Genomic DNA, 58,546 nt, shown 5'->3' on the forward strand with positions numbered 1-58,546 from the left:
ACAATGGGTTGGTATTACATTTTGTGCATACTTTGTGAAAGGAATGTCAAATTACAAACAAGATCATTTTGGTGTGCAAAATGTAAAACAAAAATAAATCTTTTTATCCCAAAGTTAGAGACACTCACATTAATTACATACTCTCCAAATATTTATAATATATTTATCTCATATAACTACTATATATATATATATACAATTGCAAACTACTTTAGATACATGATTCAAATTGAAGTTTTTAATGCAACTAACAAAACAAAGTTTGTGATATTTGATCAAGATGCCAAGAAAATCCTAAATAAATCTACAAGATCGAGATCTTGCTAAAAAATAAACTAAGGTACAACTTATTTAAATTATTGTAAAAATATTGATATTGGAGAAGCAATCCCACTTGATTTGAAAAAAAAATTAGGAAAAAAATTGATTTCTCTACTTCATTTGAATGAATTCAATCTAAAAAATGGTTTTCAAAATTACATAGTTGCGTCTTCAAATGATAAAAAGGTATGGAAGAAAAAAAAAACACAATTCAACATACTATGTTAATTCTTTTTGCTGCACTATTCCAAAATTAACAAAAATAAAAAATTTACAAAAAACTGTTACATCATTGAAATTTAATACAAATGCAAATACCTATGAAAAATCTTAGTGACAAAGTTCAAACTTTGTAAGATCTAATCAAGAATCTCTTAGTGCCAATTCATTAGTCATTAACACAAATGATGAAACAAAAGGAAAAAATGACGAAAACTCAAAAATTGAACAAATATGGATGGACTAAATTTCAAATGTTGAAGATGGAAAAACTGATGATGACAACAAGCGTCACCATACCCCAATAACAAAGCATTGAAGAAAAAAAAAATCGTAATGAAACTTTTTATTACATCACATAATAAAAATCAATAATATAGAATGAATTAATATGCTTTTATCAACTTTTATTATACAATATTACTCTAAATTGTTTTCATTATTGCTCATTACTTGAGCAAAATAATTATAATAGATATATGTGTGTAATTTATAATTGCTACTTTTTACTAACAAAGTTTTATAATAAATATGTTATAATATATGTATAATATTTTCCAAAAACAAATTTACATAAAATATTATAACATTATCCGTGCATCGTACGGGAAACTTACTAGTTGTTGTAAAAATTGTTGCCTTAGAGCCCAAAACCAGCCATGTGTCTTCTATTTTATCTCTTTCATTATGGCAACAAATGTATGGGTAGTTCTTCTAATTTAAAAACCAGTGCCTAAAATCAATCTCAACTAAGTCTAACTACCACGTACACCTATCAATGTAATTGAAAAAATGCTAACAAACTCCTATGTAGGCCTCAAGTGCCAAACCACGTGAAGAACTGTCATGTATTCTCTTTGTTTCTAAGTTTTTCTATAGAAAATGAAAGGAAAATTATTTTTGAAAACTTCCCTCTGTATTATGGAAAAGAAAAAAAGATGTCCCCATAAAATAAAATAAATTATTTTTTTGATGCAAGTGTAAAGATTGCATTACCTTAAAGCTTGGTAATTTGTCACTGGTTAGAGCGAGATCATAAGCGTTGAGGTTTTGTTTGTTGAAGGCCATTTTATCGACTTTAGGATGACGCATCAGAGACCATTGGCCCCAAAGTGAATTGGAATGGAGGAGGAGAGGTGTGTTCCCATCGGCATCCTTCTCATTCAAAAGGTTGCTGAACCTTAAAAATTTGAGGAAAAAATTCACTGTAACCTTGGGCCCAAGCCCAGGAACAGAGGTGGCCACTGCAATATGGAGTACATTCCGGCCTTCGCTGTCAACTAGTTCAAAACAATCCGGACACCTTGACAAAATCTTTTGAATTACTTTTCTATTGCCGCGATGAGCTGCAATGTGAAGAGCGGTCCTACCGTTTTTATCTTTTATGTATGCTACATCTCTATCAAATGTCAGTAGTGGCTCTATTGTGGAAATAGAATTGAAGAGTGCAGCCAAGTGAAGTGGAGTCCGACCTTGTTGATCTGCTTGTTTAGCCAAAGCTCCTCCAGCCTCTATTTTTTCCAGAATTTCTTGGGTCATTTCTAAGAGAATTTAAATATGTTAATTAATAATTTGTAAATAACACAAGGCAAACTTTTAGGAGATGGAAAATTAAGTTCATGATTATGAGTGATGTCTCTACTTTCTTTGCAAGTCAAATAAACAACAATCTCACCTCCACGTTGATTAGTTGCAAATATATATATAGATTTTACATGAGTTGAACAAGAAAAAGTCAAATAGAAAGAAGAGGAGATTGATTACAGGAAGAACCGGAAAAGTAAAAGAAAATCAATGAAGAATCCCCCTCTCCCTCATGCAAAGCCTTCACCTCTCACCTCTATCTCCTTGTCAGTCCCCTCAAATTCTCCCACACTAAGCTTTGGGGCTCTCTTTGTATCTGAAGAACCACAAACTAAAAACCGTAAAACCCACACGAAGAAACTTGCAACCCCCAGTTTCTTCTCACAAAACCTAAACCCACAGCATCAAGCTTCTCCTCTACCATCTAATCCATTCCTTCCTCCGGCAACGTCTCCATCTGCTCCTTCTCCTCACCTTTCTGGCCTCCGTTCACCAGGTTGAGTTTTTCATTGGTTTTGAGTGAACTTATGGCTTTTGGATTTTAAGAGTTTTGTGTGTTTGTGGTGGAAATTTGAGGTTTTTAATTTAGTGATTTACTTTTTTTGTGAAGGAAATCTAAGTAGCGTATGAATGAAAAATTGGTTCATATGAATCAGATTTTATCTAAATCAGATCGGATCATGTTTGTTTTGTAAGTCCCTGCGTACATTACTGATTTTTGTGTTTATCTCTTTCTCCTAATTGATTTAGTATTTGCTCTTTACTACCTCTTTATAGTATCTCTCCACAAATTTTGTATCTTTAATTACCTTTTGAATTATCCTTTAGAAAAGATTGTTTGGCACTTTCAATGGTAGTTATGCAATTCATAAAGGTAATTTGGTTTTATCAAAATGATTTTGTGATTTACATAAAAGAAGATTATTTTATTTATCTGGATTTATCAAAATTAAGAGTTTAAATTTTAAATGGTTTTAATATTCTACATCAACTAAATTTTGTTTTCTCTATGATGCTTTTCTGTAGTTTGATTTTGATAGTGTCGTCTCTCTAGAATAAGCCTAAAGAAAGAGATTAGGGAATGGACTGGGTATTTGTTTGTGGTCATATGATAGGTAAGAGGCTTCTCATGTAAGGGTAATTTTCTTTCATAAGATTTTGAGCCAGTATCCACTTGAGATATTAGACTCTTTTTTCTCCCCAGGGTTCTAAGAGACATGAAATAGAATATTTTGCAATATTTATACATTCTACAGCTTTGGATAATGCTACTATCAAGTTTGGATGTAATGCTATTTCTTGGTTTGTGATAAAGTTCATAACTAGGATTGTCAAAGCCTAAAAATCTTATAAAAATTGCCCACTATCTGAAGGTGAATGTATCACAAAGAAATCCAAGCATGTCTATCAAAAACTAAGGTTTTTTTTCATAGGTGAGTCATCATATCATGTTTTCACACTTGACTAATGACTGATTTGACTAAATGGGACAAATAGTTTGCTGTAGTATAATTCCTCAAAAGTGATGATGTGTTTGTTATTGCATAGAGAAGTTGGCAATATTTAGCAATAATTTAATTTTTTTAAGATAAAGAATTCTACAACTTTATTAAATGATGTGGGAAGTACACGTGCCGGAGACGAATCTTGGAGATTTATTAACAATCTCAAATAACGGAGATTTTGTATGGGGTAAAAACACCATTTTAATTCATAGATATAATTAATTTAGTTTTTATAATTTTAATATTAGTCAATTTAATTTTTATTATTTTTAATTTGCATTCAATTTAATCTCTGCTCTTAATTTACTATAACATCAATTTTTAAAAAATATACTGTATTTTTCCTTTTTTACCGATTTTTTTAATATAAACTTTGAACTTTTTATTTTTCGTATTTTTAACTTTTTCCTTCCACATCTGGGTTAATATGCGTTTAAAGTATCTTCCTTCCACACTTTAATAGTATCTTCTTTCTCCGACCACCACTACCTTGCCGTTTCGAAGGCCCACTCCGATGGGATTCACCAAACTCAGATTCCCCACAACCCAACCGTCCAACACTACAAACCCACCACAACGCCTGATTCATGGCCACAGATCGACCTTGTGGTCAGGAAATTAAAATAGAGGTGGAGATGAAGATGAGTAGTCTGGTAGATCTGGGTAAGGTTTGGGGTTTAGTTTTAATTTGGGATTTGGGTTCTTAGGCCATGAATAAGAGATAACAAAAGATTAGAGAGAGAGATGAAGGCTTAGAGATGAGCTGAAGGAAAAATAAGAAAAATGGATTCAGATGCGTTCTTGCGATATCGTGGATGTCTAAAAGAAAAAGGAAAAAAAAATTGAAAAACTAAAGAAAAGGAAAAAATATATATATCGGTAAACAAAGAAATATATTTTTAAAAGTTGATGTTGCTTTTTTTTTTTTTTTTTTTTTGTTGGCCATCTAAGCGCGGATGTGGATCTAAAATTTAAACCTATCAGTATTTTATTTAATATTTTAATATTAAACATGCCGATTAAGCAAATTGTTTGTCAGGTAAACATTTTTCATTAGTGAGTTAACGGTAGAGACCAAATTGAATGCAAGTTAAAAATAATAAGGACTAAATTGATTACTACTAAAATGTAAAGACTAAATTGACTGTAACATTTAAATGCAAAGACTAAAATGATATTTTTACCTATTTTAAATTGACAAATTAAATTTGGGAGTATAATGCAAAATTAAGTTGTATGCCAATCTATCTCAATTCTCAACAAAGAATTAAGTAAATGTAATTATATAAAAAAAATATTAATTAAATGTTTTTATTATTATTATGTATTGTTAAGTGGTTAAATATTTGTGGTAAATTTGGCTCAAATTGCGGAGCTAATTTTCAATATGGATTGCATATTTTGTAATATATTCATGGATAATGCATTTTGTTGTATTTGGCGTAGAGAAGTTGATTGTATTGGTTTGGGAACGTAAATAAGCTTGTATATTGCAATTTGCGGGGTCTAAATTTGCTAGATTATTAGATTGGTTGCAATTGATGTCATTTGAATTTGCCATACTTTTTGCATATAAGCTTTGTGTTTGCAAAAATTCTTCTATTTATGAACCCTCATTTACCTATTTTGATTGTAAGAGGAGGTTGGCATTGACAAGCTTTTACTTGCTAATTGGAAGAATTAAAGCCACAATCCTATCTGGTCATTATCTTTTGTCTTTTGGTATGTTTAATCTCTTTAGAATATTTATAAAGATCCTTGTGGTCTCTGCAAAGATCTAAAATTTTAAATCTAGGTCGCTGGCCTGGTATGTATCTCTATTTGCTTTTCGGCATTTATATCTCAAATTGTGGTCTCTGCAATAATAATGTTATTTAAGGCTCAAGTTTTGGTTTCTCTTTTCAATAGGCTGGTGAGTAAAACTGCTTAGATTTTGTGCAAATGTGACTTTTACTTGAAACCAATTATGAAAAAGTAATAATAATAAAAATAAAAAACAGTGATTTTTTACTTGAAGTCACTAACTGAAAACTTTCTCACTTAAAAGAGATGGGATTCTAGCTAGGAGGATGGTTGGGTTAAGACTATTTGGTTGAATTCCCTTAGCATTTATATTTTGGGCTGATAATTTATACTGCAAAATAATTATAGTTTGTGCATACTTATATTAAAATTTGGATGCTTTTTGTTAGTGTGTAATGCTTGCTTGCTTCTTTTTTTTTTTGGTTGTTATGCAACTGTGAAAGTTTTTTTTTTTTTAATTTAAATTTTTATCTTATCTATACATAGAACATTGGACTATGAGTATAAAAAATGCAACTGGAATACATATAATGGTGGACTTGATTATTTATGCCGGTAAAATGTTGGATGCGTACCTGTGGTAAATATTTTGTTGTGTATTTGTTATTTTGTGATGACAATTTGCTTTCTGGGTTGTTATAAAATTGTGAAGAACTACAAAAGTTAGTGGTTCAAGAATTAAAACAATAAAAGCCAAATTCCTACCATGAAATTTTTTTTTCCATAAGTAAATTCCTATCATAACCTAATATATATGTGTAATTTTTATTTACTAATCAGCAACTTCTATACTATAAAACTGACTTATTGTTGACTACATGAGAATTTGCCACATAAGCTTTGAAGTTTCCACAATTTTCCACGTCACTGATATTTTTATTTTTTAATCCAAGCTTTCGAGTAGGTATTCCTATATAATAGCTATTGCATTACGAGGTCTATTACAGTGCAATAGATATGCCACTACATTTTTTATTTATTTTATAGAGAATCGTCAGATATGCCACTTGGTGTAACCTAAGTCATTCTAAAATTTCAAAGATCAAAGTTTCTCGTAATTTTAATATTATATATATATATATAAATTTTTTGTTGATTCACATGTCAATAAGTTAGGATTTTAGATGTATATGTAAAATCCATGATTTTACAGGTTTTATTCAGTGACAAATTTTTATGTATTTCTTCTCATTTTAATGTATTTTTTTGGGCTTAATTGTATTTTGGGTAGAAAATACTTGAGCCATATTGATCTTGGTGAAAGCTGCTTTTGAGCCAACTTGTGACCTAGCCCGTGAGTTACATGTGACAGGAGATCCAAAGAGACTACTGACAAGGCATGTCGTGAACTACACACTCACAGACTACTCTATTTCCTAACTTGTTTTCTACTCACCTCATATAAACCAACACACATACTATATGCATGTTGGACGCGGCCATTGAGAGTGATCTGAGTATAAGCTCACCTCAAGTCCTTATTCTCATCATCCCACCTTGTAGAAGAGTTTTTGCCTTTGAGCCTAAAAACTCTCATCCTCTCTTCTCCATTTCTCTCATCCTTAACATCCTTAAGAGAGATATTTGTTCCCTTCATCTAATACACACACAGGTTGTTAAAGCAAGTAATAAATAGAGTACCAAAGAGAATTTGAAAATAGAGGAGGAAGAAGTTAATAGCTATTTACTTGGACAAAACGGTGTCGCTTAGTTTGATGAGAAACGAAGTCGTTTTGGTTTAAGTGTTTAAGTCTTCCTCTCAAGCATCGTTCCAGACGAGCTCTGTTCTATCAAGCACTGGTTCTTCAGCTATGGCCTCTCAATGAGTAGTTGAGCCATAACCGCTCTCCAACTGTCACTCCTAATTTCACAGAGTATAATTTGGAATGTGATAATTAGTTTGTTCTAACCGTTTTGCTTCCAGAAGTCTCTAGTGTAGAGTAATTATGCTATATATAGAAGATGTGGATTAATGTATCATTAAGCTTGTTGTCATAGTAAACATGGAAGCATTTTCCAGAAATTGTTCTCTCTCTCTCTCTCTCTCTCTCTCTCTCTCTCTCTCTCTCTCTCTCTCCTTATTACTTTTATTGATTCTGCCATTGTTGTACAATTTAGCAAGCTTCAATTTCTTTCATGGTTTCAGAGCCTAGATCCATGGCTTCAACAACTCCAATTCAACCAACTGCTTCACCTTCAACTTCTACATCTTCAACTACAATACAATCACCATTATTGTTCCTCTCCAATATGTCAAATCTTATGTCAATCAAACTTGACTACACTAACTACATCCCATGGAGGCATCAGTTACTCACCATACTAGAGGCCTACTCACTGATTGAACATAATGATGGCACAACACCAAAGCCATAACCTTTTGTACTTGATACTGTTGGAAATGCAACTCCAATTGCTAATCCTGAGTTTCAAGCTTGGAAGATCAAGGATAAGGCACTTCTTTCCTTGATTAACTCAACTCTTACTCCACAAGTCTTCTCACTTGTTGTTGGTATCACCAACTCAAGGGAAGTACGGAACACTTTAGAACAAAGGTTCACTTCCACATCAAGAGCTAACATCTTGAATCTCAAGCTTGAACTGCAAAGTATCAAGAAAGGTAATGAATCTGTGAATTCATTTCTCCAGAAAATTAAAATTGCTCGTGATAAACTCCTTGTTGTTGGAGTGATAGTTGATAATGAAGAGCTGATCTGCATTGTGCTAAGAGGACTTCCTAGAGAATTTGCACATTTCTGTTTTGCGATTCGTACTAGGAGTGATCCAATCACTTATGAGAAACTAGCTATTATGTTGCAAAGTGAAGAACAGGCTATGACTGATCACATGGATTCAATCTCTCACAATCTTTCTATGTTTGCTTCCAATGGTAAAGCAAATGGCAGTACATCAAATCAATCACAAAATCATGGTCCAGGCAGGGGAAGAGAAAGAAACAATACAAATAGAGGAAAAGGTGGAGGCAGATTCAATCATGTTGGAAATCAACAGCAATTCTCACCATAAGCCTCTCACAATTTCTCTCCTCAGTAGCATTTTTCCTCTCAGAATTTCACTCCACAGAACTCCTCTCAAGGTTTTAAGCATGAAAGACCATCATGCCAAATCTGTGGGAAGTCTGGACATCTAGCTTTGGATTGCTATCACGGGATGAATTTTGCTTATCAAGGCAAAAAATCCTCCAATGAAGCTTGCTACTATGGCCAGTGCTTCTAATGCAGTTATCAACAACAATCAAGATCCATGGCTTGCTGATTCTGGTACATCTGATCATTTCATTGCCAATCTCAACAATCTCTCAGTTCAATCTCAGTACAAGGGGCCAGAACAAGTTACTGTTGGTAATGGTCAATCTCTATCAATTAACCACATAGGTAATGCAACCTTACACACAAAATATCATGATTTTACACTTAAAAATGTCCTTCATGTCCCTAGAATTGCCCTAAACTTACTTTCTGTGCACAAATTTTGCTTGCATAATAATTGTTCATGCTATTTTGATGCTAATCAAATCAAAATTCAAGATATTCCTACGGGGAGACTCCTTTACAAGGGCTGGAGTGAGAATGGAGTCTATCCTATCTACTCCAAGCATTTCAACAAGTCATCTCCTCATTTCAATTCTGAGTCATCTTCACCAAAGAATCACTCTTCAGCTGCTACCTCCTTTCTATCAGGTTTTCATGTAAATAATTCGAATAATTGGCTGTTATGGCACCATAGGTTAGGACATCCAAGTGATGCTGTTTTAAAAGTAGCTTTATCTTCTGTTGGTCATGTCTGTACCTCAGATGCAAATAAATCTTTTTTCATTGTAAACATTGTTTAAGTGGTAAAATGCATCAATTTTCATCTCCTATCTCTGAATTTCAAGCCTCAAAACCTCTTGAATTGATCCATTCAGATGTTTGGGGTCTAGCTCCTATTACATCTTCCAATGACTTTAAATATTACATCTTGTTTGTTGATGCATACTCAAAATTTACTTGGCTCTATCTTCTTAAACACAAATCTGATGTTCTTGATATTTTCAAGTGTTTTAAAGCCACTGTAGAAAATCAGTTAACTCCAAAATTAAACTTGAGAACTGATAATGGTGGTGAAGTCACTTCCAATGCTTTTAAGCATTTCTATTCAACCCATGGCATTGTACATCAATTTTCATGCCCTCATGCTCCTCAGCAGAATGGAGTAGCTAAGAGGAAGTATAGTCATATAGTTGAGTGTGCACTCACTATGCTTTCTCACTCTCTGTTGCCTTCATCCTACTGGTCTTTTGCTGTTTCTACAGTTGTCCATATCATCAATAGACTTCCAACCCCCAATCTGAAAAATTCTACTCCTTGGGAAGTTTTGTTTAAGTCTAAACCTAATCTTACACATTTAAGAACCTTTGGTTGTATCTGTTTTCCCTTATTAAGACCTTACAATGCACATAAACTCTTACCACACACTACTTCTTGCATCTTTCTTGGTTATCCTGCTTATACCAAAAGGTATATCTGTCTAGATCCTCTCACTTCTTGGGTCTATGTTTCAAGACATATTCACTTTAATAAGAGTGAATTCTTTTACCCACAGCCTTTATCCACTGGTCCATCTATTGATCCCAATCCAAGCCCTACTCCAACACCTCATATATCTGTGCCTCTAGTGACAACTCAGACACCACCTTTACATGCTTCTTCCCAATCTGATGTACCTTTACATACTTCATCACTACCTTTATCTAATTAGTCTTCCTCTTATTAGCCTACTCCTCATCCTATACCTCTCCCTTCATCTGATCAATCACCATCATCCCAATCTGCACCTACTCCTGCCCCTTTGTCACATACTGTCCCATCCCATTCCCATAGCACCTCACCTATTGATTCTGTCTCTCCCACCATTCCCACAATAGCTCAATCACAGGCTCCTCTTACTGTGAATGACCATCCCATGATTACTAGATCAAAGGCTGGTATTTTTTAAGCCCAAGGCTCTTGCAGCCATGACTGATTCCCATCATGCCTCTAATGCTCCTAAAGAGCAGTGTACCAAATCTACCAAGGTCAGCTCCATTCCTAAACCAGACTACACCCTTACAGAACCTCAATGGTGCTTAGCAATGGATGATGAATTTGCTGCTTTTTAGAGGCAGGGTACTTGGGTTTTGGTCTCTCCTTCTCCAACTCAAAATTCAGTTGGTTGCAAGTGGGTGTTTAAGCTTAAGCACAATAGTGATGGTTCCATTAACATATACAAAGCGAGGTTGGTTTCCAAAGGGTTTCATTAACAATATGGGGTTGATTTTGAGGAAACTTTTAGTCCTGTTATTAAACCCCCTACTGTCATAATCATCTTCTCTTTGGCAATTCAGTTCAATTGGCCTCTTCGACAACTTCATGCAAGTAATGCTTTTCTGCATGGCTATCTCAAAGAGGAGGTCTACATGGTTCAACCCCCTAGTTATGTGGATTCAACCCATCCTAATCATGTTTGCAGACTTCTCAAATCTCTTTATCGTCTCAAACAAGCCCCTAGAGCTTGGTTTGAGAGGTTTTCCACTCAGCTGCTTCATATGGCTCTTCAAGCCTCACTTGCTGATTCTTCTTTATTTGTTCTTAGAAAGAGGCATCATGTGGTCTTTCTTCTTGTCTATGTTGATGATATAGTCATGACTGGGAATGATCCTCATTTCTTGTCTACTTTAATTGCTCAACTCAGCACTGCTTTTGAGCTTAAGGACTACGGGCCTCTTTCTTATTGTCTTGGGATTCAAATCACCAAGTCCTCCAAAGGCTTATTTTTATCTCAGGCTAAGTATGCTCAAGATTTGTTGCTTAAGGTCAATATGGTGTCTTCCAAACCAGCTCGCACTCCTTGTGCTCCTAATTCAAGGTTGATACCTACTGAGGGTTCTCTCTTATCTAATCCTCATGATTACAGGAGTTTGGTAGGCTCCCTTCATTTTTTGACCTTCACTAGACCTGATCTGAGCTTTGCAGTCTAGCAAGTCTATCAATTTATGTTTGCTCCTACTGATGTTCATTTAGTTGCTGCTAAAGGGATTTTGAGATATGTTAATGAGACATTGAATCACGGGGTCTTTCTTCAACCTAGGCCTTTGTCCCTTTCTGCCTTCTCTGATTTAGATTGGGCTAGGGATCCCTTTGACAGACGTTCGATTACTGGATACATTGTCTAATTGGGTTATAATCCTATTACTTGGTATGCCAAGAAGCAAGAAACTGTCTCCTAGTCTTCCACTGAGGCTGAATATAGGGCATTAGCTACTACTACTGCTGAACTCTCTTGGCTTCGCTAGGTGTTGAAGGATCTTGGTGTCTTTCTTCATTTCCCACCTAAGCTTTGGTGTGATAATGTTTCTGCCCTTGCTATTGCCTCCAATCCAATTTTTCATGCTCATACCAAGCATGCGGAGGTTGATTATCATTTTGTTCGTGAGAGAGTTCTTCGCAAAGATCTTCAGGTCAAGTACATTTCCACTAGCGACCGGCTTGCTAATATCTTTACTAAAAGCTTGTCTACCTCTCGTTTCGTTTTTCTCAGGTCCAAAATCATGGTGTCTTTTGACCCCATGGTTTTGAGGGGGGATGTTAAAGCAAGTAAGAAACAGAGTACCAAAGAGAATTTGAAAATAGAGGAGGAAGAGGTTAACGGCTATTTACTTGGACAAAACGGTGTCACTTAGTTTAATGAGAAACGAAGTCGTTTTGGTTTAAGTGTTTAAGTCTTCCTCTCAGGCATCATTCCAGACGAGCTCTGCTTCTATCAAGCACTGGTTCTTCAGCTATGGCCTCTCAGTGAGCAGTTGAGCCATAACCGTTCTCCAATTGTCACTCCTGATTTCACGGAGTATAATTTGGAATGTGGTAATTAGTTTGTTGTAATTGTTTTGCTTCCAGAAGTCTCTAGTGTAGAGTAACTATGCTATATATAGAAGATGTGGGTTAATGTACCATTAAGCTTGTTGTAATAGTAAACATAGAAGCATTTTCCAGAAACTGTTCTCTCTCTCTCTCCTTATTACTTTTGTTGATTCCGCCATTGTTGTACAATTTAGCAAGCTTCAATTTCTTTCAAACCCTTATGAGATATGAGTGAAGCTATGATAACTTAGGGTGCCATCTCAAAACCAGTCTTATTGGTGGTTCAACGGAGGTGTTTCCGAGAAGTTAGGTGTGGAAAAGACTCGGCGTTAGTAAAAGACTAGAATCATCAACAGCAAACTTCGTGGAAGAAATTCTCAAGATGTGTCGATTACTGCTAAGACTAGAATCATCAACAGCAAACTTTGTGGAAGAAATTCTCAAGATGTGTCCATCACTGCTATGGCAAGCTAATGCTAAAGGTGAAATTCCATTGCACATCGCGGCAAGGCACGGGCATGTTACCATGGTGGAAGTACTAATTAAATTTGCAAACAGTCGCCCTCAAGACGTTGAGAGCGGGGAAAAAAATGCCAAGGAAATACTTCAAATAACTAACAAAGAGTAAGAGACAGCCTTGCACGAAGCTATACGTTATAATCATCTTGAGGTAGTGAAATTATTACTTAAAGTTGACCCGAATTATTCATATTTTGCAAATGATGTTGGCGAGACTCCACTTTACATGGCTATTGAGAGAAACTTTCAAGATCTAGCGTTTGAAATTTTAAACACCTGCGAATCTCCAGCTTATGATGGCCCACTTCAAAGAACTGTTTTGCATGCGGCAGTAATTTGCAACAACAGAGGTACTATCTCTCTCTTTTTTCTTTTTCTTTTTTCAACAACAGAGAGAGATAGTACCTCTGTTGTTGCAAATTACTACCGCATGCAAAACAGTTCTTTGAAGCGGGCCATCATAAGCTGGAGATTCGCAGGTGTTTAAAATTTCAAATGCTAGATCTTGAAAGTTTCTCTCAACAGCCATGTAAAGTGGAGTCTCGCCAACATCATTTGCAAAATATGAATAATTCGGGTCAACTTTAAGTAATAGTTTCACTACCTCAAGATGATTATAACGTATAGCTTCATGCAAGGCTGTCTCTTTCTCTTTGTTAGTTATTTGAAGCATTTCCTTGGCATTTTTTTCCCCGCTCTCAACGTCTTGAGGGCGACTGTCTGCAAATTTAATTAGTACTTCCACCATGGTAACATGCCCGTGCCTTGCCGCGATGTGCAATGGAATTTCACCTTTAGCATTAGCTTGCCATAGCAGTGATGGACACATCTTGAGAATTTCTTCCACAAAGTTTGCTGTTGATGATTCTAGTCTTAGCAGTAATCGACACATCTTGAGAATTTCTTCCACAAAGTTTGTTGTTGATGATTCTAGTCTTTTACTTAGGGCTGTGAGGTATACATGGAGGATTGTGTTTCCATTTGGGGTAAGTAGCTCTTGAAGGTGAAGAGGAGGCGAGGAATTTTTGAAGACCTCAATTTTGCCTGCTGTTGCACCATTGTAGACATCTAGATCCATGCAAGAGATTTTTGTTTCCTCGGGCTGATTTGCATTAGTGGATCCTTGGGCTTCACATGAACTGGGGGAATCCATTTTGTATACTTACTCCTGTATTTTTCTATCCTTTTTAAAAATATCTCTCTCCAAACAATACTGCCCTTGAACCAAATGATAGTTCCTCTGCCTTTCTTTAGACTCTTAACCTGCACTTTAACATGTAAATTAAACTTCATGAGTTTACATAATTACATGCAACATATATACTATTGCTATTGAATTTAAAGAAGGAAAGTTTTCATCATAGATACAACTATTCATGTTATGCAGGTTGTACTTTCTGGTGTATCCATGTAGTTATCAAATTTGTAGGAGAAATCTCTTTCTAATTGAATGAGTCAAATTACAAGACTCTGTTCAATATATATGGAACAGAGTATATTATCAAAACTAACAGAAAGCCTACTGCCACTAAGATTATTACACAATCTAACCAATAGAAAAAGACTTTTTTGCTAAACGATAGAAAAGCAAGCACATGACACTCTAATGATTATTCTAAAGATTACAATAGCAAATACGACTTGTAGTTGCGTTGAATGTTGCATTCAAACAACCTGTAGCTTAAGTCATTTGTGTTGGTGCATCTTCACATTTACTGTCACTGTATTCTTGCTATCCTGATAATAATTTTTCTATTAATAATACTAGCGTTTAACCCACGCAATGCGCGGGATCATTTGAAATCTCATAAGTAGCAGAGAAATTTGGCTAATGAAATAATTTTTTAAAGAAAAAATTTGTTACAAAGTGTGTAAGATACATTAGTTATCAATTTGGACCATCCATTCAACACACTATTATTTTAATCTTTTGAACCTTTATGCAGCTGATTGCTTTCACATGTTCAGAACATGGTGAAAATAGCAGTAAGTTGAAAATTGCATATGATCAATGACAGTTTTTAAAAATGTTCTTTAACCATAATTAGCTGACACTAATAATTATGTAGATAGAGTGGAATATTAACTAAAATCTAAGGGATAATCAATATTGTATAAAAAAAAACATTACACTTTCAGATTTCAAAGTTCTAAAATTTCAATCACTCTTCAAAAACAACAAATCAGGTAGGATAGAAAACTGAAACTGAAAACTAAATTGAATTTTGTAGTTAATATTTTCCCTTTTGATCTTAGCGTGCTAGTTGCTGCATCACTTCGAATAGTGATAACACTTTCTCTTTCTTAGCACTCCACCCCCTTTTGAATAGTAAGCAGTAAGTTATTGGTTCAAATCCAATAATAGGAAAAACCGACTAAAACCCCTTTTTTTGCTAACATGACAGCAACTACAGACTGACAGCAAGGAATCAACTGAATGACCAATGCATTGGTAAGTCCTTTGTTGTACTGGGAATCCCTCAGCAAAGAATACCTACTACACCACAACCATATACATCCTAAAATATTTAGTTCAGAATAAGATCAATAGGATGCAAAAGAAAAAAAAAAGTGTAATAATCATTTGACCACAAAAATGAACCCCTCATTTTAAGTAGTCAGCAACTTTCAGATTCTAGTAAGCCAAAAAACTACACTACAAATCATATTATAAACAAAACAAAAACTCTCCCCTTTTACAATCAAATTTAAGAAATTTTTACAGACATTTTATCTGGCCTAAGCAATTACAGGTATTGACTTACCCCAAAATGTGTAAACAATTGTACCAGAACTACAATTGAACTACTTTCTTAAACCTCCATTATTGTGGTTGCTAATATTTGGTTTTTGAAGTTCCAAGTTAAGAAAATTGGAGCCTTTGACATTGCTAGAGCTCATAAACCAACCTCTAAGTTAGAGTATTGCAAATGTAGTTTGACCTCTTAAAAAATTGTGGGAAGTGCTTTCATTTCTCAATGTCAATTTATCTGGTCAAGATCCTAATCATCCTATATATACTTATTAGAGACTCTTGATTATTTTCCTTCACATATAAGATGAGGTTTTCTCTCTACTTTATGTTGAATCGTTCTTTCCCATGTCTACATATCACCCTTCACCCAATTTCTTGAAGGCATGGAGATGCCATTTGAGCTGCTCAACGTCAAGTTTACTTGCTTTCTACAAATCTGCTCTCAAAAAATTCCATAATTCCATTTACCAAGAAATTATTATTACTATACATTCTAAAGAATCTTAGTCATCACAACCCAAACTTTGACGGTATTTACGAAGGATCCTGACAAATTACATTGAAATAAACAGACATGGTTTTTCACTGTACAACTAACTCAACTAAAAAACTTAAATCAAAACCAACCCAACCAAAACACTAAAAACTAACTCATATTCCTTAGTTCATAACCAAATCAAAGGAAAAAAATATATATGAATTGTAACATTCAATTTCACCAATGCTATACTTATTCACCAAAATGACTCAATACAGACTTATGCATATTTCTTTGAGCATTACCTCAACTTGTGGGTTTTTGTCACGAAGCAATATATCCACACTCTTCTGTGTCTGCAGGGTGCAAGAGAAGTGATTTAAGATAAGTTAATGATGATAATAAATATACAACTAAGTAGTACAAACTATTTATACATCTAATTCATCTTAGATTATCATCATCTCAACTATTTAACAAAATAGGTAAAGCTCCTCCTCCTCCCCTCCCCACCTTTTCTTTCTTGGATAAATAATAAAAATTCTATTAAAATGAAGGGGAAGGCTAATGTAAATGATGGAAAAGGATCATAAAATCTACAGGAAAAAAAAGGAATAACAAATAAGGCCAAGATCATCAAACCACTCCAAAATGACCTCAAAAACATTGATTTCAACTTTATAGCTCCAAACCATTAAATGGACAATTACTTCTTTCCCAGCAAATTGCCCACATTAAGCACAGAGGGACCAACATTTTGAGTAAAACTCCTGTACTTTCCAAAGAAATTCTTCCATCCAGATAACACATTGATCACCTTTTTTAGCATCATCCAATGGATTCCAAATTGTTCTTTGACAATACTCTCAATAAACACTATATATATATATTCATTTGACTATTTATTTTTCAATTTATTGACTAATAATGACTGATTCTCTTTCTCTTACGAAAAGAGTTCAAATTTATTATAAACAATATATTTTATAATCAACCATGTTGTATCCTAATTTATAGTGCCTTAACAAAATGAACTATCCAAGAATAATTTTTTTTTTTTTTAAAAACATAGTGAAAGATGGAAAAGGAAAAATAATCTTGTGAAGAACAAAAATTAGAGTAGGCACTTTGCTAAGCTATTATCATTGATTAAAGAGGAGAAAACATCTACTGATAGGTAAAATATAAGCAAACTTCATGACATCTTAAGCTGAGTATCTTCATTTTTGCAATTCATAATGCTTGTCCACTTTCTGTCCTATCCATTTTTTTCACAATCATAAAAGTTGAAGAGAATGCAATAATAGAGCCTAGAGATTACTTTCACCAATTGAATCAACCTCTGAATTAGATCTACTAAGTTGGAACTGTTAATAAAACAAAAGCACATATATCTAAAATAGAGTACCATATAATAAAATTGTTTCCTACAAATTGTGGTTGTGCTAAGTGGATGTCATTTCCTTTTTTCTTTATATATTACATATATATATATACTTCTTTTTTTTTAAATTTTCTCCTTTTATCTGTTCATTTTATACACTGACACTGGTTGCAAACTTTCAAGGACAAAAAAAAAAAAATTTGGAATTTTAAAAGACAAATTATAATCAATCACAGCACACAGATTTATCAAACAACTGTTCTAAAACAAAATTATGCAGAAAATTACTGCAAAAATTTGAAGAATCAATATTCTAGGGTTCTGCATTCTTGTCCATGCCGTAAGAATCAATTTTCACAACAAAGCACCAAAAGGAAAAGAATGAACACAAAGAATTGATGTGTACCTTTCAAAGGAATAGCGTCGATCTCTATCTCCGTATCTCAAAACCTTTGGGATGTTGGCACTTATTACAAAATCATTCCCACACTGCCATATATGCAAAAAAAGACACTGATAAATTTTTTCTTTTAAAAAAAAAAAAAAAAGAGCAATGAAGCTCAAAAGGGTACAACACTAAAATTCAAATAAATCTCATCAACGAACAAAAAATACCCATATCATTTTGTAATTAAATACATATGCTTTAAAGTAATAAAAGTCACATGCTTCTTAATGTTCCCAAATTTTACTAAAGCACAATCCCAAAAACAGATATAGAATCTATATATATATATATATATATATAATAGACAAAGCTGAGAGCAAGTTGGTTCCTACATTTAATGACGTGGTGACAAATAGGATAACTGCTTATCTAAAATTTAGACACGTATACGGTTTAACATTAGACCAAATTATATGCATTAACTTACCTGGGTTGCAAAAGTGAGTTTATGATATAAATCTTGATAGTTTTTAGTCTTTCAAAGCAACAAAAACACTATCAACAGAAGTGAATAAATGGTTGGACTTGTCAACACCCACTACGTCTACAACCCCATCAATCCATGAATTCAATTTCTAATTCATCCATCATCCAAGTCTATGCATAACGTATTAAAATAAACAATAACCAATATAGCAGATTTAGGGACAACATAAAAATTATTAAAGGATTAACCCAACAACGTTGTGAAGACAAACAAATAAAACATATTGAAACCTTAACTATATAATTAATAATTATTATCTGGTAATCATCCTAAATAGTTACATACCCAAAATTAAGCCTAAATTAAAAGCAATTCAATTGAAAAACCAAAGCCAAAAACATATTTTGTCAGCAATTTTTAAAATCATAACTGAAAACTTTACAGGCAATGTTTTAGGAGGTATAACGGTGTCTTGAAGGCGGAATTTGGAGGGAGACCGGTCTGATAAAGTCCCTCAGATTTCCCTATCTCTCTCTCTGACTCTCTCTGGCTCTTTGCGACTTTGCCCCTTGTAGCCATTCGCTCCCAACAATAGTGAAAACTGATTAGGGCTGGTGGGCCATTTTTAACATTGTAAAGGTTTAGAAATTCCACCAAACCAAACGATTTAAGTACCGAAACAGATCGCTCAATATTGGACCAAATGAATCTCTATTTTTTTTTTAGGGTTTGTGAATGGATAAGAGATGGTAGTTTTGGGACGTTGAAGATGCAGAGGAAGGATTTGTGAGAGGATTTCTATGGGATTTAAAAGAACGTTTGAAGCAGTAAAAGTTAAAATTTTAAAAATACTGAAACGATTCTCTTTTTTCTCAAAACAAAAGCAAATATCTACAAACATTTTGATAAAAAACCCTAAAACCCAAAACAAAAATGAATCAAATCTAAACCTATCCAACAAAAAACTCAATTAAAAGTAAAATTTCATACCCAAATCTAAAAAATGGAAAAAACATTTACCGGTGCCGGTTCCGACGATTTGGGTGGTTGATATATGGCCTAACGGTTTCTCTCTGTTCTTGCTGTTCCGATGGTCTAAGTCTGGCCAGGGAACGAACAATCGCCAGCCTTGGATATTTCTCTCTTTCTCTTGGGTCCGACGAACAACTCTGTTCTCTCTCTCTCCGTATACGGGCAAGCAATTTCGGCATTTAAGCAATTAGTGTTGTATTTATACTGAGAGACATCAGCCTGTTTTTAACGCTGTGCTAGGAAGCCCTCCAAACGATGCACCGTACGTTTTTTTTAAATTAAATTGTATACGTGTCTGAATTTTAAATAGGCAGTTATCCTATTTGTCAACACGTCCTTAAATGTAGGAATCAACTTTCTCTCAGCTTCGTCTATTATATATATATAGATATAGAATATAGATATAGATATAGATACTAGCTTATAACCGCCATAATGTACGAAACACTTTTATTCATTACAAAAGACACACGGTAAGTGAAAATTTAAACATTTTATGCTAAGATAATACCAATAACAAAAAAAATTCAAATAATTACTTGCAAGAAAAAACCTAAATTCAGAGTCTTTCATAAAGACCTCAAAAACTAATTTTGAAATTTCGTGCTTGTTCAACAAAATTTCAAATAGACCATTTAGAAAAAAAACCATTAAACAAAAAATCCATCTTCCTTCACCACCCATGCACTCAAGCAAATAAAAGAAAGTGTTTTTGTTTTGTTTACTCCATGAATATACTATTTCGAACATGTTCCAAAGGTCCAAAAGATTAACAAAATAAAATTATGGTGATCCAAGAGAGATTATAGGTGTCTTTGTTTTGGGCAAAACCAAATATAGGTGTCTTCAACAAACAATAATTAAAATATCATGATATTCAAATCCTGTAGTATTAATCCATGAATCGCATCAAACTACAGTTGTAAATAGTCTCACATAATTCTACACTAAAAGAAAATGCAGAGCAACAAACAAAGAAATACAAGATAAAGAATTCATTGAGTTTCTCATAGATTGTATAATATCCATTTACATTCCAGATATTATACCTAAATGCAAACCACTGATGCAAGAAATTTGAGAATGTTGTCAAATTATCTAAGAAAAACTTTCCGTGTAATGTAATAAAGAAAAACATGAGAGCACAATTAGTAGTGATCAAGGATCAAAATTAATACTAACTTTCAGGATATATATTCTAAATACAATGAAATTCTAGTAATTACATGGCTTTCTTCAGGTGGGAAGGACGGGGTTAGATTGGATCATCGTGTGTCTAGCAGAATTAAGTCGATGGAACTTTAGTAGGCAGCATTTATACAAACGGCTACATGAGAATTCTAAAACCTTGGAGATTACAAGTAGAACGTTTACACATTTTGCCTCAAAAATACTCCACATCATTTTTTCTAAAATGGTGTAAAAGTGTGCAAATCCATCTACGAGCTATAGTAACCGTGTAAATATACGCTGCTACTGTAGCTCGTTCATTTATTATTTTATTGATTTCCCGTTCTCTCTTCTCCGTGCTAAACAAACTTAGTAATTTCTCTCCTCATCTTCTTCTTTTTCCTCAGATGCACACAAACACACCCACACACAAACACATCCACACAGACAAATCAACACAGAGAACCAATACAGAGATACACTTGCTCAAAAAAAAACACAAAGATACAAAAACACAGATCGATGCTTGATCGGTGCTTGTGGAACGATTGATGCTTGACTGGATTGGAGCTCGTGGCTCGGAGCTCGGTGCTTGTGGATCGGAGCTAGGGAGCTCATGGATCGAAACTCGAGTATCGTGGATCGGAGCTTGTGGATCGAAGCTCGGTACTCGTGGATCGAAGCTCAGTGCTTATGGATCAAAGCTAGGGAGAGTTGATCTGAAAAATAAGTAGAGATGGGTATATAGAGAGAGAGCAACAAATCAGGGGAAAAAAAAAAAGGTAGAGAGAGAGAGAGAGAGTGCACTCGTATGTATATCCAGTAGTTGAGAGAAATAATAAAAAATTTGAGAAAATTGATTATTTAATTAAAAGATGTGATAAAATAAATGAACTGATGTGGGTGTTTTGTAAAAATAGATGTGTAAAATAGAAAAAATAAGTTTTTAGTATAAAAATAGATGTGTAAAATGAACGAACTGATGTGGTTGCTCTTATGTTCTAGCTTGTAAGTTTAAGGCTTTGAAAGGAGATTTGAAACAATGGAAGCAGTTTTGGGGATGTATCTTTTATGAAAAACTTCTTATTGTCTGAGCTTCTAAATCTTGACATGAGAGAAGGGATGCAAGTTTTGATCCTACCCAAGAGGATAGAGCTAGAAGGGTTGTGATCAACCCCGAAATCAATTATTTGGCCTCTTTGGAAAAGATTTCATGGAGGCAAAAATCTAAGGGCCTCTTTGGTTTGAGAGTTCAAGTTTACATTTTTACATTTTAAACAATATTACACATATTTCTACACATACTTTTTCACCCACACGTATTTCAAAAAATTACAAAAATCTCATCTCAAACTACAAAAATCTCATCTTAAACTACTCTACCAAACAATCTGTAAGACTATGTTTTTAAAAGAAGGGTATAACAACACTCGATTTTTTCATAAACTTACTAACTCTAACGGACAAACCAATCATATTAAGGGTATGGAGGTAGAAGGTGTTCTTTACGAGGATGAGTAGGAAATTCCGGAACAGGTGATGGAGTTTTATAAGAAGTTATAGCAGGAGCCAGAAAGTTAAGGTGAAATTGAATATGAAATAACCACACAATAAAATTTAACAAAAAGCATCAACAAAAATTGACTGTTTAAAGAGTTTTATAGCCTAAAAAATTTTGGCAGTAAAATTATAGGAAACTCTATACTCTAATGCAATTAAGATAGAAATATTAAAGATGAAACATTTCAAACTCTAATGATGAACAAAATAATCACACGGGCAAACATCAAGTAAATTTGTACCTCGACTCAAACTTATTGATGTAGCTTATAGCATTAGAGCCGTGTCCACCTATTCAAACCAAACAATGGCAAATTCAAACTTCCTAGTGCCTGGCTTGACCCAAATTAGATATTAATTAGAAAGCTCATTGTTGGTAAACTTCACTAAATAAACAATGTGGCTGAAGTTTTAGTGGTTTTTTTTTTATACACATCAATTATAGAAACTCAAATTCCTCAAAACCAACGCAATGTAATCATTGAGCATTTGAGCTAGACTGAACAATAAAATCGCACAAACACAACTAAGCCCAATTAATTGCAAATCACAGCAAACAAAGTATAAAAAGAGAAGTCAAACCATCTATTTGGCTACTAAAAAAAGGGAAAAGAAATAATGGGCACATAACAGTTCTACAGGTCAATTTAATGCAGAGCAAAAATTAATTGAATCCACATACTTAAAAAGAAAAAAAAAATCTGACTAAAATATGCAAGGAAAAAAACTAGGGATGTATTTGTTTGAAAGTGAAATAGGGTGGATGGAAAATTTTTAAGAGAAAATGGAAATGAAAACTTTTAGGGTATGTTTGGTTAGGTGGATTTTAGGGATGATGGAAAAAAAAAAAAAAAGAGTGGAAATAGGAGAGAAAATGAGTGGGAAGGGTTAAGCCTGTCCACGGGTCGGTTCGGGTCGAGTTTGTGCCCAACCCGGAACCGACCCTCTCACTTCGGGTCTTTGATGAATGGACCCGCTGCCGACCCGCCAAAGGCAATGGTTCGGGTGGTTGAATATGACCAATTTCTGGTCGGGTCTCAGTCGGCGTCGGAATACGCAAATCATCACCAGAATTTGCAGAAATCAACCGGATTTTGCCAAAATCTACTGGTTTTTGTTGGATTTGATCAGATCTCTAAGAGATCTTGGCAGATCTCGAAGAGATCAGGCTAGATCTCTATGAGATCTCGCTAGATCGGACAAAATCAGACCTGCGAACAGCAACTTTTGGTGCATTTTCCGGTCGGGTCGGTTGAAAATCAGGTTTTCATGCTCAAATCCGTCAACCGACCCGCCAATCTCAAGTTTTGGAGTCTAAGATCCGCTGCCGACCATCGCCGGTGTCAAGTCGAACGGTTCTCGGGCCGAATCGGCCGGGTTGGGCGGGTTGATCGGATTCCGGGTTTGGCTGGACACCCCTAGGAAGGGTGTTTGGTTGAGAAGAGGAGAGAAAGTGGTGGGGCCCACAAGTTTTCTCTCCTCCCCCTTAAAAATACAATCTCTCCAAATTAGAAAGAAAATTGAAGTGAAAAGTGAAAAAAATATTTAGACAAAACTGCCCCCACCTCTTTAAACATTTTTTTGCTCTTTTTTTTTTTTTTTTTTTTTTACTTTTCCTTTGTAACGCTGGCTTCTTTTTCTTTTCTTTTTTCTTTTTTTGGTTTTGTCGGGTGGTGGATTCTTCTTCTTTTCCTTAATTTTTATTTTTATTATTTTTTTAATAAAACACTTTTAGATGATTTCTTATGCTATTTTTTGAAATGTCCAATTTCATCTATACACAATTTTTTTTAAAACTATAATGTGTTACTTTTTTTTTTATTTAAGAGGGACATAATGGTAAATTTATACAAACTTTTTCAACCACACTAAAAAGTTTTTCATCCCTCCACTTTTTCATCCTCTCAACCAAACACAAACAAGAAAATCTAAAAAATTTTCTATCTTCCCTCTATTTTCTATCCTCTTACTTTTTCATCCTCCCAACCAAATGGATCATTAAGGGAAAAAGGAAAGAAAAAAAATTTTATAGTGTGTTTGGTTAGGTGGAGATAAAAGAAAATAAATAGTAGGATCCAAATGTTTTTTCCTTAACCCACCAAAAAGTTCTTTCTCAAAAATGAAGAAAAGATTGAAAAGAAAAAATATCTAAATTTATAAAACTAACTTTTTTTTTACGTGGCATATGCATAAATCTATACAAACTTAATTTTTTTCATCCTTCCACTTTTCTATTCTCAACAAAAGAAAAATTAAAATCTTTTTATCCTTCCACTTTTCCACTTTCCCCTATTTTTTATCATCTTACTTTCTCACCTTTCTTCTCACTTTTCCACCCGTAAACCAAACCAAACAGACTCTAATTCAAACCCAAAGGCATTGAACGAAAAAATGTAACCTAAAAAAAAACAGAGAAACAAAAGGAAAATTAGGCTATCCTCTAACCTTTCAGTTTGTTCACTATCTCTTCTTGCAAAATACCCTAACTATCGGATCTGGCAGAAAACTGTGTAAATCTGTACTTCAAGTAAAAGTCAGGCAAAGAAGGATTTTTAAATTACAATATATAAGATGAAAGAAAGACTACATAGGAAACTGTAGATCAGGAAAGTACGGATGGGGCAACCTGGTCGCCACACCCGTGTCGGACTCTTGGGGACACGCGTGCGGCGTGCAATGCGGCTGCACCCGCGTCCCCTAAGAATTTTTTTTTTCTTTTTCAGCTGGGATCTCCCAAAGAAATTTCTTTTCTTTTTTTAAGCTGATATCTCTGTATCCAGTGGCGGCTCCAGGAATTTTTCTTAGGGTGTTCCTAAAAATTTTTCCCAAAATTTTTTTTTTTTTTGTACGTAGTTTTCTTATCAAATATTTGTCCATAATTCTAGCAAAAGAATAAACAATAAACTATAAGTTCATTTGAAATATTAATAAAATTATTAATTATTGTTGTTTAGTTGTTTCTTTAATTTTTTGACTTTTATAAACTATAATTTGTTATATTGTTGTTTCATTAATTATAAAATTATTAATTGTTGTTTAGCTGAGGGTAACATAATTTAATTTGTTTATCTTTTATAATATATTAGTTAATTAAATTATTATTTATTATTTATTAGTTACTTCCTCCAATTAATTATTAGTTAATTAAATGGTTTTTTTTATTAATTATTAATTAATTAAATGATTATTCATTAATTATTAGTTGCACTATTGCAAACAGCCACACCCCATTCACCCCAATTCAACAGGACCCAATGCCCCTTACTCCAATCACAAGACTAGAGCCAATCAGATAAAGTCAATTAATTGTATTTCACAAAAAGACACCACACCAACACAGACAATTAATTTATCTAACCACACCAACATCAATACCAACGGATAACTCCTAAAACCGTGCAAATATTAATAAAACTTTATAAAGCATACTAACCAAAACGCAAAAGCAGACAAATGACAATAAAAAAATAAAAAAAAACAATAACAGTTCTCAGTTCAAAGTCTTAAAAAAGAGAGAGACTGAGACAGAGAGACAGAGGGAGAGTCCGAGAGTCTCATTTTGTTCACTTTCATTCTTCCCTCTTCACTTTCAGATAAAGAGAGCAGAGAGACTGAGACAGAGTCACATAGATGAAATACCTGAGGGGCGGCGCCGTCGGACACAGTGGCGAGGCGAGGAACTCAACTGAGGAAGACCGATCGGGCACAGTGGCGTGGCGAGGCGAGGCGAGGAACTGAGGAAGACCGATCGGGCAGCGGGGCAGCACGTCGAGATGTAGCTTCCGTTTGAATGGGAGATCGAGTTTGAGCCGGCCCGATCTGGCGATCTCCTACTCCGTCATCCGTTCCGACGTTCCGTTGGTTGTTGCGTCTGTGAAATTTTTTGCGTCTGTCTGTGAAGTGTGAAGTGTTTGGCCTGAAATTAGGTTGGGTTATCTGATCTGATTTCAGTATATTAGGTTAGGTTTTTTTTTTTTTTTTTTGAGAATCTGTGGGTTATTGGGTTTGCTACCATCTGTTGGGCTTGATGTTGGGCTTGCTTTTTTTTTTTTTTCGAGAATCCGTGGGCTTGCCGCTTGCTCTGCTACACTTTTTTTTTTTTTTTTCAGATTTTAGTTCCAAGTTTTTTTTTTTGGCTTTTTTTTTTTGCTGAACAAATAATTTTTTTTTTTTTAGGGTGTTCCTAAATTTTTTTTTAAGGTAAACAAATTTTTTTTTTAAATTATTATATATATAAAAAAAAAAAAATTCAGTTCAGGGTGTTCCTGGGAACACCCTGAAATGTACGTGGCGCCGCACTGTATCGCTCTAGCACAGAGGATGTGAAAAAAATTAAAATAAGAAAAAAGAAGATGATGATGATGATAATAGGAATAAGAGAAGTGAGACTCACGGTGTGATACTTATGATGAGTAAGGAGCTGAAAGTTTGAACTTGACTCAGAGTGGATGAGTAATGAAGAAAGAAAAGACTATAAAGAGAGTAGGAGCTGAAAGTTTGAACTTGACTCAGATAGAGCCTTTCCCACGTACAGGAGCTGTGAAATGACATAAAGTTGCCAAAAGGGTGGAAGGTTCCCTAAATTACAATTACCCGGTTACAAAAAAAAAAAAACCATAAAAAAAATTATTTTTACTCACAATTTCACTTTTTTGTGTTTTCTTTTTTTATAAAAAAATATACATATTTATTTATGAGAAAGAGTTAGATGCGATGCTTAGGTTCTGTTTCTTAGGCTGAGTTTGGATACGGATGAAAAATTATGCGACTGCGTTCAGCGTTTTTTTTTTTTTTTTTTTTTTTTTTTTCCTTCTGCTTCACGCGTTTCACAGGAGAAGCGGCTACTGTTCATGCTACTGTGCATGAACAGTAGCCGATTTTGTTGACTTTCAGCAAATTTGTGGGTCCCGTGTACTGTTCACGGGACCCACAAACTTCACTTTTCAGATTTTTTAAAATTAAAAATGGGACCCACGGCACTATTCACACATTTAAAAATTATTTTGGTACAGTGTTTTCAGTTTTCAGTTTTCAGTTTTCAGCAATAAGCTGTATCCAAACGGACCCTTAGATTCTCTTATTAAAATTATGCAATGTAGATGCTTTCTTATAGAATGAAAGTATATTTAGTGTGAGTTTGGATAGCGCTTTTGCGCATTCGATTATGCGTCTGTGTTTTTTTGGTGGGCTCTGTGAACAGTTCACGGGACCCATAAGTACGAAAAAACGTAAATCTAACGTTAAAATTGGGTCTTACGGTACTATACACACTTTTAAAAATTATTTTACTACAGTGTTTTCAGTTTTCAACAATAAGCGGTATCCAAACAAACCCTTAAAGTATCACGTCATATTTTTAGAGAATTGTGTAATACATTACGCACTTAATAGGATATGACTTATGAGGGTAGTAAAGGAGTTTGCTTGGAAGAGTTTGTGGCAATTACATTGGTGGTACTTGGTAATAATATGTGTAACAGAATGTTTCAGGATAGATTTCAGCATTTAGGTGAGACAATAAGTTGACACGTGAAAATGGTAGTTACATTGTTAGGCAATGTTATGTCATCAGACATTATCAAGCCTGCTGATCCTGCATTTCCTAATGTGCCACAACATATTCTCAATTCAGATAGATATTTGCCACATTTGAAGATAATTTGTTATTTCGGTATATTGATTTAATTTTATTCAATTTATCTTTACGATGAAAACACGTTGCAAATTTCACATGGTATTTTTGTGGCAATGATTAGGATTGCATTGGTGCGATTGATGGGGTTCATGTCCCTGTGGTCTTACTAGCTGATAAGCAACATACATATAGAGGAAGAAAAGGGGAGCCAACGATCAACTGCATGTGTGCTTGTGATTTTGACATGAAATTCACATTCGCATGCGTTGGATGGGAAGGGTCAACACATGACACAAGAATATTTTAAAGTTGTCTCAATAATGAGAATGACAACTTCCCAAAACCTCCACCTAATATGTATTGTTGCATTTGAATTACTATATTAAAGTATGTGTTATGTAGTGAAAATGCTAATATACTAAATATTATCATTTACAGGAAAATATTATCTTGTTGATTCAAGGTACCTTAAAAAGAAAGGGTTCCTTGCACCATTTAAGGGAGAGAGGTACCACCTCCCCGATTTTCAGCAAGGTCGAACACCACAAAACCTAGAGGAAAATTTTAATTATCTCCATTCATCACTTCGTTCTTTCATAAAGCGAACTTTTGGAGTTTGGAAGAATAGATGGAGAATTTTGAGGAATATGCCATCCTATGATATATGTATTCAAGAACACATTATTGTTGCTACAATGGTTCTTCATAATTTTATTAGAGCAAATGAAGACAATGACCTTGGACAAGGGCTTTCTAGGGGGGGCATATGTCAAAGTAGCGAGGGAGGTTATTACGATGAAATGACACATGTGATCTCTTCTTTAGATGAACCTAAGATGAAAGTGGTTCGGAACAATATTATAGCATCGATATGTGGGATACCTCTATTCTAAGACTTCCTTTATTACTAATGTTATAATTACCATTCATATTATGGTATTTTTTTTGTCAAAATCTAAAAACTTGTGGTTACAATTACCATTAACATTATGGTATTTTTTTGGGTAACCATAATTGATGGCTTTGATGAAATATGTATCTTAATTATGATACAAAAATGAAAAGCTCCTCGAAAGGGATCCCAAAATTCATGATAACATCACATGAATTAATTTATTCATTACATATCACAAAACCGATCTTGAGGCTCTAACGGTCACGATGGTATTGTATGATCAAATTTGCACGATCTGCATGCATTGTGTTTAGGCAAAACCAACCACACATGATTAATTTAAATTAATTATGATTGACTAAACAATTAAAATTAATTAAATAATTTTGTGATTAATTGTTAGTTAGTGTCAAAAATAGGCTTGCTTGCATGGGAATAAAGGGGATAGTCAGATAACAATAAAATTGTGGATAATTAAGACTTTTGGGAATGTTTATCTACAAGATAATCATTGTTGAAGAGACCTGAATCATCAAAAAGTATATTTTTTAGTTAAGTAGCCACATGGCTAAATCTTAAAAGATAAATCTAAAGAACAACACCTAAGGTACTATACCTAAATTTTGTCTTTAATTTATAGTATAATGGTAATAATACATTAATATGTATTTTATATAATATAAAAAAATAGTTAACAATATATAGAAAATATAAATAATAATAATATATTTAATAATTAGATAATATACATATCCCATTGCATCTGTATCTTACTTTTTCAAAAATTGTTGTGTCGCCACACTGCATCCACACCCGCACCTGCACTCGAACCTAAATCTACACTCGTTCTTCCTAGTTGTAGATATATGCAAACATGTTTGGATTAGACAACAAAAATGTGTAAGATTAATCGCACATAACAATTTTATAAAAAATAAAAAGCTATTTCTAGAGATCCACAAAATAATCTAAACATTAATGCATATACCATACAACGATCTAAACATTAATCGGAGGAGGGAATGAAATGAAATGGAATGGAATGAAAAAAAATATTTTTAAAATATTCTCCCCTCACCTTGTTGGGAAGTTTAACGAAGGGAATGAAAAGTTCATTCCCTTTAATTAGGAGTTTAAGTGGGAGAAAATGGAATGGTTAGGAGGAAACACTCATTCCTCCATTTTCTCTTGAAACCTCAAATTTTTGTTCCCCCCAAAATTGGGAGAAATGTGAGCGAATGGATTTAGGTTTAATGAAATTTTTGTTAAAACTCCTAAAATACCCCTTTAATCTTAGACCTTTTTACACATCACGATAACTTTTTTCTCAGTCAGCAGTTAAAAAAAAAAGAAAAGAAAAAAAGGGTTATGGGCATCATAAGCTACTCTTCCCAGGGGATAAGGTAGGTCTCCTCAGGAAATAATTTGATTGACAAACAATTCACTTGTAAAAATGCAAAAAGGGAATTAACACTCTACAATGGAAAGACTCAAACAATTGATCTCATCAACACCATTTATTTCATATAAAACTAGAGTATTACAACAGGAATTTCTCTCTTTTCCCATGGTGTTACTCTCTCTCTCTCTTACACATATCGATATTCTTTCTTTGCCCTTTTCTCCCTCTCTTTTTTGTTACCCCTTTCTACTTGCTTCCCTCCCCCCTTATATAGGCACATGCCTTATTCTTATCTCCACAACTATTTAGTCTTCAGTTGGGTTTTCAGGGATATTTTTTCCCCCTTTATCGGTTTCCACCCTTCCCTTATCTTGAAATTTTGACTTCTAGGGGTGTTTGTATTGTTCAAACTGTCTTACTTGCATTCAATGCGGCAGGAGTTAGGTGGAAACCCCCTTATTAATGTAGAGGTAAAGATCTTCACCCTTCTTGTAGGTTCTACAAGACTCCTCGGGGTTCTAGGTATACTCTGGAAGCAAAAAGTGGGATTTCCCATGCTTCTCGCCTCGAATGTAGTTTGGCTCAATTTAACTTGTCGCTCCCTCCATGGGTGCGATTTACAAAGGCTCTTTCCTTCCTTAAGTTGCTCAGGCTAGCCCCACATCCTTCCTTCAATCCTTATAACTTCATTGGCACATATGTGTATGGCGCAATTCACTCCACGGGGCTCGTTTGACACCTAGGCTTTAAGCCCTAAAAAGGGGGAAGGACCCTTCCATTCCCCACAATAGCAATCATTCAGTGTCTCATGTCACCACTGCCATTCTCTACAAAGTTGCTGTTGTTCATCAAATATTCGGTGAGACACAGGAACAGAGCCAGAACTTTGAGTTAGGAGAGGTAGTTTTATTGTTTGTTGTGTACGGCGGTTTCAACCTTTGATTCTGCTACTTAGTTGTTAAGATTTTTATTTTTATTTTTATTTTTTTGTGGATAAGAACAAAATTATTTTTGTTTAGAATTTTTTTAAGGGCAGAGTTATTTATTTTGGATAAAATTAGTTAATTGAGCTTAATTTTTTTAAAATTTTACTTTTAATTTTTGTTGTTGAGTTTTTTTTTTTGGCTTGTATATTTTGTTTTAAATTTTAGATTTATAAATTTTTTTATGATCACTAAAATAAGGAAAATACTAGAGTTATCATTTTTTTAATTATAAATTACTGATGTGGTAAGTAAAAAAATGATAGAGTGATGTACCCATATGCGAACCAATAAAAATTTGCTATTAAAACAGTTTATAAATATGTTATAAAAAGATTTGTAAGTATAGTATTATCTTTTTTAAAATCAATGATATTATTAAAAGAAAACAAAATGTAATTTTATAAAATAAAATTACTAAAATTAGTTAACATATATGTAACAATATTTTAAAAAGAAATTAGGGGGCCATTGCCCCTAGTCCAAGGGCAATTCCGTCCATGGCGAGACACCTATTGACTATACAAGTCTTTCTTTTTCTTTTTCTGTCTGCCACCTTATTGACTACAAGTCTTTCTTTTTCTTTTTTGTAGTCTTTTTTTTTTTTCCTTTTTCTGTCTGCCACCTATTGACTACAAGTCTCTCTTTTTCTTTTTTGTAGTCTTTTTTTTTTTCCTTTTTCTGTCTGCCACCTATTGACTATACAAGTCTTTCTTTTTCTTTTCCTGTCTGCCTGTCTTTTATATATATATATATATATATATTTTTTTTTTTTTGAGATAAGCCAGTCTTTTATATTGACTACAAATATTTGGTGAGTTTTTCAAGTCAGCTTTATCTTTACTAGCCATGAGGATTCTGCCATGAATAGTTGCAAGTTGCAACTTGCAAGTCTTTTCTTCCTTTGTGTGAGTCTTTCAACCCTTGCTTTGTCTGCTACCATGCCAGTTTTGTTTGTCTATTTGTTTGCCAGTATATGTCTATTATTCAATATGTTATGTATCGGTCAATTATTCAACATGCTATGAACCTTCCTAGCTTCCTCCTTATGGATTACTTGGAGGTTTCCACTCTTTCAAAGTTAGGAAGAATGGAATCTGTTTAGCAAATGACACGTTATGCATTTTTTCTAAACTGGGTTGTCCTGTATATCTGAAACATCCTTGGCATGAACAGTGTAGGAACTCTATCAAAGCACATTGATGATCATGAAATATATTCAATAAAGTACTCCGATATTATATTATACATACATATATATATATATATTTTAAAAAGTACTCTTATTTGCATTTTTAACTGCACTTTTATGCTATTTTTTAGCTAATTACACGTTGTCTTTTATTTATAGGTAATAAATGTTTTACATGTAAAGTGGGATCAGGCCAATTGTCTAGCTAACTTAAGATTCAGCCCAAGAGAAGACCAAAAATAAAGAAAGAAAAAAAATAAAAAGAAGCCCAAAATTCAATACAACATGGATGCAGTGTGCCAAGGAAACAAAAATCAATCAAGTAATTCCTACACGAAGTCAACGTTGAGGCTTTAGAGTCCAAATCACTAATTGTATTTTTGTTGTGGGCTTCCCTATTACTTCACCAAAACTAGAACTTAGGGGTTAGTATTTTGGGCTAGTTCCGTGTTGGCTGCGCACAACTTGATGTTTTAGTGCGTGGGTTGAAAATATGAAATCCTTGTTCTACTTGTATTGGGATTATAGAATAGTGTTATGCGGCTCTTTCCTTAGAGCATTAGCATTAGTTTATCTCAATTTTATCCTATTTTATCATTCAAAAAGTTACTTTATCAATTATACAATACAATTTTACAATACTTCTAACATCCCAACTTTTATCTTCCTATTTTACTCATTAACATAATATTTCTACACAATAAAATAATATATCCCACAATTACCATCATTTACAATACAACCATTATTTATTCTTTCTCTCTCTTTCTTTCTGTTCAAGAACCACAATCACCACCACCGCTGACTACAGACACTTGACACCACCTCCACCACCACCACCGGCAACCCATAATCTACCTTCAACACCAAAAAAAAAAAAAAAAAAAAAAACCTAGACCATCAACACCACCCTCTCCAACCATCAACACCATAAAAAAAAATAAATAAATAAAAAACACAGCAACCCACGGTCAAACACAGCAACCCATCGGAGCCATCATCAGCAAACCCACGCCGCTGCACCACCAGACCCACACAACCCACGCGACCCAACACTAACCCACCGTGATCTCCATCGCTAACTACTGCGAAGCCACACAATCTTCACCCACAAACACAACAAAAATTTATGAAAACCGAATTGCTCAATTTGCCGCGGGGTAGCTCGATTTTGTTGAAGCTCAAAGGAAGCGGATTCGCTACTGGGAAGCTAGAAGGAAGTTGATTTTGTTGACCCACGCGGAGAAGGAAAAATGAAAGAGAGAGAGAGAGAGAGAGTTGCTAGAGAAGGAAAAATGCGGAGACCCACCACCGCCCTGATCTAGAAACCAACCACCCCGATCTAGAGAAGGCAGAACATAAACAAGGGAGAGAGAAGAGGTGGAAGACGGAGAGAGAAAAGAATATATATGCATGAATAAAATATATTAAAATTTATACAATTTGAGCTACAATGCGGTTCTACATTTAGAACCGCACTGTAGCACAATTGTAATTTTTTTTTTTCAATTGTTGCAGTTTACAACATCTAATGGAGCAAGCAATTTAGGCCTCAATTGCAAAATAGGCCTACATTTGGGATATGCCCAATCTGTTGGTGATGCTCTTGTAAAAACCTCTAGGTCAGTTTGTAAAAGAAGATAGAGAAAATAGACTACCAGGGCTAGAGCGCAGGAAGCAGGCAACCACATGTGGCTTTCTCGAGTTTTTATTTTTTATTTTTAGAATTGTATTTTATTTGTCTTGTTGAATGTTTAATATTTTATTTTTGTGGTTTCTTTCAATTATTATGAGTAGATAAATTTATAATTAAAGTTGAAGATAAAACCTTGTTAAATATTATTAGTATTATTTATTTGATTTAATTTTTCCCACAATACTTGTTCTTTAAAGATTTAAATTGTTTTTGCTTCATACCAGTTAACTAAGATAAGACTCTAGATATGAGTATAACCATTTTTTCTCATGATTTAGGATTTATCTTAATTAATTGAGTAGTTGGTTTATTGTTTCTTGATTTTGAAATTGGATATCTCTTGTAATTTGTTTGTCAATGGATACAATTGATGATATGATTTTTAGAATTTGATATCTCTTGTGATTTGTTTGTCCTTGAGCACAATTGAAGATTTGATTTAATACGTTAGAAGTGAAAAAGAGCATGCTTTAGATTTTTAAACATAAGTTTTAATGATAATATTTTCCATGATAGCAAGATTGATTTTTAGATTATCATATAGTGGTTAGGAAAAACTAATGATCATGAATATATGCTGATATGAATTAACAAGTCGTATTCCAAAACCTTAATTCCTTTCTCTAGATTGTTTAATCTCTTTACTACTTTGTTTTATATCTTTGCTTAAATCAATTTCTTATTTAGTTTATTTAATTTCAAAACAATCAATTTTTATTAAACTAAATTATGATTAATTTGGTTAAGGTTTAATTTATTTTTTTACATTCATACAAGTCCCTATGGGTTCGACCTCGTTCTTGTCAAATTATACTTCGATATGGTTTGTACACTTGCGAGTACTTTAAAATTTCACAAGAAGTTTTTAGCACTGCTGCTCATTTGATTTAAAATTCACGTACATTTTACTAGGTTGGGAAGAAATTGTTTCAGATTCGAGAATAATAAAGAGTGCTCCAACTAGAAACGATAATTTGAAAAGTCCACAAGGTAAATTCAATTCAAATATGTATTAGGATCCATTTTTTATAATTAAAAAATTTATAGTATATAATTCACAATAGTTATTGTTTATTAGGTAAATATTATCTTGTTGATGTTGGGTACATGAATAGAAGTCGTCTGATTGCACCTTATAGGGGATTGTATTATCATTTAAAAGAGTACTCTGCTCGTCTCCCTGAAAATGCTAAATAACTTTTTTATTTGTGTCATGTGTCATTGCGCAATGCTATTGAAAGAGCATTTGGTGTACTGAAAAAAAGTATCATAGCAAGTGCTACAAAGCCTAGTTATTGTGTTGACACACAAAATGAAAATCATTTTATTATGTTGCATACTTCATAATTATTTAATGGGTGTCGATCCTAATGAAAGTCTTATTGCTGAAATTGATAAAGAGATTTTACATACTCATCATGAATGTGCAACCCCTACTCCTAGAGAAGATGACGAGGATGCTAGGCAAGGAGATATTATAAGAGATTATATAGCATTAACCACGTGGTAAAATTATGTTCAAATGTGATAGCTTTTGGGTTTATTGTTGTCATGTCATTTAAAACTGTTATGTTTCAATTACTTAGACCTAAATGCTATGCAAATTTCTCTTTTCATTTTGATATTGCTCTCTATGTTTTGATAATTAATATTAATATCTACACAATATTTTATATGTGTTTTTTGCCCTATTAATTATAACATGGGTAAGATATTAAAGAAGAATGGTGGAGATCCAAGCAAAAAAGTACAATGAAGTAGAGGATACTGTTAGTGTCAAGAGATATTTTCATTTTTAAATTTATATATTTCTTTATATTTTCAATGTAGACGGGGGAGCTGAAGAAGCTGGTGGTGGAAGGAAAAATAAAATACATTGGGTTATCAGAAGCTAGTGTAGACACAATAAGAAGAGCTCATGCAGTTCATCCCATCATTGACTTACAAATGGAGTATTCTCTGTTGACCCGTGATATTGAAGTTGAGATAATTCCACTTTGCAGGTTTTTTATATTACTCTGTTGTTTGCATTTCAAAGCCAATTGAATGTCAACATTGGTGAAAGTTTGTCTTCGTGACCTTAGGATAGGTTATGTATCAGATATTTTTAGAACAATAGAATATCACGAAATTTCACATCATCATTAAAAGATTTTGTTAATCTAACAGAGAGCTTGGTATTGGGATTGTGGCATATAGCCCTCTTGGTCATGGGTTCTTTGGTGGGAAAGCAGTCGTGGAGAGCTTGCCTAACGAGAGTATGCTGGTATGTGGCTACTTGGTGTAATTTTTGACAATGCCACGCCACTCAATATCTTTTTATTTGATGTGATTATGTCAAATCCACTATTAAATTTCATTGTCTCCTTATACCCTGCAGATGATAATGTATACTTATATATTGGTATTTATACTTATATTGATATTACTGGCATAGGCCATGCATCCAAGGTTCATGGGGGAGAACTTAGAGAAGAACAAACTTCTATATGCCCGACTTTCCAACCTGGCTGCAAAGCATGCTTGCACTCCCCCTCAGCTAGCTCTGGCCTGGCTTCTTCATCAGGGAGATGATGTAATCCCAATCCCTGGTATAATAATCTCTTAAATTCTTTTGCTATCTTCACAAATATATTATTGATGTGGTTGCTTGCTCACTTCTAGCAATAGCTCTTTCTTCTTTCCATAAAAAATTGAATTCTGCTTTTCAATTGTATGGTTAGACAATTATATTCCTACTACATCTACAACTAAATAACTTTGACCCCTTTTTGTTAGACTTTTCTTAATTGAAAATTTTTGTTTCATGAAATTTGATTTGAACATGGAGCTAAATTCAACATTGATTGGATGATTTACAGGGACAACTCAAGTTAAGAATCTTGATAACAACATTGGATCCTTGGAAGTGAAGCTTACACAAGAGGATTTGAAAGAAATTTGTGATGCTGTGCCCATTAATGAAGTAGGTGGTGAAAGATGTCCAGCCACCTTATCTAAGTATACCTGGAAGGTTGCAAATACCCCATCAAAGTGATTGCAAATTATAGATATGAAAACTAAAGCACAAACCACAGAAGGGAAACACTGATTCTCTGTTGTCCTGTTGTCTATGTCGATTGCTTGGGAAAAATAATGAGCAAAGGATGCAAGTATGGACTTGGACTCATTTATGTTATATTAATTACTCAAATTCTTTATTTTTCACCAAGTGGGATTTCTACTGTCACATGCACACTCAACACAAGGTGATCCTTGAGATGTTGCAAGAAAAAAATGTAGTCTCCTAGATTTTGGGATTGTATTGGATTGGACTTGGATGGGTGTCTTGCGAAGAAGGGTGTTATGTCTAAGTCTTACATCCGGGCGTATATTAGGTTAATTTTTTATAAAAAACCTCAATGATGGGTTTGACAAAAGGCATCACATCATTCTCTTTATTAAAAAAAAAAAAAAAAGTACTGAAATCATTCATTGTGTAGAATATACCCATCAACCAATTTTGTTTGGTAATGATAATATAAAAGTAAGTTGTTGAAAAAAAAAAATGGAATCAAATCCGGTATTTATATTATAAAATAAAGTTGTTACATTGAAATATTTATACCGGAACTAATCCGGAATCAAAATATTTTTTTAACATTTGTTGGTGGGGGAACGAGAATATAGAGTTACAACTTTTACGATTCATCAAAATTGTGAAGTGGAACATTTCCTTTTCCAAAGTAGCATCTTTTCAAGTAGAGAGCAAAGTAAGCTGTGCAGTGGTTTGTTGAGAATGGAGGAGAAGCCCCATATCCAAATTCCAAGAGTACGACTTGGCAGTCAGGGACTGGAGGTATGCTTCTTTTTCTCCGATTGATGGGTATTCCAGTATTATAATAATTGGACTACCTGCAAAAGGTAATAGGCACTAGTCATCAAAACCCCTTTTCACCAATCCAAGATTTATATATTGGATCAGTTACTGTACTGTACATATTGGGTTGAATTACATCTCTCTATCTCCTTATTGTTTGTATTTTGAACTAGAAAGCTTAAAAACAAAGAATAAGTCTCGATGCTTCCCTGTTGGGTTTCCTTATCAGGTTCTTACGATCTTTAATTTCTCACCCATGGTTTGTAAAGAGTTGTTTTTGTGTTTGCATTGTTATGGGCTTTAGATATTTACACCAGAATAATAGTATGTATGACAATTATCTGCATGCATATGGATGTAATATGACATATGTTCTTAAGAAAAATGACAATTTTAGTGCTGCTTCAGTTTTAAATTCTAGCTCCTTGAGATTTGCTTCATAAATCCATTTTTTTGGGGCCTTAGAACAGGATTCTCATCCTACTTTTTGACATAGGAAATTGTGAAGTGTGTAAAGAAACGCTTGGTTTGGACAAATGTGGCAATGGAAATTCTGTAAACTAGATTGTATTACCCTAAATTGTAATACACCCACAGAGAATAACCACATATGACTATTCCTTATAGACTTATAGTACAGTGGGTGTGGGTGGGAGTGTCATAGAGTCTACCACAAGTATAATCTTGTCCTAAAGCAAACTGGGGGTGGCAAAAAAGCCTTTGAATAGAGAAATCGGACAATTGAAATGATTTAGCATAAGACCTCTACACCGCACTTGTGAATGTCATGTGAGATGGACTGCTGTTTCTGTTATGAGAATTGTGGAAACAGATGAAGTTTTGTCATTCAGACAAAACCTTCAGAGTTTGTTGTAATATATGTGAACTTATAAAGGTAAGGTTTATACAGATAACTGATAACAGATTAATATTTAGCAAGACAAAGTAAACATTCTTTTAGATTATATTAGCTTGATGATAGCATCTTCATATCATCTGTAAGAAGCATAGAAACATACCAATTGTATTGATCATTTGAACACACCTCCAACCTGAAGACTACATAGAAACACAAGTTATTGGATTGGTATGAATTTTACTTGTAGGAAACCGTCTCAATGATCTTCTTGTGGTTTCCTTTTTCGGGTGTAGGTTTCAAGACTGGGCTTTGGATGTGGCGGACTTTCTGGAATACTAAATGCTCCTTTATCGCATGATGCTGGATGCTCTGTTATAAAGGAAGCTTTTCAAAGGGGTATAACCTTCTTTGATACTGCAGATATCTACGGAGATAACCATGATAACGAGATCATGGTTGGCAAGGTCCTTCTACTTTGTAATCATATATTAAAAGGAAAAATGTCATTTTAGCTCACACCTTGCTTGCATGCTGAGTTATCAATTATGTATGTTTAATTTCGATTTGCATCCAATTGAACAAAGCAGCCCTAGGAACATCCATATTCGAACATTGATTAAAAATAAATTAATTATTTTGTCTTTTTAGGCTCTGAAGCAGCTTGGTAGGGAGAAAATTCAACTAGCTACAAAATTTGGTATTGCTACATTAGAGGAAGGTCAATTTAGTGTCAAAGGCACCCCTGAATATGTGCGGCAATGCTGTGAAGCCAGTCTTAAGTATCTTGATGTGGACTATATCGATCTGTACTATCAGCACCGTGTAGACACTTCAGTGCCAATAGAGGAAACCGTGAGTGATAAGATATTTGTACTTTTAAATTTATACAATCTATTTATTTTCATATATTTGATGGATGGACTATACTGGTTTTAAACTTCATTTCCTTTTGCATTAGAAGTTATAACCTATTTTGGCATGGTAGATGGAGGAGCTGAAGAAGCTGGTGGAGGAAGGAAAAATAAAATACATTGGGTTATCAGAACCTAGTGTAGACACAATAAGAAGAGCTCATGCAATTCATCCCATCACTGCCTTACAAATGGAGTATTCTCTTTGGACCCGTGATATTGAAGATGAGATAGTTCCACTCTGCAGGTCTTTTAAAAAAAATAAATTCTAGCTCTGTTGTTTGAATTTTAAAGGCAATTGAATTCTTAACAAAATTGAAAGTTTGTCTTTGTGACCTTAGAATTGGTTATGAATCAGATATTTCTAGGACAATAGACTATCAGAAAATTTTCACATCATCATTAAAAGTTTTTGTTAATCTCAGAGAGCTTGGCATTGGGATAGTGGCATATAGCCCTCTCGGACATGGATTCTTTGCTGGGAAAGCAACCGTTGAGAGCTTGCCTAGTGAGAGTTTCCTGGTACGTGACTACTAATAAATAATAAAGTGATTCTATGGTTTCTAAACGCAAACATATATATTTATATGATTGGGTTTAAGTTACACTTGAATGTAGCTTTTAATAATGCTACACCACTCAATTACTTTTGATTTGAAGTGCTTATTATCAAATCCGTCATTGGATTACATTATCTCTTTATACCCTTCAAGATGACAGTGTATACTTATATATTGTTATGTATACTATACACATTGATATTTATGGCATAGGCTATACATCCAAGGTTCATGGGGGAGAACTTAGAGAAGAACAAACTTCTATATGCACGGCTTGCCAATCTGGCTGCAAAGCATGCTTGCACTCCGCCTCAGCTAGCTCTGGCCTGGCTTCTCCATCAGGGGGATGATATAATCCCAATCCCTGGTATATTAGTCTCTTAATTTCTTTTGCTATGTTCACAAATATGTGATTAAATTCTTTATGTGGTTGCTTGATTGGATGATTTACAGGGACAACCAAAGTTAAGAATCTTGATAACAACATTGGATCCTTGGCAGTAAAACTTACACAAGAGGATTTGAAAGAAATTGGTGATGCTGTGCCCATTAATGAAGTCGGCGGTGAAAGAGATCTGGCCATTTTATCTAAGTATAGCTGGAAGAATGCAAATACCCCATCAAAGTGATTGCAAATTGTAGATATGAAAACTAAAGCCCAAACCACTGAAGGGAAACATCAATTCTCTGTTGTCCTTTTGTCTTTGTTTGCTTGGGAGAAATAATGAGCAGAGGATGTAAATATATCCTTATTGTGTATGACCTTGTCCTATGCTGAGGTAAAACGTCACAAACTTCCTCATCACTGGATTAATTAATCACTATGCTTTGTGTTATCATTATCGCCTCCAAAAAGTGGGAAATGTTAGAAAAAGCGAGACACCAGCTTTGATGTCATGTTGTCTATGAAAAAGCGAGACACAGTCACGCAAGCTTTTCAGTCAGTTTGGCAAGTCGCGCATATAGAATTTTGTTCATCTCTAAGTTCTCCCCCATGAACCTTGGATGAATAGCCTATGCCAGAAAAATCATAAGTACCCATATTTAAAAAGAGCGCACACACACATTTATACCTAAATGGCTGCATCAATGGGTCGGGTAGGTGTGTGTGTGCGTGCTTGCGAAACATGGAGTTACTGAATTATTTATTTGTAGTTGAATACCAGCATACTCTCATTATGCAAGCTCTCCATTACTGCTTTCCCACCAAAGAACCCGTGACCAAGAGGGCCATATGCCACTATCCCAATTCCAAGCTCCCTGTGAGATTAACAAAAAAAATTTTAATTTTGTTAAAATTTCTTGATGTTCTGTTGTTATCAAACTATCTGATTCATAACCAATTTAAAAGGCACAAAGACAAGTTTTCACCAATATAAATAACTCAAGTGGCTTTGAAATGCAAAGAAGGCTAAATATCAAAAAACCTGCAAAGTGGAATTATCTCATCTTCGATATCACGGGTCCACATAGAATACTGCATTTGTAAGGCAGTGATAGGATGAACTGCATGAGCTTTTCATATTGTGTCTAAATTAGGTTCTGATAACCCAATGTATTTTATTTTTCCTTCCTCCACCAGGTTCTTGAGCTCCTCCATCTACCATACCAAATTGGTTATAACTGCTAATGCAAAAGGACATGAAGTTTAAATGTTTTTTTTTTTTTTTTTTGAGAAGGACATGAAGTTTAAATGTAGTGCAGTACATTGATATATAAAAATAAAAATAGTTTTCAACTTAAAATTAAAAGTAAATATCTTGACACTCACACTATCCTCTATTGGCACTGAAGTGTCCACACAGTGCTGATAGTATAGGTCAATATAGTCAACATCAAGATACTTGAAGACTAGCTTCAAACCATTGCCGTACATACTCAAAGGGTCTTGACAATAAATTGAGCTTCTTTTGACATAGTAACACCGAATTTTGTAGCTAATTGAATTTTCGCCCTGGGAAGCTGCTTCAGAGCCTAAAACAAGACAAAAGACAATTAATTTTGTCCATCAATGGAAGAATATAGATGTTCCCCGGGCTACTTTGTTCAACTGGATGCAAACTGAAACTAAACATACACAATTAATTACTTGGCATGCAAGCACATGCAAGCAAGGTGTGAACTCAACATCATTTTCCTTTCAATGTGATTAGAGTAACAGTACCTTGCCAACCATGATCTCATTATCATGATTATCTCCATAGACATTTGCAGTATCAAAGAAGGTTATACGCCTTTGAAAATCTTCCATTATAACTGGGCATCCAGCTTCATGCGATAAAGGAGCATTTAGTATTCCAGAAAGTCCGAGGCATCCAAAGCCCAGTCTAGAAACCTAAACTCAGAAAAGTAAAACAGAATAAGAACATTGAGGTGGTTTCAGACAAATAAAACTAGTGCCAATCCAATAATTTGGGATTCAATGTAGTGTTCAAGTTGGAGGTGTGTTCATTTTATTGATACAATTGGTCCGTTTCTATGCTTCTTATAGATGAAGATGCTATCATGAAGCTCATACAATCAAAAGCTCACATAAGTTCAACAAACTCTGAAGGCTTTGTTTGAATGACAAAATTCCCTCTGTTTTCACAATTCTCATAACAGAAACAACAGTCCATCTCACACTAGATTTACAAGTTTTCTGTAGGATTCTTATGCTAAATCACTTCAGCTGTCCAATTTCTCTATTTGACGGCTTTCCCCTGGTTTGGTTTACGCTATGACACCCACACTCAGTACTAAAAGTAAAGGAATAACCATCTATGGCTATTCTCTTTGGTTTGCTCCTCTGTGGGTGTATTAACAAATTCTTAATTACTACATTTGACACCCTAGATTTGGATTAAAATGAAATCATTAGGGTTCTATCATAGATAAGCATATCTTTGCAAGCTTCACAATTTCCCTTGTCAAAAGGAAGGATGATAAACCTTCTCTAAAGCCCAAAAATGGACTTATGTGCAAACCTCAAAGAATTGGAATTTAAAACTCAAGCAGTACTATTATGCAAATGGATGATTGTCATATATACTGTATACATTTATTCTGGGGTAAATATCTAAAGCCCTTAACTGATGAGCCTCATATTCACGAGTAGTTTCTTGAATTCACAAGGTGATAAATTTGGAATCCACCAAAGAAAACAATTGACAAAAAGTTTGTATTTTTATTGATAATAAGTCGATTTGCCTTTGGAGGTTACAAAACATATAAATACTGGCAAAGTAAAACCCTATGATGATTAAGAAATATCTGAAATCCTAATTCGCACTAATTACAAGATTAGCTGGCAAAATTTCTGAATTTTACAAAAAAATGGTAAAATTGAGTTAAATGCAAAATCATAAACTACTAACACTAAGGATTATCTCAAAATAAGCAGGATCTTATTCTGACTTTTGAGCAAAAAGTTATCAAGAAAACAAAAATTACTAAAAAGGTAAAATCACTATTTTTCGGGCTAAATAAAGAAATTCGCCAAAATTAGGTGCACCTCATGACAAAGCGATGACTATTGATTAAAAATTTGTTTCCCTTCAGCTTGCCAAATTTCATACAATTTCAACTTCGACGTTCAAATGATGTCTATTGGTGCCCCTTTTTGCCTTTTTCATATGCCCTTTTAAGAGTTAGGAAGTCCATAGTGGTTTGTTCTACATCACTAACAATGCAAACACAAAAGCAATTCTTTACAAACCATGGGTGGGAAACTGAAGTTCATAAGACCCTTTTAAGAGCATTCCCATCAAGTGTGTCAAATGCCAAATATTTGGCATTTGACACACCAAATTCTAAAAAATCACTTTTATCAAGTGTTTTAAATGTCATAATATTTGACATTGATGAACAGTGCAATCTCAAATTTGAGACTGCATTGTTCACCAATTGTAAAATTTATATTATTTTTTTATTCAGATGAGGCCCGCTTTCTTTTAAAGAAAAAAAATATTAAAGAAAGAATATTTAAATGAAATTTTAAAAAATTAGAATGTTCGATGTCTGGTATATTGTAAAAGTAGTGTTTTGAAATTGTAAATGCTAAAATTTTCACAATTGTTGATGAAAATGATCTAAGGACACCCAATGGGAAGCATCAAGTCGTTTTCTTTGTTTTTAAACTTTCTAGTCCAAAATACAAATATCAAGAAAACACAGAGTTGCAATTCAATCTATTATGTACACTGCAGTCACTGAGGATCCAAATCCTCTCCGTTTCCCTTTGAAATGGAGAGGCTCCAGTACACAGTGGGGATTTCATCCAAAATGGTCCACGCTCAAAAACTGGACATGTCATTTAAAATGTTAACACCACACTTAACTGGAGTTCAACGCACTTAACTGGGGTTTAATTCAACCGGACAAAAAAAACCTTTTTGAAGAGAAATGGAGAAATAGAGGTAGATACATTAGTGCATTGGAAAACAAAACAAAAAACATTTTAGAGGGAAAAGTGAAACAGAGTTAGCCCATAGCTTCACAGATTTTAACCACAAAAAAAAAAAAAAACTTCACCGGATCCTCACAGAAGTATATTTGTGCACTGGAAATGGAGGAACAGAGGTAGATACATTAGTGCATTGGAAAACAAAAAAAAAAACCTTTTAGAGGGAAAAGTGAAATAGAGTTAGCCCGCGTTCAAAGCTTCACAGATTTTAACCCAAAAAAAAAAAAGCTTCACCGAATCCTCACAGAAGTATATCAGTGCACTGGAAAAAAAAAAAAAACCTTTTAGAGGGAAAAGTGGAACAGAGTTAGCCCACGTTCAAAGCTTCACAGATTTTAACAAAAAAAAAAAGCTTCACAAAAGGTTTAGAGAAGACATCTCTGTTTCTATCTTGCCAAACAGAGGTATATCAGTAAAACTTGTTTATGCTTATCTTATTTGATGTTTGATAATTTTTTTGCATTTATATTGTTGTCTTGGTGAGTTTATATGGTTGTTTTGGTGGCTGGATGCAAGTTAGAGTCTATCTGAATTTTAATTTTTAATTTTTTGAGATAATGATTGAATCTTTATAATGGCTGGATAATTCTAGGAGTATTTTTAATTTTTTGAGATAAAGATTGAATCTTTATTAGTACACACAGAGAAACAAGCTTACATGGGCCGAACATAAGAAAATGAACATTGAAAATTTCTTGAACATATTGTTGTTTTGATGCCACCAATAAAAGCTACACACAGAGAAACAAGCTCACAAGTTTATATTGTTGTTTTAATGGCTGGACGCAAGTTAGAGTCTTCCTTAAAAATTTCATATAATTAAATAAGATTGATGTTTAGACCCCAATGTGAATTAATGAGCAAAATTATCAAATTATATTGGTGAAGTGATCCACTCAGACAATTAATTTTTCAATATAGTTAAGCAATTAACAAATCAATAAGTAATATAAAAAGCACAATTAAGCATGACATAACATTTGGTGATGAAGTGGAAAATCAAAGAAGAATATCTTTAATGGAGAAACCACTTTGGAAAGTAGATTAGGAAAGTATAAACTAAAAAACTAACTAGATTTTCAAACGGATAAAATTACATCAATAAATTTGAATTTATTACCATAAAATGTTATGGAATGGATCAACACTAAAATCCTTACACACATGATCCTAATTCATAGTGTAATCGATAAGTTTAGTGGCACAATTTATATATATATTTCCATAGCTGTTAATATAGTCTATTATAATCGGTTCATAAGAAAATAGGATCAATGATGAGTTTATGTGAAATAAAAAAATGATTACTTGTACGCTTAATTTTGAGCTATATGCATGTTAATTGGTGTGTCAATTTTTCTTTTGCATGAGTTTTTCAATCCTTATCTGCATGAGTTTTACAATCCTTTTCCTCTCCTTATAAGCACTCCACGTAACCAACCAACTACACACCTTGGCCCAACCAACTAACAACCCACAATAGCAGTACACTTTATCTAGACTGTACACTCCCACACACTCACATGTAGGCACACACGCACACCCCAATAGCTATACCCGCACCACCTATGCACACCCACACGCAGAGTCCCCTACACACCCTTACACACACAACAGCTTTACCCGCACCACCTGTGCAGCACACCTTTACACCTACTTAAAAATATATACAAATATCAATAGCCCACAACTGTCACAATCCTTATTTACAAATATCTGTAAATATTCACATTCCACCTGTCACAATCCTTACAATCAAAATTCAATCCTTACAATAACAACTGTCACAATCCTTATAATCGAAATTCAATCCTTACAATCAAAATTCAATCCAACAAAGTAGACAATAAGAGAATTTAATAATAAAAAATGAACAAATTTTATTAAAATGTACACTTTGATCACATAACAAAAATTCCATTAAAATAAACACTTCGATTAAAATAACATGAAACTTTTACAATTGGTGTGCTTATTGCTTGACTATACATTTCACCTCTTGCTTCTTGATTAGTGGTGGGTACTTATTGTGAGGCCACAAGAAAGCTAAAGTGCATGTCACAGGGGAGAACTTGAGTTTACCAGCCAACCCAAATGTGTATTTTCCTTTGGCTTTGGACTTGAATACTACTTTTGAAGACTCTAGGCCATTATGTGTAGGGCACGGTGCAGCTGATGCACTGTGAAGCTGTGCATAGCATTCTTCATTCAGTTTGCCATCTTTTACAATCTTACGATGAATAGACACTATGAACTTTCCTTCTTCATCGAGTTTCCCTACCCCTCTTTTCTTTAAGTGTCCATTTTCTGGCTTGCAATCAATTGTTACTCGAAGCCCTACACCATGATACACAAAATTATTGTTACTTGTTTTTCAATATTGTTTGTATATGGCATCATTAATCATATGCAAGAAAAAAGAACAATGCACCCATCACTTTGTCCATATTGTCCATAATTTTTACCTTAAACAAAATATGGGACCAAGATTAGCAAATAGTAGCATTTCAAGTCAAAGCATGCCAACATTGCACTTTTACAAGGCAAACTTGACATTGACATTTAAAAGAACAATGCACCCATCACGACTAGAATAAAAAAGAAACAATGCATCAACCATGAACAATTCAGTATTTATGACAGTTCCAAAAAAGAAAACCATACCTGTAAAGGCATGTTTAGTCTTAATGTTACTCTGCTCACAGTCTGCATAAGCAGCTAGACTATAAACACTTAAACTCATCATACTGTCATACACATGAAAAAAAGAAAGATCAAGAAATACTCCAATTTGGACCCAAAAAAAAATTCATAACTTTTGAGGAATTCATTTCAAAGGTCTGCTAGAACAAATACTCGCTCACTATTAAGCAATTAAAAAAATCATTATTTGAAGTAATTTTCGGTTTATAGCCAATCAAGAAAAACATGGAACATGAATTAGTTTGACAATGGTAAAACGCATTCATCAACTTAAAGATTATGATGAATATATAACAACTTTAAATCAGCAAAGCGTAACTTCGCAAAAGTTTGGGATTTAGTCCTCTCATGGTGAAAAATAACAAGATAAATGCTTGTTTATTTAAAAGGAAAACAAGTAGGTAAACCACCATTTATGCATACAAATTATGTTATTTTTGTTGTCTTTTCACTTGAACATAATCTGTATCCAATAACACAAATTCCACATTATTTTTTTCCCAAGTACAACAGGGAATTCAATTTCTTTATCAAAAGAAAACGAAATCCTAATACAATACTAAAAAATTAAAAAATCTTTTTTTTTTTTTTTTTTTTGTTGAGAAAATTAAAAGAAGGAAAAATCAAAGAAGGAGACAGAGGAACTTTACCAGAACCACGGCCGGAATTGGTGGAGCGGAACACGGTGGCGGCTAGCGGTAGCCATGGAGATTGAGCATCAACTTCTCTCTTTCCCGATTTTTCCCAAACCCAAACCCTAACCTTCGCTAATTTGGGTTTGAACCAAATCGGCAAGGCTGGCTCACCGCAACCACCACCTCCGATGATGGCTTCTTCTCTCCTTCGACCAAAATCTCTTTCTCTGTCTCTCAATCTCATTTCCCTCCATAGATCAAACCTGAAAGATCATCAACTTCTCTCTTTCTCGATTTTCTCCAAACCCTAACCTTCTCTGATTTGGGTTTGAAAAGCATCGATGTCTCTCTCTACACCCGATTCTCTCCAAACCCCAACCCTTATTCTCTCTCTGATCTGGGTCTAAAAAGGATGCGTGTATGGGTGTCGAGATCTCTGGTGAGCTAAGGTTTTTTCTTTGTTTTTGCTGGTGAGAGTTAAGAGTTTAACTTGAGTTTTTTTTGTCTGGTTGAGTTAAACCCCAGTTAAGTGCGTTGAACTCCAGTTAAGTGTGGTGTTAACATTTTAAATGATGTGTCCAGTTTTTGAGCGTGGATCATTTCGGACAAAATCCCCACCGTGTACTGGAGCCTATACATTTCAAAGGGAAATGGAGAGGATCCGGATCCAGTCAGTGATCCATATAAGGGCATAATTAACAATTTTGTTTTTGGAAAAATTTTATGGGTAATTGAAAAAGTTGTAGTTGTCAAAACTTTTTCAATTTTCGATAAATTTTTTTTTAAAAATTGTATACTAATGTATGCTCTAATCCACACACACACACACACACACACACACACACACACACATATATATATATATATATATATTCGAATTCCGTACCAAAAAATTTACATACATAAAAGTCGAGTTCCATAAAAAAATAAAATAAAATAAAAACTCTGCACTTACTGTCACGAATATATATTAGGAGCGAGACATACCTTTGGTAGTGGGAAAAAGAGAAATGGTCATTGGTCCCAGCTCCCAAGTATTTACTAGATAATATTTTTCATTGAAGCTCCAGCTCCTGTGTTGTCGAAAATGGAGGAAGAGATACAAATCCCAAGAGTCAAACTTGGCAGTCAGGGGTTGGAGGTCAGCTTCTTTCTTTCTCACTTCCTCTCAATATCATTCACCAGTCACCACATATATATTCTTCACTTATTTAGATTTCTTGGGCTTTCTTTCCTAGTTATGACATTAGTTGTCTGATATTTAATTAATTATCAATAACATTATATGTTTTTCATGTTATAAAGTCATTCTTTTTAGTTTCTCATCTATGGACTGCGCAGGAGTGCAATTTTTTTGTTTTTATTAAGGTTTGGTTTTTCAGGTTTTATCGGGTTACTAGAAATTTTACTCCTAAGTTACATAATGATAATGGTAAGATAAATTAGATGACATTTTATTTACTGGTTTAGTAGTCTCAGATTTTATTTCTTTGGGATCTGACACGCAAATCTTTTTTTCCCCAATATTGCTATAGATTATGAACCATAGGGCTTTGTCTTTTCTTGCTGTGAGTTAGATTAGATGCCTTCATTTTGTCCATGCTCATATCTTTGCAATGCTTTCAATGTTAATCAAAATCAGTCCTCACCCTGGTAGGCTTTTGAAAGGAAGGCAAGCATATAGTGAGTCATTTGGAATCATGAAGTTGAATGACATGGGTGAGATTCTTCATCATAATACAGAGGAACATCTTACCTACATAAATATATGAACAAAGATACATATGAAGAGATATCAATGGTGATAATCTTAGTACTACACTGTAAGTGTCAAGTCTTTTATATCAGAAGCTGCAGGTTCTGTTTCTACAATCACAAAGGCAAATGAGAGCCCCTAATTTCCACACAAATTGCAAGACTAGGTTTTGTAATTCAGACAAGGCCTTCAGAAGCATGGAGTATATAATTTTTTTTAGAATATAATTGCAAGTCCTACTAGCAAAATTAATCTCTTTTTATTTAATTAGTATTGGAACATTATGTTAGCAGTGTCCCATTGGATTGGAATTTAGGATCATTCTGCATAAAAGTAACTGTGGTAAAAGAAAACCATCTTGAAAATAACTCCCATGTGTAAGAACTAGAGAAATTGACAGGTTCTGATGATAAATTGAGAAGATCTTGGGGACTAAGTGGGAATCCAAATTTTTGGTTTCATAACTTCCTGTTATGGTGTTAACTTCATTGAGAAACTATTGTGCTCTCCTTAATGCATCCTTTTCTTGACTGCAGGTTTCTAGATTAGGCTATGGATGTGCCGGACTATCATACAACTCTCCTCACTCTAATGAAGTTGGTTGTTCAGTTCTTAAGGAAGTATTCAATAGGGGTATCACCTTCTTTGACACATCAGATCTCTATGGAAATAATCATGATAATGAAATCATGGTTGGCAAGGTACTGTTTTCTGTTTATTTTTAAGTTTAAACCTGAGTTGAGCATATGCATTACCAAGTTGAATTAGTGTAGGATCAAACGAATACCCAAGTTTGTTTGGTTATCCTTGTCGAGGTTTGTGGGAACTTCTTTCTTTCTTAATTTAGTAAGAGGAAATACATGACATTGGCTATTGAGTGACAATATGACAATAAGAGGCTCTGAAGAACAAAAATAATAAGACTAGTTGAGCATATGCTTCAATTAACTGACAAGAATTAACTGTAGTTTTGTGCCAAATTGAGTACAATTGAACACAGATAATCTCTCCTCTCTCTCTCTCTCTCTCTCTCTCTCCCTCTCTTTTTTTTTTTTTTTTTTTTTTTTTTTTTTTTTTGTGGAGATTTGCAACATTTCTAGAAATGATGTGGTGGAAAATTCACATCCTTGCATGGATTGACAGATTTATCATTGGTGTTATTATTATCACTATTTGTTTTCTCAGGCTTTAAAACAGCTTACTAGGGAAAAGGTTCAAGTGGCTACAAAATTTGGCATTATCAGATTAGAGGATGGTAAATTTGGGGTAAAGGGAACCCCTGATTATGTAAGGGAATGCTGTGAAGCTAGTCTTAAGAGGCTTGACATCAACTACATCGATCTTTACTATCAGCACCGTGTTGACCTCTCAGTGCCCATTGAGGATACTGTAAGGATCAAGTGACTTTGTCCTCCTCTCAAATGTTTTGTTACCTTTCAATCTATTATTTAAAATGCACAAGACTACATTCAAGCCATGGCTGTTTACTTTGTTCTTTATAGATTGGGGAGCTCAAGAAGCTAGTGGAAGAAGGAAAGATAAAATACATTGGCTTATCAGAGGCCAGTGTAGACACAATAAGGAGAGCCCATGCAATTCATCCCATCACTGCCTTACAAATGGAATATTCTTTGTGGACCCGTGAAATTGAAGATGAGATAATTCCACTTTGCCGGTTTGTTATATATGGTCCTAAATTTCTAGTCTTTGCATTGTTAAATCGTGTTATCAAGATTCATACGTGAAGCATGTTGCCTTTGCAATCTTAGAATACTTTGAATTAGATACATTGAGAATTTTTCAAAATCTGAATGCATTGGTAAACCATATTAGTTCATCAAGCTGCCACCATTTTGGAACAGGGAGCTTGGTATTGGTTTAGTGGCATATAGCCCTCTTGGTCGAGGGTTCTTTGGTGGGAAGGCAGTTGTTGAGAGCTTGCCTACCAGGAGTAGGTTGGTATGTTGCTGTGAATAAATATTAAGTAATTTCATGCTTTCTAATACTAACCCATACGATTCTTTTCTTGAAACAGGTTTCCGACTCCCCCACCCCCTACCAAACACAAACTTCTTAAGTAATTCCATGTATTAACAATGTTTTAAATCAATACTCTTACAACAAAATTTGGAATTTATGTTGATGTTAATGTTCCTGGCAGGCTAAGCACCCAAGGTTCTCAGGGGAGAATTTGGAAAAGAACAAACTTCTATATGCCCGATTTGCCACCTTGGCTGCAAAGCATGCCTGCTCTCCCCCTCAGCTAGCTCTGGCTTGGCTTCTCCATCAGGGAGATGATATAATCCCAATCCCTGGTATATTAGGATTTCTTGTGCTATATTCACACACACACACACACACACATATATGATTTATGCAACTGCTTGTTCACATCAATCAATATCTTTTCTGATTTCCATGAAAAATGAAATTCTACTCTTCAATTCTGTTCATACTTCCTACTAATATTTAACTTAAGAATTATGCATTTAATTGACAATTCATGTTTTGTTAGTAGAGCATGATGTGAAACTTATTGATAGGATGATTTACAGGGACAACCAACATAACAAATCTTGATAACAACATTGGATCCTTGGCAGTAAAGCTTACACTGGAGGATTTGAAAGAAATTTGTGATGCTATGCCCATCAGTGAAGTGGCTGGCGAAAGAAATACAGCTGCATTATCTAAATATGCCTGGGAGGTTGCAAATACCCCATCAAAGTAATTGCAAGTTATAGATTTAGAAACTAAAGTGCAACCTTTGAAGTGAAACATTTCTTCTCTGCTGTTGCATTGTAGGAAAAATAAGTGAGAAAAGAGTATAACTATATCTTGCTAATGTATGGGTTGGAGAAAGAAATCTCCTTATAAGGGAATTGCACATGCATGATGAATAAGTTATTATGCTAGCATTTAGTGTGAGACTCATAGTTAATACCTGTGGCAACATCATTTTTTCTATCTTTTCCATATGAAATAGTTGTTATTAATAGTTGCATGCTTCATTATCATTATCCCCTCTGGATGGTGGGAACTGCCATATCTTTCTCTCTATTTTTTTCTAATTTGTGATAGTTGTTTTATACTTTTATGATTCCATGCTTTTTGCTCTATCTCTGTCGTCTTTAAAATTCTTCAGTTTTGCAATGTATAGAGGAGTGTTGTCCAATTTTTTGATTGAGGTGCTGCAATCTCTCCATGTATAGCTTGAGGGTTTCTGCATAGAGAGATTGGCAATGTTTTGATTTTTCTCTGTCTAAACTCTGCTGTAAATGATCACTTTTCCTTAGAAAAGATTTTTTGGATATAATGTTCATTTTATTTTATAGGTGATGCATTTTTTTACAGGTGATTTAATGTGCGTTTTACATGATTATATGTTGTGAATTATGATATTATGGTGGGAATGTTTAATTTACAGGTTGCATGTTCGAGCAGATGATAGCTAGTCATTTCAGATCCTCTTTTCTTCTTTTTTTCATTGTATTTGAATACCTTGTTTGGTGGGCTTCAAATTTTGATGGGTTTTAATCTAATTTTGATTTATTGGGCTGGTTTTATGTCGTTTATGATCTACATATCCTTCAGTTTTCCAACATCTTTAGAAAAATCTTACAAAAATTCTTCTTTTTCTACGAAGGAGTGCATGTGAGAAGGCAGGTCTTTTTAAAATTAAAGAGAGTGAGATCTGATTATCTCATCTTCTGATTTATCACCAAAAAAGTAGTAATAATAATAAATAAAAGGTAACGGATTGAATATATAGTTTAAGACAAAGAAAAATAAATTTATTTCAAATTTTAGAGAGGAAAACATTAGTTTAGTAACCCATAACATTCAAACCACTACTTCCTCATACACAAAAATGAAAAATGTCTCTTTGTGAATTGTGATCATATTATAGGCTCGGACAATCAAATTCGACACTGATTTGGAATGATGTCGCATTATGGTAAAAGCAAATGCACTCATTAAAATTTTGAAATGTGAGTTTAGCCACAATTTTTTTTTTTTTTTTTTTTTTTAAGTTTAGTTCCTACGAGGTTTTCCTACCAAACAAACGTACTCAAGAAGATAATTATCTTTTTTTATTTGACCTTTTAGAGAAAGATACAAATAGTCCACGTTGCTTGTTTAACCGAATCAAATAGTATATTTTGAGTATCAAAGTTTGGTAGTGAAAGAGTACAGAACCGTGGCACAGTGTGAGAGGTGAGTAGTACATGGAGAAATGTGGAATGGTCTAGTCCCTTCCCTTCAAAGTGAAAAACTGGGAAGCAATATGGGCCTCAAACTCAGTGGTGCAAAGTTTTGGTGATGGTGAGTGCCACGTCTATTGCTTACACCACCATGTGTGGACAAATGAACCCACGTGAACCAATGTCTTTTTGAAAATATATATGGAACGACGTGGCTCCTTAAATATCCACTGCTCTCTGCCCTAGTGCTTTCCCCTCCAACACACTCTCTATATAATGTCACTTCCAGGCCTAACATAAATGCCACAACAACCACTTTTAGTACCTCATTTCCTAGTACTTGATCATCCATAGCCTAATACTCCATTAAGCTAGCTCTAATTGGCAATGGCAGCCTCATCTGCAATGCAATCCATCTTAGCAAGACCACCTTTGAATCGTGTAGTTTCAAACAGATCTACTAATAGGGTGAACCAGTTACTAACTCCCACTAGTTATGTGCCACATTTGCCCAGATATGCTAGTAGCATGCGAGTCCGTTGCATGGCAGAGGTAATGAAAAGTCTAGTTTGTTTTTCTTTTCCTGGAAATCTCAAAAATTTTGATAGAAATTATTTAATAATCATGATCTGCTAATTGATTTCTAAGTAAATATTCTGACTGTATGATTCCATGGCATTTTGCTTTGCAGGAGGACCAGCAGGAGCAGCCAAAGCCTGCAACAACTTCACCTTCACCACCTCAGCCACAACAAACCCCTCGTCCTGCCCCTAAGGTACCTACCCTTAACCCAAAAGATACTTCTTTCTTTGTTTTTTTGAATTAGAAACCCTAAATATATATGACTATATTTTCTTGAAGATCCATTTTATACCAAATAATTTTAGCACACAAAATTGCTCTTTATTCATAAACTTTTTTGACCTTTGCTCAGCAAATAATAATTAAAGCAAAATTACTTTCCCATAAATTTGTTATTATTGATCCTAATTCTATTATGCACAACTTAAAAGTATTTCACCTTAATTTTGTGAAATAAATTGAATTTAATTTATTCATTTTAAACTTTTTAAGTAATGTCAGAAACTTAATTAATATAACTGTTAATCTAAGATGTAGATGTATCTCTTCGACTAAAAAGTAGAGATATGTCTACAGGTAAGGGTAAGCTACAATATGCGGAATTCTTTAAATACTAAGATACAAGACAGCGTTCCCTAAAAAATAAAAGTGCAATATTACGTGTATTAATTAATTATTAAATATATTTTAACATAATATATTATTAAGTGTAATTTAATTTGAGAGGAAAAATGTAAATAATAAATAATAAATAGCTAGATAAGTGGTCATCATCCACCATGGGAGATTGGAAAGAATTGAGTATAAACAGAATTCAGGTATTTGAACAAAAAGTATATCTGCCCTCTCTAGCTATTGACATGTGATCTTACCACAAAGTAACATAATTTTTACTTGGTCACTAAAGATAGTACTTCTATTTTGCACAGGTCATGGTAATTGTTGTGAGAAATATTGTTTTACTTATAGCTATGTTTTACAACATTGTTAAAAGTATTTTGACGCGTTACACTATTAGCAGGTGAGCACAAAGTTCTCCGACGTATTGGCATTTAGTGGGCCTGCACCGGAGAGAATCAACGGTAGGCTAGCCATGATTGGCTTTGTTGCTGCATTGGCAGTTGAGTTATCCAATGGCCAAAATGTGTTTGAACAGATATCTAATGGTGGGATCCCATGGTTCTTAGGAACTAGCATTGTGCTCTCTTTTGCATCCCTGATTCCTTTGTTCCAAGGTGTTAGTGTGGAGTCCAAGTCGAAGGGGTTGATGACCTCAAATGCTGAGATGTGGAATGGGAGGTTTGCTATGTTGGGTTTGGTTGCACTAGCTTTCACCGAGTATGTCAAGGGTGGAACTCTTATTTAGGTCTCTGATGTGCTAACTCAGGCCAGCTTGTGTAAATGATAATTTTAATTTCTATGTAATTTGGAAAGAGTAACTCATGTAATCCAATTTTCAGTGAATTTGATTTCAATTTTATCAAGAAGAAATAGAGAATTATCTACAAAAGTGTCTATCAAAAATAGTGGTCCTCGCCAGAAAGATCATTTTGAATTCGATCTTATATTTGTCTACTCTCGACGTTGCCATGGCGTGTGGAAAGATTGGAAAGATTTAAGCTCGAAGGTTCACATTTATTTAACACAGTGAATAAGATTGTATTTTAGATGATACTTGCAAACCTTTCGTGGTAAATATTTACAACCATTTAAAAGCGAAGCGAAGAAATGATCACTTGAATCCTAGCCTTTGTTGTTTTTACAAAGCCATGTCAATTTAGCAATTCAGTTCATTCAGGCTATTTTACTTTGGTCTAATGTGGTCTACTTCAGTCCATTTGATCTACTTTGGTCCATTTCTAACTAAGTAGGCCTTAAATTGCTTCTTTTTGTGGGCTTAAAATATTCTTTTTCTTATTTATTGGGTTGAAAAGTATGAAATTTATTTTATTTAGAGCAAAATTTTTAGTTTTTTTTTTATTAAAAAGAACAAATCATTTAGGCATTAAAATTAGAAATTTGAGTACTAAAAAAGCAATAAAAATGATAAACATTCACAATATTACCTTAAAGTTCAAGCTTCAATGATATAGGCATTATATTGTGGTGGCAGAATGATCAAAATATACTTTTGGGTCTTAGGCCTGATTTAGAGGTACTAATATGTTCGAGCAGAGCCTTGAAGTCCACAAGCAAGTTATTGCTAGAAAGTTGGTGAGAATTGTCCGAGGAGGGGCATTTTCTCGGCCAAGTCAAGTGAAGATCATACGATGCATCATGATGTTTGGAAATGAATTCTGGAAGATCTGTTGGGTGAAGTTATGTTCCACTAAGCTATAGAGAGGGAGAACGAATAAGAAATATCAAGGAAAAAGTTGCTACCACCGCATTAAAGACTTTGCACCTACCCCTCTGGCTGCATTAATGGAGAAATGACCTCTGAACAGTGACAAGCAGTGTTACAGCTATTGTTTGAGGACTTCAAGAAGGCAGTAGATGAGACAAGTATTTAGATTGGTGATCTGGTTCATACGTGGAAAATGGTAGGAAGAAGGAAGAGGATATAAAAGGAAAAGAAAGGTATTCAAAAGGAGAGAATCAAAAAAATGGAGAGAAAAACACTGTACACACTATCTTCAACTATAATTTATTATTGAAAGAAGAAAGAGGAATACAAGTCATCTTTGGCTTACGTTCGAGAAGAGTTTCTGTCATATAATCATTTCATTGTACATGTATTAGCAGTCTAGCCCATCATACTTGTTATCCATATATCCATAAAATCTAGGTTTTAAGTCCACGCTCTACAAATTTCATTGTATAAGGTTTTTTGGGCCTGCACCCTTCACACGGTCAGGTCTGGGTGCAAATTGTGTCACTACAATACTTATTTTGAAAGAAAAAAAAATGCTACAATACTAGACCTTTTTTTTTTATAGAAACAAACACACAAGAGAGAGGAAAATAGATTCTAACATAAAAGTACACCACAACTCTAATTCTAAACTTATATAATAATTTAAACTTAATGTGGTATGTTACCTGTGTTTTATAGAATATGGGTATATATGTAAGGTCACGATTTGCACCTAAACTCAACGGTGGGAAGGGGATAGGCCCAAAAAGCCCAATATAATGAAATTTGTAGAGAGTGGACTTGAAATCTAAGTTCTAGTGATGTTGAATAACAAAAATGATAAGTTAAATTACCACATCACATACAATGAATTGTTTATGTAACAGAAATTCTCCTCAGACACAAGCCGAGGAAGATTTTTATTATCTTTCCCTCTTAAGATGGATTACAATTATGGATGGTAGTGTATAGTGTTTTCTCCCTTTTTTCTCCGATCTCCCTCCTTGAATGCCTTTTTTTTTTTTCCTTTTATATTATCCTCCTCATTCTCTCCATCTTCCACGTATGAATCAGATCACCAATCCAGATACTTGTCCCATCAACTGCCCTCCTAGAGTCTTCAAACAATAGCTGTAAGGCTAATCACCACTGTTCAGATGTCACTTCCTCATTAATGCGGTCAGAGAGGTAAGTGCAGAGCCTTTAATGCGGTGGTAGCAGCTTTCTCTAAGATATTTCCCCTCCGTTCTTCCTTTCTGTAATCTTGTGAAACATATCTTTATCCATAAGACCTTCTAGAATATCCTTTTATTCACCATGGCGTACCATACGACCTTCACTTCACTTAGTCGAGGAGACACTCCTCCTCAGACTATTTCAACCAGTCTCTCTCGCAATAGTTTGCTCGTTGGCCTTTAAGTTTGATATTATTATTACTACCAAACCCTTCTCGGACAAGTAAATACCCTTGTATCAGGCCCAAGGCCCAAGAACATGCCCTGGACCTTTTGTCCTCACAATATATATTTGGATATGTTCAAATTAGTCAATCGATTATAATATTTTTTTATTATAAAAAAATCATTTTAATAATATATTCTCCATTTATATAAAACAACATTATAATTATGTAATTTAAATCTTTTTATTAAATTATATATATTTTTAATGCAAAATATATTTTAGGTTCCATTACATAAAACTTATAAAAATAAAAAATACTTTTAAATAACACATGCACTATTTAACTTACTAATTTTACATTATAT

General features: G+C 34.1%; 5 protein-coding genes, 1 long non-coding RNA gene and 1 pseudogene across 11 annotated transcripts in view; 4 read left to right on the top strand and 3 right to left on the bottom strand.

Annotated features, from left to right (window-relative positions):
• LOC142624242 (uncharacterized) overlaps positions 1-2,079 on the bottom strand; it is a 7,384-nt gene extending 5,305 nt beyond the window's left edge. The window contains exon 1 of the mRNA XM_075797775.1: positions 1,537-2,079. Coding sequence (XP_075653890.1) covers positions 1,537-2,079 — 543 coding nt within the window. The remainder of the gene's footprint in view (positions 1-1,536) is intronic.
• Positions 2,080-13,252: 11,173 nt separating this feature from the next.
• On the bottom strand, positions 13,253-26,559 carry LOC142624123 (uncharacterized). 4 transcript variants are annotated; one of them, XR_012842286.1, is made up of 5 exons: positions 25,744-26,559; positions 24,550-24,620; positions 17,874-17,956; positions 16,389-16,439; positions 13,253-14,113 (listed from the first exon to the last, which is right to left on the bottom strand). It is a non-coding gene; the product is annotated as an uncharacterized LOC142624123 (long non-coding RNA). The 4 variants fall into 4 exon arrangements; XR_012842284.1 differs by lacking the exon at positions 24,550-24,620 and having other exon boundaries at positions 25,744-26,558; XR_012842287.1 differs by lacking the exon at positions 24,550-24,620 and having other exon boundaries at positions 13,253-14,118; positions 25,744-26,558.
• Positions 26,560-35,631: 9,072 nt separating this feature from the next.
• Positions 35,632-37,334, top strand: LOC142624245 (perakine reductase-like). The gene is made up of 5 exons (XM_075797777.1): positions 35,632-35,676; positions 35,738-35,910; positions 36,077-36,173; positions 36,345-36,498; positions 36,769-37,334. Exons 1-5 carry the CDS (start codon positions 35,632-35,634, stop codon positions 36,942-36,944), a joined length of 645 nt encoding a protein of 214 aa, XP_075653892.1. The 3' UTR covers positions 36,945-37,334.
• A 52-nt stretch (positions 37,335-37,386) lies between these two features.
• On the top strand, positions 37,387-40,935 carry LOC142624121 (perakine reductase-like). The gene is made up of 7 exons (XM_075797631.1): positions 37,387-37,745; positions 38,919-39,089; positions 39,274-39,477; positions 39,611-39,783; positions 39,962-40,058; positions 40,310-40,463; positions 40,550-40,935. The coding sequence occupies exons 1-7, from the start codon at positions 37,686-37,688 to the stop codon at positions 40,723-40,725; spliced, it is 1,035 nt and encodes a 344-aa protein (XP_075653746.1). The 5' UTR covers positions 37,387-37,685; the 3' UTR covers positions 40,726-40,935.
• An 85-nt stretch (positions 40,936-41,020) lies between these two features.
• LOC142624247 (perakine reductase-like) lies at positions 41,021-48,122 on the bottom strand (annotated as a pseudogene).
• A 689-nt stretch (positions 48,123-48,811) lies between these two features.
• LOC142623177 (perakine reductase-like) lies at positions 48,812-52,632 on the top strand. 2 transcript variants are annotated; one of them, XM_075796576.1, is made up of 8 exons: positions 48,854-49,019; positions 50,171-50,335; positions 50,820-51,023; positions 51,137-51,309; positions 51,497-51,589; positions 51,670-51,711; positions 51,796-51,949; positions 52,190-52,632. In XM_075796576.1, exons 1-7 carry the CDS (start codon positions 48,966-48,968, stop codon positions 51,899-51,901), a joined length of 837 nt encoding a protein of 278 aa, XP_075652691.1. In that variant the 5' UTR covers positions 48,854-48,965; the 3' UTR covers positions 51,902-51,949; positions 52,190-52,632. The 2 variants fall into 2 exon arrangements, with proteins under 2 accessions (XP_075652690.1, XP_075652691.1); XM_075796575.1 differs by lacking the exon at positions 51,670-51,711 and having other exon boundaries at positions 48,812-49,019; positions 51,497-51,593.
• A 1,405-nt stretch (positions 52,633-54,037) lies between these two features.
• On the top strand, positions 54,038-55,931 carry LOC142625731 (early light-induced protein 1, chloroplastic). 2 transcript variants are annotated; one of them, XM_075799435.1, is made up of 3 exons: positions 54,038-54,391; positions 54,531-54,614; positions 55,443-55,931. In XM_075799435.1, exons 1-3 carry the CDS (start codon positions 54,227-54,229, stop codon positions 55,785-55,787), a joined length of 594 nt encoding a protein of 197 aa, XP_075655550.1. In that variant the 5' UTR covers positions 54,038-54,226; the 3' UTR covers positions 55,788-55,931. The 2 variants fall into 2 exon arrangements, with proteins under 2 accessions (XP_075655550.1, XP_075655549.1); XM_075799434.1 differs by having other exon boundaries at positions 54,070-54,391; positions 55,440-55,931.
• Positions 55,932-58,546: the final 2,615 nt, after the last annotated feature.

This window comes from Castanea sativa, chromosome 2 (assembly GCF_040712315.1).
Source record: "Castanea sativa cultivar Marrone di Chiusa Pesio chromosome 2, ASM4071231v1".
Lineage (NCBI taxonomy): Eukaryota > Viridiplantae > Streptophyta > Magnoliopsida > Fagales > Fagaceae > Castanea > Castanea sativa.

Bases quoted from the DNA above. Each gene is read 5' to 3' on its own strand.
- LOC142624245 (XM_075797777.1), top strand. From the start codon at position 35,632: ATGGTGGAGATCCAAGCAAAAAAGTACAATGAAGTAGAGGATACT. The intron at 36,174-36,344 runs GTATGTGGCTAC...TTACTGGCATAG, and splicing joins TGCCTAACGAGAGTATGCTG to GCCATGCATCCAAGGTTCAT. The intron at 36,499-36,768 runs GTATAATAATCT...GATGATTTACAG, and splicing joins TGATGTAATCCCAATCCCTG to GGACAACTCAAGTTAAGAAT.
- LOC142624121 (XM_075797631.1), top strand. From the start codon at position 37,686: ATGGAGGAGAAGCCCCATATCCAAATTCCAAGAGTACGACTTGGCAGT. The intron at 40,059-40,309 runs GTACGTGACTAC...TTTATGGCATAG, and splicing joins TGCCTAGTGAGAGTTTCCTG to GCTATACATCCAAGGTTCAT. The intron at 40,464-40,549 runs GTATATTAGTCT...GATGATTTACAG, and splicing joins TGATATAATCCCAATCCCTG to GGACAACCAAAGTTAAGAAT.
- LOC142623177 (XM_075796575.1), top strand. From the start codon at position 48,966: ATGGAGGAAGAGATACAAATCCCAAGAGTCAAACTTGGCAGTCAGGGG. The intron at 51,310-51,496 runs GTTTGTTATATA...ATTTTGGAACAG, and splicing joins GAGATAATTCCACTTTGCCG to GGAGCTTGGTATTGGTTTAG. The intron at 51,950-52,189 runs GTATATTAGGAT...GATGATTTACAG, and splicing joins TGATATAATCCCAATCCCTG to GGACAACCAACATAACAAAT.
- LOC142625731 (XM_075799434.1), top strand. From the start codon at position 54,227: ATGGCAGCCTCATCTGCAATGCAATCCATCTTAGCAAGACCACCTTTG. The intron at 54,392-54,530 runs GTAATGAAAAGT...TTTGCTTTGCAG, and splicing joins GAGTCCGTTGCATGGCAGAG to GAGGACCAGCAGGAGCAGCC. The intron at 54,615-55,439 runs GTACCTACCCTT...TTACACTATTAG, and splicing joins CCCCTCGTCCTGCCCCTAAG to CAGGTGAGCACAAAGTTCTC.